At 41.9% G+C, this 72,089-nt stretch overlaps 1 protein-coding gene and 1 pseudogene across 1 annotated transcript; both read left to right on the top strand.

Moving 5' to 3' along the window:
* The first annotated feature begins 2,803 nt into the window (after positions 1–2,803).
* On the top strand, positions 2,804–29,240 carry LOC138827448 (F-box only protein 28). Its single transcript, XM_070022952.1, has 5 exons — positions 2,804–3,082; positions 13,538–13,647; positions 15,621–15,759; positions 22,091–22,286; positions 24,752–29,240. The coding sequence occupies exons 1-5, from the start codon at positions 2,825–2,827 to the stop codon at positions 25,144–25,146; spliced, it is 1,098 nt and encodes a 365-aa protein (XP_069879053.1). The 5' UTR covers positions 2,804–2,824; the 3' UTR covers positions 25,147–29,240.
* Positions 29,241–39,856: 10,616 nt separating this feature from the next.
* Positions 39,857–41,125, top strand: LOC138827449 (nucleophosmin pseudogene; annotated as a pseudogene).
* Positions 41,126–72,089: the final 30,964 nt, after the last annotated feature.

Raw genomic sequence — 72,089 nt, forward strand, 5'->3', positions numbered from 1 at the left:
ATGCATGGTATCAGAAAAAAAAATTACAGCCAGACGTGGATTACTCCATGAATTATAAGTAAAAAGTAGACCAAGATACTATTTATGCCATCTGGAGGCAGAAAGAAGAAATCTAATTTTTTCCTTAAGTAGCATTAAAGTGATGCTTTTCATAAGAGTGCTCATACAAATGTCTGCATGCATAGAGAGTGAAGATTCACTTTTAAAAGGATATTCTATGGGTTTCCTATGGGAGAGTTCCCATTATATATTTAGAACATGATTCCATTGATAGAAATTCGATTTCTATTTGACCTATCAAAAAGTATCTAACTTTAATGAAACAAGCTAGAAAATGAATACAATTTCAATTACATTGTAATCAGTTCTTTGAAGTGATAGCCAATTCCTAAAGTAGAAAAGTGGAATTACTATCTATTAGGAGATAAAATGATCACACTATAAGTACACCAACATCTCAGAAAGAGTTATACATAGAGCATATGTTGAGTGCTAAATAACTTTTGTTTTGGCTTGGGTTTGGTTTGAATGTGTCTACAAGGACACATTCAAATACAATACAAGATATTAGAACCTTTAAAAGTGGAGCCTCATAGAAAGTGATTATTAGGTTACTGGAGAGATTGTTATTAAAAAAGCAAGACTGGCTAGGTGCTGATGGCTCACACCCATAATCCTAAACTACTTGAAAGGCTGAGAACAGGATGATCTCAGTTCAAAGCCTGAGCAACAAAGTAAGTGAGACCCCCTTTTTAGCCTATAGCTGGGCATTATGGCATGCGCCTGGCCTCACAAGCTACTGAGAGGCTGAGACTGATAAGCATTGTGGTACCAAGCAAACCTGTGACTAAAAGCCAAACAGATTCTATCTCCACATGGAACCTAGACCTGTGGTGTGACCCTGTAATCCCAGTGTTACAGGAAGCCTATACTAGACAGTGCCTCAGATATAGGCCTAGGTGGGAAGCAAGCCCTGGTTCTAAAAGCAAGCAGTGAAAATCCCTCAAAGCCCAGAATTCAAACATCAGTACTATTGAAAAATAAGAAAGACAAGAAAAAGCAAGACCAACACCCTCCCTCTCTCCCTCTACTCCCTGTGTCCCTCTCTCCTTTTCCCCCCTCCACACATACACACATCCCTTTTCATTTTTGGACTTACAAGGATATACCCTAGCTGAACTGGAATCTGAGATTCTCCTTCCTGAGCCTTCTGTGTGCTCTTTTAATTTGGCCTAATTCCTTAGTCTTTGTCTTTCATGCCATTAATAACTTGGAAGAACATGGGCTACTGATTTAAATATGAGCCTTAAAGCAAATTATACATCTTCATGTATGAAAACATTATGCTGAAGACTCATGATCTCCATAACTTGTGATACTCATTTTTGATGATGGTTCTGGGGTTTCAACTCAAGGCATTAAACTTGCTAGGCAGCTATATTCCCAGCCCCTGTTTTGCTTTTAGTAGTTTGTTTTTTCCAGAAAGGATCTCCTGTTTTTCCTCCAGGTTGACCTAGGACATCCATGATCCTCCTACCTACATCTCCCAACAGCTGGGATTACAGCTGTTGGCCACCACATGTGGCTCATGATGTTGGTCTTGATCACTTGATTATAATTGTCCACCATATTTCTTCATTATAAACTTGTTTTGTCTTTGTAATTAATATATAATATATGGAACTTAGTTTGAGACTCTAAATATGCTTCCCATCATATTTTAGATGCTTGTGTTAGCATCTTTTGACAATTCTTATTTACATCAATACTAAAATTTATTTTCATTTAGTGCTTTATTATAAGATGTGCACCCATCATGACTATCAAACCCTATTTTTCATCATTCCCAACACAACCATTGCACCTATTAACCATCACTTCCCTTTCACACTCTCCCCAGTGTTGGCGACCACACACACACACACACACACACACACACACACACACACACACACATATACTTTTTTTTTTTTAGTTTCCTAATTCTTTTTTTTTTATTGTGAAAATACTGTAGAGGGGTTACAATTACATGGGCAAGATAATGAGTACATTTCTTATTTGTTTTTTTTTTAAAACTGCATTTTTTTTTTGTCTTTTCTTTTTTGGTACTGGGGATCCAACCCAGGACGTTGCACTTGCTAGGCAAGTGCTTTGCCACTGAGCTACATCCCAGCCCAATGAGTACATTTCTTATCAAGCATTGTAGCCTCCTCCTTTGTTTCCCCTTCCCATCCTTTCCCATCCTCCCCCCCATCCCCCCCATCCTCCTCCCCCACTTATATATTTCTTGTCGCAATAGATTTGTCTAAATCATGTTTCGTATAAATGAAATTAGACCAAAAAATGGCATTTTGTGCATGACTTTTTCACTTCCTGTTTCTAAATGTTCATCTACGTAGTACTTTTGACATTTATTCCTTTTTATTTGCCTAAATCAATTATGACTATAGAAAACGAATAGTGAGATTCTATCTGCAATGTTCCATTTATATTGATTATGGCAACATTGTTTTGCTCATCCTTTGTCAAGAAGTTCTTTTTTTAAGATACAACGGCACCAGTAAAGTTCATTTTAACTTTGTCCTCGAGTGCTTTCCAATCTTAAATAAAAGGGCCTAGACAAGCACTTTTCTGGAATTACAGTATCTTTTTTCCTTTCCAGCAAACAAGACCTCTCTTTCCGCCTGTCACCCCAGAGGCTCCACCCTCTTCCTCTGTTGCCCCGCCCCCTCGGAGGTTGCAGGAGGCGGAAGTGACGCACAGGAAGTGTTCCTGTTCGCCCTCACAGTTGGGAGGGGGGGAGGAAAGGAATCAAACTTCCAAGATGGCGGCGGCAGAGGAGCGGATCGCTGAGGAAGGAGGCGGCGGCCACGGCGATGGCGGCTCCTCTTCGGCCGCCGGCTCTGCTCAAAGACAGCCCCCTGTGCCCTCGTCCCAGGCCCCGCAGTCGGGGTCACAGGCACCTCCGGCGATGGCTCCGGACCAGCTGCCACAAAACAACACGCTGGTGGCGCTGCCTATCGTTGCCATCGAGAACATCCTCAGCTTTATGTCCTACGACGAAATTAGCCAGCTCCGCCTGGTGAGCCCCCCGCCGGGACCCCGCCGCCCTCGGCTCGGGGCCGAGGTCTGGGAGGGACCCCGTCCCCCGGCCCGCAGCCGCGCCGGCGCCAGCCCGGAGCGCACCCCTCCGGCCGGAGGCCGCCCCGGGGCGCGCGCGGGTCGGCGGGAGGCGGCCGGTGTCGGATCGCGCCCCGGGTGCGCGGCTGGGGGCGCTGGGCTTCGCTTTGGGGGTGTCCTCGCGCCCCGCCTGGAAGCGGCCGCGGAAGTTGGGCTTCCCATCTTCTGCTCGGTCTGAGCGCGAGCCTTCCCCCCACCCTTCCCCCGAGGGGTCTCATCGCCTGCCTTTATTATCTATTTGTGATCGACCGATCAGTCGATCGATCTGTATACCGCCCCTCCGTCCCTCGATGGAGTTGGGGGGGAAAAACTCACAAGTAAGCCGATGATCCCCGGCAGGCTTGGTGTGTCTTGCAAGAACCACGTATTGTTCCCCCATCCACACAGGCTTGCCTGTTGGAGAAGATGAAGTAGGGGTTGATCCATTTCACCCCAGTAGAAGGGTCTGAGGAAATTAGAATGTGTGTGTGTGTGTGTTGTGGCTCTAACCCCAGCGCCCTAGTTGACCACTGAAGTATACAGCCCTGAAAAATGACCCTTCTGGCTTTACCTCGCCCTGACACATCGCATCCAGTGAAGCAACTTGCCCCTTGGCAGGATTTTTTTTTCCTCTCTTGCAATTCATTTTTTTTTTTTTTTTGACTAGTGCTGTCTTGACGCCCACCCGTTAGCAGTAGGAGAAATTTATTTATATCTTAAAATCACAGTTGTTTATTCCAAGATCTGAAAATAATACCAAATTTGCCTTCTGAATTTCCACTTCAGCCCAGAGGTTTCACTGAAGGTTTGATAAATGTCTTACTTCAGACAGATACTCTGCTTCCTTCGCGTGTCACCATTTATCTTTAAGTGGTCAGGAAATTGAAGGAGGTGGACATTTTGAAGTGATTGCAGAGCAGTTTTGTGTAGACACTAAATCTACTTGAGATTGTTTGAAAGAGGACAAAGACATATCTGAACGTGCTATGCATGTCATTTTCTTATTAATCAAAATATATCTTAGTGTGGTTTACAACAGTTTGACTGTAACTGATTTGTTAAAATATTTGTTTTAAAGAAAGCTTATCATTATTACCTCAAACTGATGGGCGGGTTTTTTTTTCTAGTCAGCACAACAATTGGACCATGCCAGCCATACAGCAAAATGCAGAATTTCTTCCATTGAAAATACTTCACAATTGAGTATCTCTCATTTTCAAAGCGTTTCAGCCTAGTAATTAATGTACAATCTTAAATACTCTTTCATATTTTTTACTAAGAGTAATGTTTGACCAAAATTGACAGAATTTCTGCATGAGCATAATATTTGAACTGAGCCAGTCATCCAGACAATGGCTTTGTAAAGCTTGAAATGTTTACAGTTCTGTTTTGAAAGTATTGAAAAAAACTGACTAGTTATTCTTGGTTTTGAGGGGTTTTGTTTCTTTTTGTTTGGGGGGGAGGATGAAACTCTGTGACTTGTTCATGCTAGACATGTAATGTACTATCAGTGGCCCTCATTTTACTTTTTTTTGAAGTTAAAACATGTTTAGAGAGGGAAAAGCAGCCCATGCTAGGAGACAATTTTAATAAATGGTACATTTTCCAAATGCAATTGAAATATTGAGTTGCAGACTTAATTTTTAAGCAGTTATCTCTTTTGGGCTTTTAGGTTAAAGGTTTATAATTTCAAATATTTTCCTTAAGAAGCTTCCACCTCCCAGAACAGATTCTACAACCAGTTTTAGGTCTGCAAACAGATATTTTTTAGTAATTAGGATTCTTTTCCTCCTTCCTTTACTTACAGTTAATGAATGACTCAGACTAAGTCATGGGAATTTAGAAGTGTTTGGGGTTTTTCATTGTTTTGGTTTCTGAATGTAAACTTACAGTAACATAAAAGAAAGATGTGCTGGTCACTAAGTGTCAGCATTAATTTAACCATGATTCTTAAATGAAACTGACAGAAAACACTGACTAGTTAGGTGCTTTATGTGTTTTCAATTTAAATGGCCATTTATATGTAAAGAATTGTTTGGGGGAAAATGATTTAAGTATATATGCAAGTATCCATTGTATGTTACAACATAGTTCCTCTCACTATATTTCCTTGGGTAGAGTTAGGGCTGAATGTGCTTGAAATGGAGTGATATTAAGAACCAGATTACTTCCCATAGAGCTAAATGTCAATGATTTTGGAAGCTGATGAGCTGTTTTGTTCACATGTTTTGTTTTTCTTCTTTCCAGTTTGCTAACTTGTTTTATTATATAAGAAAGGACCTTGTTCACAACTGTTGTTAGCACTTGCTTAAGAGGACAGATACACAATTCCTTTACTGGTTTTTCAGTATTTTTCTTTAAAGGATTTTCTCTTAGGTTGAAGTTGCTGCAATAACATTTTCAATTATTTTTGCAAGTTAGTTGATAATAGGATTTTTTATATTACCAAAATAATTGAAATTTCACTCAGTCCAGAATTTGAATCTCAGTCCAGACATTTCCAAAGGACTAGCTGAATGCCTCAGTAAATTGGATCATTTTCTGTCATTGTGTTCCAAGAATATATCCAAAGCCTGGAAATTCCAGGTATAAAGAAATAATTTTAAATATTAACTCCTCCAATGCATTTAAAATTTTAAATACTTTTGAAAGATAAAACATGTACTTTGAGTTCTTTTCCCAGTAAAACAGATTTGTGCTGATGGAGTTCCTTAACAGATACATAAGAGACTTTGAAATAAGTGGCAAAGTATAAGAAGTTCAAACCTAACTTGGAACCTGTAGCTTTGATTCATAAACACAAGCTTCTTGTCTACTGTAAAGAACAAGGGAAGGTTTTTAAAGGTGTTCTAGAGACAGATTAGTAGTTTTTCTCCCTAGTTTTTCTCCCATGTTTCAAATGGATAGATATAAACTTAATGGAATTGTTAGTGGTTAAGAACAGGAATTTGACTACAGATTAAATTGAGAATTCTTACTTATTAACTGGAATGAAATTTTCCAGTCAGCAACAAAGTATATAAAGTCATGCTTTGTTCCAAGATGTTTGTCTTTTTAAACTGTTTTTAAACTGTTATCAATAGTTTAAACTGAGGTGGTGGCTCACACCTGTAAGCCCAGCTACTCAGGTGGTGATTAGAAAGATTTCAGTTTGAGGCTAAGCCCAAGCAAGGTTAGCAAGACCCCATCTCAGCAATATAGTGTGATGGTACATGCCTGTAATTCCCAGCTACACAAAAAAACATAAGTAGGATTGCTGTCTAGAACTTTGGTAGGGGAAGGGGAGGTTAAATTAAAGTGAGATGCTGCCTTTTTGAAAGATAAATCAGAAAGATCTGGGGGTATGCTCAAGTGGTAGAGGGTATGCCTAGCAAGCAGGAGTCCCTGAGTTCAAGCTCCACAGTATTGGAGAAAAAAAAAGTTTGAACTGAGGTGTCTAATAGGCACTTTAATAATAGGTTCTGAGTTACATGAAGAAAAACCATCTCTCAATTTATTTGAAACTGTAGAAGCACCAAATGAACACCTTTTTAAATACTGGTTTCCATTACACTACTTTCTTGGTACTAAGATAGTTTTGTTTCATATTTTAACTTTTGTAAAATCAGCATATATCTGCCACTGCATGTGTATTATAACAATACTTTCCCCCCAGGAGAGCTTTACTTACAGCATGCTTTAAAGTCTTTTAAAATCCAGAGTACTATCTTTCAAGGTGGCTAAAAGAAAACTATGCTTTGAGTTACAGTTATTAGACATCACCTAGTGTGACCCACGCTGTCAAGAGTGAGCAAAATTGTAGGTTTCCCAGATTTGTAGTGTAACTAATTGTCTTATGGTATTAAGAAAGACCATCAAGGTACACAAATCTAAAAAGATTATAACTAAATACAAGTTAACAATTAGGTTAGAGAGTACTATAAAGGATAAACACAATTTAAAAAAAAATGGCACTCCTGGGCTTGAACTCAAGGCCTGGGCATTGTCCCTGAGCTTCTTCTGCTCAAGAATAGCACTCTACCACTTGAGCCACTGTGCTACTTCCAGCTTTTTCTGTTTATGTGGCACTGAGGAATCGAACCCAGGGCTTCATGCATACTAGGCAAGCACTCTACCACTAAGCTACATTCCCAGCCCCAAGAACAAACACATTTTAAATCCTGAATAAGCTAACTGAGAAAAAAATAGATGTATTCTCATATAATAAAGCAGCAACTTAAGGACCTAAAATAAGTATCATTTTGCATAATAATTTATTCAGTAGGTTCTTTTATTTTGAGATTTGCATGTTTTGTAATTTATATTGTTACTAATCTTTTAGTCCTAATAGTCTGTTAAAAGGAGAGAGGTGTACATCGAAAAACTTATGACATATAAAGCCTCTTATTTTAAATTTAAAATAGATTAAACTTGATGAGCATATTATATAAGGGGATCCAGCTAGGTGTTGTGGCACACGCCAGAGTTACATACTTGTTTGGCAAGTGCAGAGCCCTGAATTCAAACCCGGTATCACTTTAAAAAGGGAAAGAGAAGAAATGTGGTTTTGCATTGGATCATAATACTTAAAACTTAAGAAGCCAGGTGCTGGTGGCTCATACCTGTAATCCTGGCTACTCAGGAGGCTGAGATCTGAGGATCACGATTCAAAGCCAGCCTGGGCAGGAAAGTCCACGAGACACTGATTTCCAATTAACCCCCAGAAAACCAGAAGTGGTGCTGTGGCTCAAGTGGTAGATCACTTGCCTTGAGCTGAAGAGCTAAGGGACAGCGCCCAGGCTCAGTTCAAGCCCCACAACTGACCCCCCCCCCCAAAAAAAAAAGAAAGGAAAAAATAATACAGTAAGTGCAGAGTCCTGAATTCAAACCTCCATACTGCTAAAAAGAAAGAAAGAGAAAAGAAATGTGTTTTTGCATTGGATCATAATACTTAAAAGGTAAAAAAAAAAAAATACAGGCTATTCACTACAACAGTAATCACATTTCTTGTTTTTTCTTTGTGTTTCTAGGGTCAACCATTCTTTTTAACTGAGACATAGTATTACATACTTTTTTTGGGGGGGGGGATTTTGTTTTGTTTGAGCCAGGGTTTTGCTGTGTGTCTGTGTGTCCCAAGCTAATCTAGAACTCATTATTAAACCCAGGGTTGGCCTTGGACTCAGCATCCTTCCCTATGTCTCAGATTGCTAGAATTGCTGTGTCTTAGATCCCTAGAATTGCGGGCTTGTATCACAATGTCTGGCCCATTTGGTTTTCTGACACAAATACATTGTATCATGTTTGAATCAAGGTAAATGTATTTCCTCAAACCTTTATTCTTCCTTCCCCTGCCCTCTCTTTCTTTGAACCTAGGACCTTGTACTTGCTAGGAGGTGCTCTACTACATCCCCAGTCCTTCCAGCCTTTCTACTCATCATTCTACCCTTTGCTTCTATGAGCCCTGATAATTTTGACATTATCATTATCTTTGTTTTGTTATTATTAGTCTCCATATTTTTAACTTAACCATCTTAGATTGTCAAATTACTAAGATTTTTGTTTGTTTGGTTTTAATCAGAGAAACTTTTTTTCCTTTAGTATTGGGAAAATCATTAATATACCTCTAAATTTAGAGCTACGCTTTAAATGAGGTTTCTTTGGTTTTGTTTTGGTGTGTTTTGAAGAGCCTAAGACTAAACCCAAGACCTTTGGGCATTCTGCCACTGTAAGCTATATCCATAATCTAAGTGAGGTAATCTAGAGGTACAAGTTAGCATGCAACATTGTTAGCAATGATCATTAAATTACTTGCCTTGGGAAATATGGTATATTCCTGTTTTCCTATGGTCACCTTGCTTCCTTCTGAATCTGAAAACAAAAGTCATATATATATGCTTTTCTATACTGTACTGTCAGGGTTTATTGAACATCAATGAAAGGAGGACCAAATTAAAACATTGATTGTCTTATACTAGCTGCTAATGCTTTGCATATTTTTGACATTGACTTTTCTAGCGCTGTTCTAATTTGTCTTTGGGATTTCCTTTCTTCTGATCTGTTTTCTCTTTTACTACCTTTGATACTGTGAATGTCATTTTTAAAGCTTTATTTATAAGCCTTTTTTATAATTGACTTGTTCCTTTGATGTTCATGTACATTGATTTCAGTTATCACCAGTGAAATTTTCAGAACCATATCTTTTTAGGAGTCATATTCTAATATTACAGTGCTCATTGAAAATAAGTCAGCTGACTCTCCCAGTGCTAGATCTTTCAAAAGATAAGTGCTCTTTTCATTTTATTTATTTATTTATTTTTGGGTCCGGTCATGGGGCCTGAACTCTGGGCCTGGGCGCTGTCCCTCAGCTCTTCAGCTCAAGGCTAGCACTCTACCACGTGAGCCACAGTGCCACTTCCGGCTTTTTTCTTTTTATATGTGGTGCTGAGGAATCGAACCCAGGGCCTCAGGCATGCAAGGCAAGCGCTCTACCACTGAGCCACCTTCCCAGCCCTGCTCTTTTCATTTTAAAATTATTTTAAAACTATCATTTGGTTTCCCTGCTCAAGCATTGGAAATTCTTACCATAGTCCATACACCTGCTAAATCTTGAGAAATATTTATAGGCCTTTGGTTGCTCATTCCAGATTTTATGCTTTTGCCTGCACCATCACTTAGAACTCTGTAGTCCTTGCTCCCTCCTCCTTTTTCATGTGAGGTCTCCCTTTCTTGACTTGATGTGGCTGCTCATATTCTCGTCAACCATGCTTCCATACTTACACTAGTTAGTGCTCATGTTTAATTGAATTTCTAGATGATTAGTAAAAGATATGTAAACCCCAGAATTCGTAGAATTAGGCGTATTACATAAAACAAAACTCAAAATAATTTTAATCATTCCTTGAAAATTATAATAGTAATTGCCCTTATTCTTTTTCTGTAAATAAGTGATTGATAAAATTTTCTTTCCAAGCTCAAATACCAGTACTGCCACAAACACATCATTGCATAGCCAGATATGGTACACCAATAATCCTGGCATCTAGATGCTAAGTAGGATCACAAAGTTCAAAGTCAGTCTGTGCTGCATAGTAAGACAATGTCTCAAAGGAAAAAAAAAGTATATTAAAATACTTGTTTCCAAGAAATGGTTGTTTTTGTTTTCTTTTCTTTTTGTCTTGCTTGTCTGTCTTTGAGATGGCAAGGGGACCACAGAAATGGAGGGACAAAGGTGAACAAATGCAGCAGTGGTGCTCACTGAACAGTATGGGAAAATGAACTGGGTGGGGACAGGAGGAAAAAGCTGGGATAGAACAAGGGAAGAAGTGACACGTTCAAAAAGAAATGTATTCTTTATCTGACTTATGTAACTATAACCCCTCTGTATATCACCTTTAGAATAACAATTTAAAAAATTAGAAAAAAAAGTTTCATCTCAGAACTTAACAAGATAGAGTCTACAAGGACAAGAAAGTGTTCTACAAGGTTATTAAGGATACTTTTTTTTTCTTTTTAGTGTCTCTCCATGTGACGATCTAATTTGTCAAATGGCTGTAACAAAAATTAATATTAGAAGCCAGGTCCTAGTGGCTCAGGCCTGAAATCCTACCTACTCAGGATTGCTGTTCAGAGCCAGCTTGGCAGGGAAGACTGAGACTCCAATCTCCAGTTAACCACCAGAAAACCAGAAGAGCTTTGGCTCAAAGTGGTAGGGCTAACTAGTCTTGAGCAAAAGAGTTCAGGGACAATGCCCAGGTCCTGAGTTCAAGCCACACAACAAACAACAACAACAAAAATTATAGTCCACAAGTTTTACTCACCAGAGGCAGTCTGGTATTATACATCTGATGTGTTTTTACTGTGAAATATGGAAATTTAGCTCTTATTTCCTTCATATCATACACATGGATGAACTACCTTATTCTTCCCTTAATAGTATAACAAAAGTTATTTTTCTCATAAAGTTCATTGTGGTTATTCAGGATTAGGGTACAGAGTGTCTGAAGTTTGGTCCAGGAAACCTAGAGCAATTTCAAAGATCTCTTTGGGTCCATAAAATCTAAGTAACTCTTGTTTTTTATGTTTTTACTTAATCATTTGCAAGCATATAATGGATATTTCCAAAGTGTAAAATAATATCCCTCACTAAATAGTTTTGGAAGGAAAACTTGTTTTGATTAAAAACATGTTAGTATGTGTTGGGCTTATTGGCCTTTTTATACCGTATCCTCAATAAATACTGATAACTTGTTTAAAATCTTTGGAAAAAGTTTTACTATATTCATTTATCATAAATTATTCAGTACTTAAAATTTGTTTTTTAATTATGAGATGGGAGAAACATTTGCATACACTTTAGAGATTGGAAATACATATTTGCTTCAGATACAATATATGTGGCATACTATGTGGCAGTGTGGTATTAATGTTAGAATATTAAAGTCTAAATAAAGTTCAGCCCAATTTGCAGGAATTTTGGTCTTTACATTTTCAGGAGAAAGCAGACTTATCAGTGGTTTAGTCAGCATTTCATGTCCACAGTATGGATCAAGCATGTGGATGCTGTGAGAGAGAAAGAAGCATAAGAGACACTTCAGCATAATTGACTTGGTCTTGATAGGCAATCACTTCAGTGACTTGTATTTTCTTTTTTTCTTTCTTTATTTTATTTTATTTGTCAGTCCTGGAGCTTAAACTCAGGTCCTGGGCCTTGTCCCTGAGCTTCTTTTTGCTCAAGACTAGCACTCTACCACTTGAGCCACAGCACTACTTCCAGCTTTTTCTGTTTATGTGGTACTGAGAAATCAAACCCAGGGCTTCATGCATGTTAGGCAAGCACTCTACTACTAAGCCCCATTCCCAGCTCTAGTGACTTGTATTCTCAACGTCCAGACTGATGACTGAACCATTACAAAATTGTTAGGGATCCAAAAACAAGTTTTAGGTACTAGAGTTAAAATTAAGAAAAATACTAGGCTATCTCAAGGTAAATAAGTGGAACAAAGATTTAAAATTAATAATAAGATACGCTTTATTGAGCTAACAACTTCGTATTGTAGCTCAAAGTTTACCAAGTGATTTAACATATATTTTATTTAATCCTAATAACTGAGTTAAATAATATCCACATTTATCAGCTTTTAAGTGGTAGCTTCTTGTACAAGAACGTATATAAGTCTAGTGGTTTATGCCTATAATCCTAACTTATCAGGAGGCTGACCTCTAAGAATCATGGTTCAAAGCTACCCTGGGCAAGAAAGTTCATGAGACTTTTATCCAATTAACAACTCAGAAAAAGCTAGAAGTGGAGCTGTGGCTCAAGTGGTAGAACACTAGCATTGAACCAAAAAAAAAAAAAATCTCAGAGACAGCACCAGGCCCTGATTCAACCCAGGACCAGCACAAAACAAAAAAGCAGACTGGACTCATACCAACTGTTCTGACTTCTAGTCTTTGGCTCAAGGGCTCAGAGTAGTTGCTTGTTGCTATAAACTGGAATATTTTGGAGGACATAATTGACCCAAATCACTAGGAAAAAATAAGTATTCTCATTCTAGTTATATATTATGTAAATTTTGTGAGGTTACACTTAAGTCTGAATTACACATTTTTGGCTGAATGGAAATTGTTCTTTCAAACTATTGAGAACCTTCATGTACATAGTTAGGACTTCAGTTTTCCCACACTATATCACAGTTTGGTTATTGTAGCTTCATTGTATATAGTGATCCCTCACCTATTATGGAAACTACATTCTAGAAACACCCCTCCCACTCCCCCCCCCCCCCCCCAGTTTCCGCAATAGGTGAAAATCCTTGAAGTACCAATAAGTGAACCACGATATAGTGAGGGTGAGGGACAACAAAATAACCCTGCTACTTTGTGGATATTCACCCATCGTGGGGGGGCCTCTGGGCCGTAACTCCCATAATAGGTAAAGGATCACTGTACTTATTAGCTAAAGTGAATGACACTTACTTTCTCAGATTAAGAATAATTTTTTTTAATGAGATGTTATAAGAATACATGTTTTAAGAGATTCACCCGGACTGGGAAGGTGGCTTAGTGGTACAGTGCTTGCCTAGCCATGCATGAAGCCCTAGGTTTGATTCCTCAGTACCACATACAGAGAAAAAGCCGGAAGTAGTGCTGTAGTGCAAGTGGTAGAGTGCTAGGCTTGAGCAAGAGAAGCTCAGGAACAGTGTCCAGGCCCTGAGTTCAAGCCCCATGATGGACCAAAGAGAGAGAGATTCACCCACTTACACTGACTTGAGATTCAGACAGCAAACTGTGTAACAATAGTAGCACCCAAAATGTTCAGTCATCAGATTATCTAAATTCATTGTTAATAATGTGGTTATTGACTTTTTTTTGGTAATTCTATTTCCCCTCTCCCTCATAGGTTTGTAAAAGAATGGACTTGGTCTGTCAGAGAATGTTGAATCAGGGATTTTTGAAAGTGGAGAGATACCATAATCTGTGTCAGAAACAAGTTAAAGCACAACTTCCAAGGTACGTTATAGCAAGCTTTGACATTAGTTTATAGTTGGAGCATGTTGTTTATTTTTTATTGTCTCAGAGTTTACATGTTGAATAGTTTTCAACTTTGTAGCAAAGGATAGATTTCACTATGATTGCTAAGACAATTAGGTTGGGAAACAGTAGTGTTTTTAAAAATTGAGTGTAGTTGGCACACATCTATAATCTTAGCACTCTGTAGGTTTAGGCAGGTGGATCATGAGTTCAAGGCCAACCTGGGTAATTGAGAGACATTGTCTCAAAGAAATAAAAATAAGCTGGGTGCTGGTGGCTCAAGTCTGTAATCCTAGCTACTCAGGAGGCTGAGATGTGAGGATCACAATTCAAAGCCAGCCTGGACAATAAATCACTAGGAAAAAAACTGAGTGGTGCTGTGGCTCAAGTAGTAGACTGCTCGCCTTGACCTGAGGAGCACAGGGATAGCGCCCAAGCCAAGAGTTCAAGTACCACGACCAACAAAAAAACTGATGCTGGGACAACTGAGTAACTACATGTGAAAAAAATGAAGTTTGGTGGTTGCCAGTGGCTTATATCTGTAGTCTTGCTACTCAGCCTAAAACCTGGAGAATCACAGTTGGAAGTCAACCCAGGCAGAAAGGTCTTCAAGACTCTATCTATAACCCAAAAAATGCTGGACTGGAAAAGTAGTTCAAGTGGTAGGGACCAGCTGAAAATAAGAAGGCCAAGCAAGAGTGTATGTAAAATAGACCATTGACTTCTTTTTTTTTTTTTTTTGGTTGTGGGACTTGAACTTAGCTTGGGCGCTGTCCCTGCGCTTTTCAGCTCAAGGCAGGCGCTCTATCGCTTGAGCCACAGCACCACTTCCTGTTTTCTGAGTGGTTCATTGGAGATAAGATTCTCATGGATTTTCCTGCCCAGGCTGGCTTTGAACCGTGATCCTCAGATCTCAGCCTCGTGAGTAGCTAGGATTACAAATGTGAGCCATTGGTGCCTGCCATGGACCATCAACTTCTAAGAGTAAATGTCAGTAGTAAACTCTTGGATCCTTAGAAGAAGACATGATAGTAAATCTTCATGAGTTTGGAATAGACAGTGATTTCTTACATGTAACACAAAAAGTAGATGGTGTGGTGGTGCAAGCCTATAATCCTAGCACTCAGGATACTGAGATAATGGAAGATATGAGGCCTGTTTAGGCTACATAGCCTTGTGTATACTAGGCAAATGGTCTATAATAGCTGTCATTATGTGTTTGTTGTGTGTGTGTGTGTGTGTGTGTGTGTGTGTGTGTGTGTGTGTGTATGTATACGTGTATATATACATGTGTGTACCTATACTAGGACTTGAGCTCAGGCCCTTTTATACCTTCACCTGGCTTGTTTGCTCATGGTGGGTACTCTACCATTTCAGCTATACCTTTAGCCTGGCCTTTTTGCTGATTAATTGGAGATGAAGTCTCCTCATGGACTCTTTAGTCCAGGTAGGCTTCAAATGGTATTTTTCTGATTTCAGCCTCCTGAGTAGGTAGGATGACTACCAGTGGCTGGTAAAGAATGGATTTTTTTTTTCCCATCAGCTTTCTCTCTCTCTCTCTCTTTCTGTATGTATGTATATATACACATATATACACACATATATGTATATAATTTTTAATTATCTTTAGTTACCTTTAGTTGCACAAAAGGTTACCATTCAATTAATCAGTTTATGTCAGTTGATAACATCCTTTGTCAGTGAGTGCTAGTTCTTATCAAGGATGTCTTCATAATGTGCTTCATTTATCAGAACAGTTAAAGATGGCATTGAAGAAGTCTAAATGACTTGTCTAAGACTGTTTCATTGAGGAGTTTTTCAAAAAATAATTTTATTATTATAAAGGTGCTGCACAGAGGGACTACCATCATTAAGGAATTTTTATTGCTTCACATCCTAATCCACACTACTGCTTTTTAATGGTTGCTGTTTTATCTTTATTATTATTTTAGGAGAGAGTCAGAAAGGAGGAACCATTCTCTAGCTCGTCATGCAGACATCCTTGCTGCTGTGGAAACCAGGTTGTCACTCTTAAATATGACTTTTATGAAGTACGTGGATTCCAATCTCTGTTGCTTCATCCCAGGAAAGGTAAAATAGACTCTTGCCCAGAATAGCTGGATTGTGGTTGTATGTAAATTTAATTGTTAGAAACCTACAAAATGGTATTTGAAAGGTTTGAATTGTTCCTACATCTCTGAAAGAATGAGTTTGTTTAACTTTTGTACAGTTATCAATGTGAATATGTATAATTCATGTGGTCTTTATATTTGAAATTCTGATTATAAAATATACAGAGGCTCTGGTATTCTATAAAGAAGCTTAGTAAGAATTCATACTCAAAAAAATGTGAACTTTTAATGTTTGCAGAGATGCCAGAGATATTGCAGTGAACAAGATAGGGATTGTCCTGCCTTCAAGATTGTTATAATTTTTGGGAGGTGAAGTAGGAGGACAAGCTCATTTTTGTTTTGCTTGAGAAATATTTCATAATGACAACTTTATAAATTTGCAAGTCTGACCAGAATAAACAGTTCTTCGGTTTTTATCCTTGCTTTTATTTTTAATTTTAGTTTTTCCTTTTTTTAATTTCCTTTTTAAATTTTATTGTAGAAGTGATGTAAAAAGGGGTTACAGTCAACATAGAACAATTCTTATACATTAATACACTCAGAGCTAAGTAATGGCCCTCTTTAACAAAGAAGTAAGTGTATTACTAAGTTAATAAAATCCTACCATAGCTAGGTGCTGGTGGCTCATACCTGTAATTCTAGCTACTCAGAAGGCGGAGATCTGAGGATTGCGGTTCAAAGCCAGCTTGGGCAGGAACGTTCATGAGACTTTCATCTCCAATTAACCACCTGAAAACCAGAAGTGGCGCTGTGGCTCAAGTGTTAGAGCGCCCACCTTGAGCTAAAAAGCTCAGGGACAGTACCCAGGTCCATAGTTCAAGCCCCATGATCAACAACAACAAAATTCTACCATACTGCGTGCTCCTTAAACCTTTTGTAATACCTCATTTCTTTTTTTTTTTTCTTTTTTTTGGGGAGGGGGGGTCCAGTCGTGGGCCTGAACTCTGGGCCTGGGCACTGCCCTCAGCTCTTCAGCTCAAGGCTAGCGCTCTACCACTTGAGCCACAGCTCCACTTCGGGCTTTTTTCTTTTTGCTTATGTGGTGCTGAGGAATCAAACCCAGGGCCTCATGCATGCAAGGCAAGCGCTCTACCACTGAGCCATCTCCCCAGCCCAATACCTCATTTCTTGAATTAAGAATAAATTCAAATGACATATGACTATGAACTTAAAAAAGTATTTTATAGTTTGGTTGATGTCTGACAGAAAGATTCCTTAGCATGATTTAGAATTTATTAATACTTAGTAAAAAGTGGAAGTTCTTTTTTTAAAATTATTTATGGATCAAAAGCATTGGCAATATTGTATATGTATTGTCTCCCAGTTTTAAATTTTCTATGTTTATTTTAATGGAATCCTATCATAATTTTACTCAAAATATTTCTCAGTATTTGGCACTTTCTTCAACTAACCTAACAAATGCTTTTGTGGGGGCTATAGAAGTATGACCAACAAGAAACTTTAGGTTCTGATACCTAAGGCTTAATACTGAAAGGTCCTTTTAACCACTATATGTTGTTTTCTCCATACTCATAGTGTTGACTGTATGTCTCATTTTGAATGATAAGAACTTTAAGGAACATCCTGACGTTTTTGTAAGTAATGAGTAGAGAGCAGTTATGACCAAGTGCAGGGGAGCTGCAAAGATCAAAATATTTAACATTAGGCCTTTACAGTAGTTTCCATTACATGTTCTAGTTCGTCAAGAAATGATTGGATTGATGATCCTTAGCATTTAAGCAAATGAGATTAGGTCCAGTTGAGTCCTATTCTTTTCTGGTAACCATTTGTTGACTTCTCACTTTAAACAAAGCCAAGGTGGCAGTGGTGGACGCTGTCTAGTATTCGAGATGTAGTTGGTCCTCATAGCATTTCCTGAGCAGGCGTATCTTTGTCCCTGGCATACCTTGCCTTTTCACTTTTACCTCATAATGTGGATGTCTACTAGCTTTTTCTCTTGTTGCTGATTTTGTTTGTGAAACAATTTCTCATTTTCAGAGCACTTTCCATGTGTTACTTGAAGACTAAGAAAACGCGGGCATAGAGACATTTATGTGGTGATTTAGACAAATCTTATTTCTCTGTTGTTTTCTTCTGGTTTTCTTTACTAGTACCTGTTTTTTCACAGTTTATTCTGTTTCTGGGTTTTGTTTTGTTTTCCAGAAAACCTATACTTGACTGAAAATGACCAAAAAATTACTTTTAAAATTCAGATACGTCTTTTTATACTTAATTCATCTTGGATTACTTAATTTCTTGAAAGTACCTTCTTAAAGCTTATGTCTTGCCTAAAAGAAAATAGGTATATTCACAATTCTTATGTTACTGGTACTTTTCGTTTTATTTAGACTAAATTTGCTAACTTATTAGAGTTGGCAATGTTTGGATTATTTTGTTATTACTCTCATTTTTGTTTGTTTGACTTTTTGTTTTTATGGGACTTTTTAATTTCTTACACTTTCAGATACTACCTTTAAAATATGAAAAATGTAATACTTAATTTTCACATACTGGAATAAGAACATTGTGTTAATCATCTATCCATTATGGTAACAAATTTCAGGGATGAAAGATTTGGCTCAAATGCCTATTGCTTTGGGCCTATGGCCACATAGTATATTATTATGGAAGCATATGAAGTGGAGGCCATGGTAACCAGAAGCAGAGAAGACAGGAAGAAGCCAGCTCTTTAAGGACATGTCCCAGTGACCTAACTCCTTTTTACTAGGTCCCACCTCTTAAAGGTTTTAGCCACTTCCCAAAAGCATCCAACTAAGGACCAAGCCTTTAACACATGGACCTTTAGGGGATTCTTCAGATCCAAACTATAGTAAATATTATAAACAATAGTGTTCTTTCTGCCTAATTTATAATTTGGTTTATAATTTCTCTAGCAAATTATTCTAAGATGGCATCCCTGAATTATGGAAGTTAAAAGGACTTTCATACTTCATAAGAGCACAACTCATTTTTGGTGATATATATGCACATATAATATATATGCATATGTATTATACATACATATATCCATTTTGTTAAAACAGCTTTTTATTTCCCAGTTATTGAACTGAATATTGGTAACAGCAACATGTGATTTAAGTTAGATTGCCCTATATTTATCACAATTTTGAGATTCTTGCCACTGATACAGGGATCAGTAGAAAAACCAAATAGTGAATATTTTTGGCCCTGTGGGTCATATGGTCTCTCACAGCTATGAGAGACAGTTATGAACAGCATGTAGTAAATGAATGTGTGCCTTATCCAGGCTAAATAGAGGTATAATTGGCCAACCCTGAACACTACATTGATATTCCATTCCTCTTCTCTGAGAACAAAGAAAAGTGTTCTAGATGGTTAGCTTGCTCCTGTGTGCATCTCTCAAATCTTCAGTTTGTCATATAGAAATTTAACTTTTTAATAAACTCACATTTGCATCTGCAGTTTGCACCTACTGAAGTATGAGCAGTGATGTGTATGTGTATGTGAGCAGTGATAGTGAACTATTTTGGAAGACGCGTTAATGAAAAAAGAGATGGTCCCTGCTTTTTCTTATCACAAGTATCCCTGATGACCCATTTTTTTTGTTATTGTTGGGAAGGTTGGGGTTTTTTGTTTGTTTGTTTTTGTTTTGGTTTGGTTTGGTTTTTTTGTTGGTGGTGGGCCTTGAACTCTGGGCTTGAGCACTGTCCCTGCGCTCTTCAGCCCAAGGCAAGCACTCTACTGCTTGAACTACAGCACCACTTTCAGTTTTCTAGTGGTTTATTGGGGATAAGAGTCTCACGGACTTTCCTGCCCTGGCTGGCTTTGAACCATGATCCTCAGATCTCAGCCTCCTGAGTAGCTAGGATTACAGGTGTGAGCCACCGGCACCTGGCTAGGGTTAGGTTTTTTGTTTTAGTTTTAGTTTTTTGATTTGCTCTTGTGCCGGAGCCTGCCGGCAACGAAAGGGAAGCCTGAATTAGGTGGCGAGGATGCGGAAAAATAAAGACATAAGACAAAGGATGGGGTCGGGAGGTCTGCAGCTCAAGACTGCAGCACCATTTATTTTTACCTTTCCCTAATATATACTATTAGAAGTCAAGAGATAACATAAGGTTACAGTAGTCCAGAAAAACAAGGAAATTTTCAGTAAAAACAGAGTGCAGTAAAAATAAGACACGGTCAACTAGTAAAAAGTAAAACAAACTTTGCAGACATAGCAAAGCAATCCCGGGCACCTGGTGTTTTTTAAGTAAGCCAGTTTTTGTACTTGCCTTCAAGTGAGCACCGGGGTCAAGATGACCTTTAAACTTTACTGTCAGCTCCCAACACTCTTGCTAGTACTTAGGTTTGCATTTTTGGTAGTTCAGCTTTCTTACTTATAGTTGACACTTTACCATTTGAGCTATAACTCCTCTTCCAGCTTTTTGGTGGTTAATTGGAAATAAGAGTCTTGCAGATTTTCCTGCTCAAGCTGGAACCACGATCTTCAGATCTTAGACTCACAAGTAGCTAGGATTACAGATGTGAGCCAATCTGGTCATCATCTTGGCTTTTTACTGATTAACTAGAGATGCAGTCTCATGAACTTTACTGCCCAGGATAGATTTGAATCATCCGATTACAGCCTCCTGAGGAGATAGGATAGCAGTCATGAGCCACCGACACCCAGCTAGCTATCCATGTGTTCTTATTAAAACTGTGGTCTACAAGGTAGGATTTTTCATAGTGTAAATACTTTTTAAAGTCATAAGATTGCCTCACTATTCCTAAATAGACCTAAAATCTACATATACTGACATTTACTAAGTATATATAATTCTAGACTGACAAGGATCATTATATTACACTGAGAGTCTAGAAAGTGCTAAGCACTGTGAGTTTGGTCCACATATTCTAGGTTATGCTTCTTTTAGTAAACAGATGTTTACTCTCTGAAGGAGAAGAGTAAGCAGAGTATAGAATTGGTCCAGTGTTGGGAACTGGCTGCAGAAATGGAGTGGGAGGCAGAGTGCTGGAGATTTGGTAATAGAATGGTTTGGATTGTTATTCCACAGTTCTTGTAGGGTAAAGACCCATTGGAATTGATGTTGTATTCTATAGTGAAGGCATAGGAATTACTAAGGATACCCTCACAGGGATTAACATTAACAGCATAAATACCTGAGGAAATTCATTTACAGTTTAGCAAGAAATGAGGGAATTGGGGGCTGGGAAGGTGGCTCAGTGGTAGAGCGCTTGCCTTGCATGCTCGAGGCCCTGGGTTCGATTCCTCAGCACCACATAAGCAAAAAGAAAAAAGCCGGAAGTGGCGCTGTGGCTCAAGTGGTAGAGCGCTAGCCTTGAGCTGAAGAGCTGAGGGACAGTGCCCAGGCCCAGAGTTCAGGCTCCACGACCGGACCAATAAATAAAAATAAAAATAAGAAATGAGGGAATTGGGAAGCAATGTATGTCATGCCTTAGATTCCTCCATTGCAGTTACTGTTAAATTGAAAAAGAATTTTTTGCTATTCTTTCCTGATAGCAAGAAAGTGTGATCTGGGGAAACTATTCTAATCCAGGGCAATTCTTAGTGAAAGAGAACTTGAAGGAATAGAGCAAGAGAAAGTGGAATCAGAATGAGTTTCCTGAAGTTTTGGGGAATAGAATATGGTTTGGAGGATTAGCAGAGTATGAGTATGGGTTATTTCCCCAAACTATCACTATTCCCATGCAGGATTTTGTTTTTGTGTTTAGTCCTCTAGTTACTGTAGCAACTTTTTGTACTTGGTCACAATGTATATGATTGTATCTCCCCAATTACTCTGATTCCCTTCAGAGAAGAAGCCATATTTTGTCTTGACTCTTTAAATATACTCTTAAATATAAAGTATTATGACAGCCAGGCACTGGTGGCTCACGCTTGTAATCCTTGCCACTCAGGAGGCCAAGATCTGAGGATCCAGGTTCAAAGCCAGCCTGGACAAGGAAAGTCTGTGAGACTTGTAAAACCAGAAATGGCTCTATGGCTCGAAGTGGTAGAGTACTAGCTTTGAGCTCTTTAGAACACTGTCAGAGTACGGTCGCTGACAGCTCCCAAGCCCCTAGTTCAAGCCCCACAATTGTACAAAAACAAAGTATTAGAAAAAACCCAAAAGCTTATATTGCATTTATGTATACCAGTAGGTTATATTCTCCATGACCAGTATGAGTTAACATACCTGGTAGGCCTTTACATAAATTGCAAAATAAGTGATCAGTTCTATGCCTGGTTAGCTATTTTAAAAATAAGTAAATAAATTGGTGCTAATGAGAATTCATTATTTTAGGTGATTGATGAAATTTATCGTGTACTGAGATATGTCAATTCTACCAGAGCCCCTCAACGAGCTCATGAAGTCCTTCAAGAGTTAAGGGATATTTCCTCCATGGCAATGGAGTACTTCGATGAGAAGATTGTTCCCATTCTAAAGAGGAAATTGCCAGGGTCAGATGTGTCTGGAAGACTCATGGGCTCTCCTCCAGGTATCTCTTGATTATAATATCTTCAGTTTATAATTAGCTCTCATGCATAATTTTGTAACTTTTTTTGTTAAGATAGCATTACTGGGTAAAAAGTTATATGTAACTTTTATTCACATACACACACACACACACACACAGATTTTGATTTGTTTCTCAGTTTTTCAAGACAAAAGTATTCCAGATAAAACTTGAAAATACTCTTTAATTTTTTGAGACAGGATATTATATAACCCTAGGCTGATCTTGATTTCTTCATCCTCCAGTCTCAGCTTACAAGTGCTAGAATTATAAGCATGTACCACCAGACCTGGCTCCAAAATATTCTTCATCTATATAATCCAGTAAATTATTTCTGCCGCCAAAGTATCTGGCTGCTACTTTGAAAGACAGGACATATAAGACTGTTTTGCACTCTTACATTTCTATTGTAGTTATTTTGTAAAAGCTTATAAACCCACTGAGATTTATGTCCTTATCTATGAAAGACTGAATTGTTTGGTATCCCTAATCCTTGCAAATACTTTAGAGGGCCAATTTAATAAACCTTTTTGTTTTATTCAGATTACTCCTTGCATTTTTCAGTGCATCTCTGATTTAACAATAAAAACCTATGGCATCTCAGCATTAATGTATTATATTTTTAATAAGTACATATTTCCTTACAGCACTGTCGAAACTATAAAAGAATATAGTATGTGGTATATGCACTAAGGGATCATACAATTTCATATAAATTCGGAGAATAAGGCAAGTCCAGAATCCAAATTTAATTCTCCTGGGCAAGAGAAATACATTAAAGCAGTGTTCAATTACATGCCAAATATGGCAGAGTCTTAAGGAAGATAAAGTCAATATTGGCTGGTCTGAGTTGTTAAAAGGTAAGAATTGGTTAAGCCTTAGAGTTGGGTGAGGAGAGAAGAGGAATATACTTCAAGCAGTGAAAATATTATGGTTATTTATACACACAAAGTTAAAATTAGCATGATGGGCTTAAGGAATAGATTCAGTTAATTCTTGTAGAGAACTTTGAGGAGATAAGAATTTTTTTAATTAATTAGATTAAGTTAGTGAATTCTAAGTCCATTTTCTGTTCCAGTTTTATCCCTCTAAAAGTTTAGTTCCAAAGCCTTCCTGTACCATGTCGAATTCTTCCTGATCATGTGTGATGAGACCTGCTCTTTGGTGGAGTCCTTGCTGTTTGGCCAAGTAGAACCTTTGCATTTAGCTACGTGCAGAATGAACAGTAAGAACATGATAGGCAAGTGAGAGGACCTGAATTTATCGCAGTACTGCAATGAAATGAGGAAAGCAGGAAAGATGTGTACTTTTTTGTTATTACTAGACCTTGAACCCTGGGTTTGAGACTATACTTGGTGCTCAAATGTTTGTTTATATAAATGTTTATCTTATATAAAATAAGATAGATTGAAACTTTTTTTTTTTGGTCAGTTATGGGGTTTGAACTCAGAGCCTGGGCCCTGTCCCTGAGCCTCTTTGTGCTCAAGGCTAGAACTTTACTTGAGCCACAGTGTCACTTCTGGGTTTTGAGTGGTCAGTTGGAGATAATAGTCTCCGAGGGACTTTTTAGTCCAGGCTGACTTCAAACCATGATCCTCAGATCTCAGCCTCCTGAGTATCAAGGATTATAGGTGTGAGCCATCAGTTCCCACTTGGAAATATAATTTGGGGGAGCAGGGGGAGTGGCTGTGTTTACTACTAATGGGGTTTGAACTTAGAGCCTCTTGCTCTTGCTTAGCTTTTTCACTCAGTGTCAGTGCTCTACCACCTTAGATATCTCTCCAACTTCCTGTTTTGGGGCTGGGAAATTAGAGATAAGAATCTCAGATTTGGCTGCCCCAGCTGACTTCAAACAGAGATCCCCAGATCTCAGTCTCCTAAACAGCTTGGGTTATAGGTATGAGCCACTGGGACCCAGCTAGAAAATAATTGTTTTCTTGCTAGGTCCTAAAAATGTTTAACAATATTTATGCCATTAAATTATCTTCTCCATTAATTTGCTGGCAGTCTACATGTTGCTACATGAGCAGGAAAATAGCAATTCAAACTCATTTATAATTAAAGCAAAGTATTTGATGAATCCATTAGAAGAAATCGTTTGCAAACAAGAAATTGATACTCAGCCGGGCGCTGGTGGCTCATGCCTGTAATCCTAGCTACTCAGGAGGCTGAGATCTGAGGATCATGGTTCAAAGCCAGCCCGGGCAGGAGAGACCATGAGACTCCTATCTCCAATAAACCACCAGAAAACCGGAAGTGGCACTGTAGCTCAAGTGGTAGAGTGCTCGCCTTGAGCTGAAGAGCTGAGGGACAGCGCCCAGGCCCAGAGTTCAAGCCCCATGACCAACAAAAAAAAAGAAAGAAAAGAAATTGATACTCTATTTTAATGTAAGTCTAAATAGTGCTAGTAGGGAAACCTGTTAAGTGATGGGTTTTTTTTTCTCCAGTTCCAGGACCATCTGCAGCCCTAACAACAATGCAGCTCTTCTCCAAGCAAAACCCTTCAAGACAAGAGGTTACCAAACTCCAGCAGCAGGTTAAAACCAATGGAGCTGGGGTGACTGTTCTCAGGCGTGAAATTTCTGAGCTTCGCACCAAAGTGCAAGAGCAGCAGAAACAGCTTCAAGACCAAGACCAGAAACTGCTAGAACAGACCCAGATCATAGGTGAACAGAATGCACGATTGGCTGAGCTGGAACGCAAGCTACGTGAAGTAATGGAAAGTGCAGTAGGAAACTCCTCAGGGTCTGGGCAGAATGAGGAGTCTCCTCGGAAACGAAGAAAGGCAACAGAAGCCATAGACTGTCTTAGGAAATCCAAACGTCTTCGGAATAGGAAGTAACGTCTTTGGAATATGGTTCTAGCTCCAGAGGAAGACATTAAGGCTTGGTAGCTTAAACAATTATGCATATCAGGACGCTAAGAGAAACATGGTGTCCTTAGGTTTCTAGGCTTTCAAAACTCAACTTACACTTGAACTCTTACAGTTGGGACATTCTTTTCCTGCTTCTGATGGAACTGATGCACAGAATGTTTTTACTTTGCAATAGATTTGTACTAAACAGACCCATGCTATAATGTTTGGGGAACTAACTTCTTTCTGTGCAGATAATGTTTAAAGTAAGTTTGTTTCTGCATATATGCACATTACATAAGGATTTTAAACCCAGTCTTGACAGACTAGATGTTAAGTTTAATACAGAAAATGTCCTGTTCACTTGAAAGAGGAAAAAAACCTTTTTAAATGGACACTATCTTGTTTAAAAAAAAAAATGACTTTTTGTTATAAGTGACCTTTTCGTCTGGAATGTCTGAAAAGTAGTTGATGCTTTTTGGTATTGAAGTAATGGGTAACTGAATGGACTTCCATAGTATTGACTGTAGAAGGAGCCTCTACAGTATTGACTATATATTTTTATAAACTACTGGCAAGGGATGTCTCCAGTTGTTATATACATGTTTTCAGTTCTCTTTGGGGGCCATGTCTTACATTCGCATGGATGGATGCATGCATTGCCTAGTCAACTCACTTAAAATGCTCTTGCACTGGTATTGATCTTGAACCTCTGTACTTATCCACTTTTTAGAGTGGCATCTTTGTTGACTTAGCGCTTAACATCTTCCACCACAACAGCTTGCCTCTAGGGGGAGAATTGTTAGTCCATTTGTCCTCCAGTTTTACAGGAACAAGAGAATCTTAAAGCCCATTGCTTTATTCTCTGTAGGGTTCAGGCATGCTGTCCAAGGCAGAACCCCAAATCCAAGGCTCTTTCTATTGGGATCTCCAGGAGCTAGTACTGATCCTTACTTATCACTGTGTGCTCATGGAATAAATGTGGTAACTCAGTAGGGGACCCAACTTTTTTGGAGGCAAGTTTGCCACTAAAGGAAATTTCATTGAAGAAAATTGTACCATGAAAAACAATTTGATCATTTCATTTCTGGGGGATGACCTAAGAGAAGCTTTTTTTTTCAAATATTAATTTCATGCTTTCCTTAAACTTTAAACAAAAGCTTTAAATTTTTTTTTGCACTCTTTTGAGCTTGTAACTGGAAATGCATGTCTTGCACTGTTCAACCTTCTGAGTGGTCACTTTAACAACTTCCAAATTGTGTATAATAGTTCTTTTCTCTAGTTGTATGTCTCTGATACATTCAACTTAATCACTGTTTTAGTTTTATCTTCATGAGCTAAATTATGTAGTTATTTTTCTTTTAACTTCTTTTTAACAACTGTTGCTTTGAGCTTCAGTTAAAGTAAATTTAGTTGTAATATAGAAAACTGTCCCTTACTAGGTAGGAGTTGACACTTGTGTAAAACCTAAGGTTTTGGTAAGTACCAGAGTTGGAGAATAAAAGCACAAGATTATTGCCTTTAAAAAAAAATCCGTCCAGCATAACATGGTTATTCATCCTTTAGGTAACCTTACCAAATGAAACTTTCCATTTTTAATATTGTCCTTAGCTTTTGATCATTTCTATGTGTTGCTCCATTTATTTTGTAGTATGTTTTCAATGAAAAAAAAGTAACATCCAAGTGTTTTATGGTTTGTTGAGAAGGTAACTTTAAAATAAACAATGTCGTAGAAACATTTGTCAGCCAAGGTCATCCGTAGAAGTCCTTGTCTGGAACTCATTTTTTCAGCGAGTCTCATTTTTTTTTTTTTAATCGGAGGATTTAGCCATATTACTGTAATTTTGTATTTGTAGGAGGCCTACTGGAATACTCATACTTTAACAGTCTACTTTTCTGGTAGCAGGAAGACTTTTTAAGTATCAGAGCACAGGTTTATAAATTATGATCCTTATGCATCAAAGGGATATAGCCACAGAATATGTCTTCAATTATTAAAAGTTTTCCTGACTTTCTTTTTAAACTACATCCAAATAGCCTAAATGTATCTAGTCTTCCATTAGTTTCATGAGCATATGACTTTGATAACGAATATATACACTATTAGAAAGTAAATTTTCTGTTCCCAACCCCAGATTTCTACAGCATACACCTGTAGACCCATGTTTTTAAGGTTGAGTTGTACTTAATGCATGTATATTCCCTCATGAGGAGAATAAAGCACTACAGTTTTAAGTCTTACTCAGAATAGCTAAAACATATTAGGATATTGCCTTCACCATTTATCAAGACAACCATTATGTAGAGGTTTTCGCTTGTATTTAGGGTTCTACAAATTACAAATTATTTTGATCAACTAAAACTGACATGTGATGGGAAAATTATACCTAAGAGAGAACACTTTGTACATTTCTAGTTTAAATGCTGTGAGTTGTTATAGTACAACACTTCATAAAGCATTTCCATCATCTGCCTTAGTTGTTTTTTAGAGGAAACTTCTGTTTGGGTCATTCCCACATAAAATTCATGGTACAAAACTACACACATGGATGAAAATGTGAAAAAGCATCTATAAGAAATGAAGGACTGCCCCCCCGCCCTTCCCCAAATGGATCTTCTGCTTCTCTCCCACATGGATGCCAACTTGGTTTTTGCATATCCTGAGGTTACATAGAACCTGTTTCTCAGCCTTTTGATGTACAGAGCCTGGAAATGGGGCAAACGCAAATGTATTTGGGGCAATCCTACTGTTTAAAGACTATTGGAGTGCCAACAGGTCTAAAGCCACTGATTTTGGAAGCAACTTTTTTGTAAGATATATTTTTTGAAGTACTGAACTTTACAGGGGCTTGCCTTAATCTCTAGTAATTTCAAGATGTATGCGCTATTATTCTATGTGTTAAAAATGTTAAAATATTCTATGTAGCCCCCAAAGTGGGTAAAACAGAGTATAAGTAATGCCTAAATAAATAAGCTAAAAGGTGTCACTACAGCTGGATTTTTGAAAGAAAATGGACATGTGAGAATAGGCTATGCGTCATAAAAAAAAAAAGAATGGCACCTTAGGATTGCACTATTTTATGCATTATTTTATATGCCATTTCATAGCCTGCACTTTAATCTCCAAAGAAATGATGTATGGTGTCCCGTTGTTTCTTATTAGTAATGAGCTTTTTCCTAAGACAGGGCACTTAATTATATTTTACTATACTGAATTAGTTTCTTGGAGGTGGATTCCTTTTTTTGAGTTCTCTATTTCCTTAGCCATAATGTTCTCTGGATCTGGGAACTCCCTTTTGTTTATTTCAATTTTAATTTAATGTAATATAAATCATACTTGGTGGTCAGCACATGTGTATGTCCTCTTCTAGCAATGAGTACCCAATTGTTACATGTATCAAACCCTTTAAAAATAAATGCTGTCAGATTTGAAGGCAAGAATAAAAGGCCTGAAAAGAAATGCCCTGTATGATGCAATTGCTTAGAAATGGCTGATTCTAACAGGAAACCCAGCTGAACATGCTGTCCAGTTTTTGACTCAGAATCTTTCTAAATTCTTTGATAAGGACACAAAAGTTCTAAGTTAAAACTATTTATACCCTGTCATCTGCAGGAACTCATTACTTTGAGCAAGCACTGATTCCACAAAATGACATTAACAGTTGCCTACCCTGATTCTCCCTTTGAATAGAATACAGGCACATGGGTGATAAGTAGGACAGCCTCAGATAATGGCCTTTTGTAAATTTCTAAGACTATTTGGTAGATTTCTGAACTTCGGAGAGTAAGTCCAGATCTTTCCTGTTGTGTCAGAAGAAAACCATGAGGTTTAGAAGTATATTTATCTTAATACGTATATTGCCAAAGTCTAATGATCCATATTCAAAACTACCAAAAGGTTTGAGGTGTTAAAAATTCCTTTATGTGGTACCATGTCTGTTTAACTTATGCTTCTGAGCAACAATAATCACTAGATTACCTTCTGGAAATTTAATTGTTATAATCTAATCAATCATTGGAACACAGAAAACACCTCCTGGTCACACAGCAGGATACTGAAATAAATGTGTTATTACCAGTGATGCCTGTTTTCTTTGTATTTCATGCATAAGAGTTGGAGCTCTGCATTAGCAAATGCCTTTTTGATTTTGTTTTTTGATGTGTATGTGTGTGGTCTTTTTGAGACAGGATCTCATGATGTGACGAACTGAAAATTGTCCTGTCTCATCCTTGAGTTGCTGGAATTACAGGTGTACCCCAGCATGCTCAGCTGTAGCTACTGTCTTGGAAGCACTATACCATATGTGTTTTACATATTGTAGATTTTACCACAGCCACATAGAAAGCAGAATTTACTCCACATAGGGTAGTTGAACTCAGGTAAGCAACTTATCCAGTGTTAGACAAGTAATTTCAGTGGAATTTAATCGACTCATCTACCTAGTTTTGTTCTTTGTGCTGCACTGGACTCTGCTAAAATTTCTGGGACCTATGAGACACCAAACTTCACATGTATATGATTGTGCTACACACCCAGTGGAAGTGGCCACTTCCAATACCAAACAATGCAAAGAAGAGAAGTGTGTAGAGACTGGCAGGGGAGGGGGGGCGGGGATGGCTCAAGTTGTAGACTGCTGAGCTAGCAAGTGTATGGCTTTGAGTTCTATCCCCAGTACTACAAGAAAAAAAAAAATTGCATATGAACTTAAGATCAACAAAAGACTATGTTCAAAGGAAGTAGTTTTTATGGCAGTCGTTTCAGTGTAGGCATAGAAGTAGAAGAGGACTTTGTGTGTGCGTGTGCCAGTGCTGAGGCTTGAACTTGGGGAGTTGGTGTTCTCCCTGAGCTTTTGTTGCTCAAGGCTAAGACTCTACCAGTGCTCTATCACTTGAACCACAGCTTCACCTCCACCTCTTGGGTAATTGGAGTTAAGAGTCTCATGGACTCTTTTGCCTGGGCTGGCTTCAAACCATGAATCTCAGATCTCACCCTCCTAAGTAGCTAGGATTACATGCCAAAGCCACAAGCACCTGGCTACAAGAGGCCATTTTTAAGACTTCTTAGGACTGGAGCTCCTATTGAGTATAATACCTGCTGTTAAATGACTACCAATACTTAGACCCTACCAGGGAATAATGCAAAGTCTTCACAATTCCTTCTCGCTTCAAAGCTCATCAATGTTCATTAAAATCGCCTTGCCAGGTGCAAGTGGTTCACACCTTTAATCCTCGCTACTCAGGAGCCTGAGATCTGAGGTTTGCAGTTTGAAGCCGAGGTAAGTCCATGAGACTCCAACTAATCACCAAAAAAATCACAAATGAAGCTATGGTGGCAAAGCAGTAGCCTTGGGCAAAAAAAAGCTCAATACAATTTCCATTCCTTGAATTCAGGCCCCAGAGTGTGCTTGCGCTCTCTCGTGCTCTCTCTCTCTCTCTCTCTCTCCCTCCCCCTCCCCCTTTCTCTCTCTCTCTCTCTCTCTCTCTCTCTCTCTCTCTCTCTCTCTCTCTCTCTCTCTCTCTCTCTCCTCCCTCCTTCTCCCCCTTTCTCTCTCCTCTCTCCCTTCCTCTCCCTCCTCCTCCCCCTTCCTCCCTCTCTCTCCTCTCTCCCTTCCTCTCCCTCCTCCTCCCCCTTCCTCTCTCTCTCTCTCTCTCTCTCTCTCTCTCTCTCTCTCTCTCTCTCTCTCTCTCTCTCACACACACACACACACAAATCATACCAATCAACTTCACCTATTTTTTTTAAAGGTTTGATTGTGACAAGAAGATGCTGATAACAAAATCTCTGAGGAATAGCAAATCCTTCACTGATGTTCGCCATGCTCTCTCCTAACACTGTAAGCAACATGGACTTTGAGAAAAGAGATCACATAAGTAACACTTCTGAAAGGTGAGGGTGGCAACAGTCCTAGCAACATCACTGTATTCCAGTCATCCAATAAAAGCCCAGAAATAAAGGCTGTTGCAGTGTGTCCCTCCCTGTGTTCAGAAGGTAAAATCACAGTAAAAATCATGTCTGTGTTCTCCTGGTGGCTATTATGTAATAGATTCACAGCCTTAGAAACCCAAGGAGCTTTACTAGAATTTTTACTTTTTCTTTAAAAGAAAAAAAGGAGGGAAGGAAGAAAGGGAAGGAAGGAAGGAAGGAGGGAGAGAAGGAAGGAGGGAAGGAGGGAGGGAGGGAAGGAAGGAAGAAATGAAGGAAGGAAGGAAGGAAGGAAGGAAGGAAGGAAGGAAGGAAGGAAGGAAGGAAGGAAGGTTGGGTCTAAGCAATTATGCCTTGTCCTTACAGCCAGCAAGGTACATGGATGGCTGTACCTTGCTTTCCACCCAGTTTGAAAAGCCTAAAGATGAAAGAGGCCATTCATTGAATTGCAGACATGCTGTTCATCCCTAGGAAAGCATTTGCTACAGAGTATGCTGGCCTTAGTTTGAGACCTATCCCCCTATGTGGAAAGCTTAAGCTGACTCCTGATCTACTTCCCTAGGTGGAAAGTTCTGCTGGTACCTAAGCATTTCCCTATATGGTCTTTTCTGTTTGATTTGGATCTCCACCCCAAACGTGATTTCTGTTATTAAAAGCTTTGTGAAAGCTCTGTACTGGGCTGAAGGTCTTTGAGACTGGAGTCCACCTACGGTCACCAGCTTTCTAATAAAGACTCCCAATTTGCCCTGTCAAACTGTGGCTTCTCTGTTTTCTCTCAACGGAATTCCTGTACAAAAATGGAGATGGAAGAGTACTATTAGCTCAGGGTCAAGTATATGTTTAGCATGCAGAGGCCCTGGGGTCCATCCCTTCCCCAGCACCAAAAGACACCTCCTTTTTATGAACTTTCTCCATATCCATTCCTGAAAAAACTCTTTAAGATGATACTTCGGGACTGGGAAGTTGGCTCCACGGTAGAGTGCTTGCCTCGCATGTGTGAGGCCCTGGGTTCAATTCCTCAGCACCACATAACAGAAGAAAGCCAGAAGTGGTGCTGTGGCTCAAGTGGTAGAATGCTAGCCTTGAGCTGAAGAGCTGAGGGACAGCGCCCAGGCCCAGAGTTTAGCCCCCAGGACGGACAAAAAAAAAATAAAAAATAGTAATAATAAAGATGATACTGCAAGGTGTGCCTCAACTTGTTATACATACCTCTGTTTGGGGTGTAAATCATAGTCTCAAAGCCCAAAGCACAAATTATATGTAGAAAGGCAATACAAATCAAGGAAGAACTTTCCAACAGTCACCAAATGTCATCCACAGAAACATATAATTGACTAAATAGATTTCAACTTCTTTGTATTTTGTAAATCCTACTCTCCTTCCTATGGCCTGAACAAAAATTCATTTCTAGTGAATTTATTTTGATTTGCTTAAAGTCTGTAAAGTAGCAATGCAAATAGTAAAATTGGCCTGGGGTGTACCTGCTGTGTGGAAATCAAGAATCACCCTTCCTCCCAAGGCCAAAGGTTAGAAAGTAGGCTAACTCTTCTTTATATCAGCACCTGCTCTTTAGGCAACCAGTTTCTATGACCCTAGATGCTGCCATAGCTCTGTCCTTCATTTCCAATGCTTCACAGCTGTGAAGGAAGGATAGCTTGCATAGTCCTGGCCAGAGCACAAGAAGGAGTGAATGTCTGAAGACTTACACAGTGCCTGGGACATAGCAAGCACATAACAATAGTGGTGACAAAATACAGATCAGATATATGGAGATTTGTACACATATACATCTGATCAAGGTCTCCAAATGCTACATGGGTTTACTCTAGTCCCTGCCCTAAGTGTATTTGAATGCAGGTAGACACACTTGGTTATTTTACTATAAGAAGTGAAAAAGTAAATTAGTTAGAACCCAGAGCCTCCAAACTGCATCTTGGGGCCTAATTAGTTATTAACAACCAATTAGAATGCTATGGGGCCCAACCAATAAAGTGTTTCCTTTCAAAACACCTAATTATAATAGGAACAACCTATCAGAGCAGAGGCCAGGATATAAGAAGCCTTAGAATCAGACCCCCTGAGAAAATGTGACACAGAAAGAGCAAGAGACACAAAAAAAGAGACACAGAGACAGCCAGAGTGGACAGACCAACTTGACTGAGTAGCAATGCTAACTGTAAGGTTCTCTGAAATGAGACTGCCATGCTGTTGTTCAGGCTGAAAAGTTTATTGGGGTAATTGAACTATGGGTCCACATAAAATAGGAGGTCTACACGAGATGGGAGGTCAGCAGGAGATAGGAGGTTTGTAGAGGGCTGACTCACGGCCAGATTCAGGTTATGTAGAGAGAGGGCAGGGAGGAGGAGTGGCCATGGTGGATGTGGAGGTGATCTCAGAACCTGGGAAACCCTCACAGTCAGAAGGAGCCAGTGACCCAAGCAGGTGAGGACATGACCTCAGAGGAAGAGGAAGTGACCTCAGAGCCTGGGAGACCTCCCACTGCTCCCAGGTGTGCCAGTTACCTGGGCTAAGGATGCTGGGCAGGGACTTCTAGGAAAGAGGCCAGGACCTAACATTAACATCAACGGCCTTTGAGCCATATATGGTCTGTTCTGAATAAAATTCTTCATGCTCATCCTTCATTGGGCTGGGCTTCATTTATGAAACTCCTGAGACATAAACCTGAGTTGGCCATAGCAGGGCTTTAGTCTGGCCTAGTGGTCTCTGTTGGCTTCTGAGCCAAAAGGGTTGTGTGGGTTCTCTCCCCTCCCCCAAAGCAGCAGCTGGAAATTTCTGTATCAGAAGCAACATCGCTTCTCCTACAGGCTTCCTAGTTCCTGGGATAATTTATTTTCAGTCCATTTTAGCTTTGTCATCTCTTAGAATCCTAGAACAAAAAAAGCACCTTAGAGATGATTTTGATTAATTACACTTTTGTTCCTCAAGTAGAAGTGATTTGCATAGGGCCACACATCCAAATTGAAAAGAATCTGCTTTGTTCTCACAACTCAACATTGCTCCCAGGGCTTGGCCCACTGACTACCCTCCCCTAGGGGAGCTTTCTAAATTCTCCAACCCCTTTCTCCAGCTCAGAATCTAAATAAGAAAGCCCACTCCCCCACCCTCTCAGGTGATGGACCCCTATAAGATGGGGCTGGAGACTTGTTCAAACTATAGGTTCCCAGTTACAGTCATTACCAGACTTATGCTACTGTAACCCCTCTGTACATCACCTTTACAATAAAATTTTAAATATTAAAATAAAGGTTTCCAGGGCCAGATTTGCTCCATAAACTTGCAAAACTCTTTGAACCCTGGAGGTCCCTGCAACCTCCTACCCTTTGAACTCTCCAGCTCCCTGTGACTCTGTCCCCTAACATGACCCTATTTCAATCCCTTCACCCCTGTTCCCAGAATTCCACATGCCTCCTGTTTCTCTTCTAGTCACCATGGTCTCTGATTGGAATCTGCTTTGTTCTCATAACTCCATGTTGCTCCCCTCTTGGCCCAATCTTTTTTTTTTTTGGTCGGTTATGGGGCTTGAACTCTGGGCTTGGGCGCTGTCCCTCAGCTCTTCAGCTCAAGGCGAGTGCTCTACCACTTGAGCTACAGCACCACTTCTGGTTTTCCGGTGGTTTGTTGGAGATAAGAGTCTCACAGTCTTTCCTGCCTGGGCTGGCTTTGAACCGTGATCCTCAGATCTCAGCCTCCTAAGTAGCTAGGATTACAGGCGTGAGCCACCGGCTCCCAGCTGGCCCAATCGTTTTCATGTATCCAAACACCCTATGTGAAGGACTTGCCTCTCCCCTCTTATTCCAATCCTTTTATGTATCTAAAGATGGAATATGAAGAATTGACTCCTGCCTTATTCCCCCAAGTCCAGCAAAATACCAGGTGCCTGGTCACCTGCTTGTCTGCAGACAGGTCATTCTGACCTTGGCTTAACTAAAACCTCCTCACCCCAGGTAGAGCATTCTACTTTGGGCCTGGCCAAGGACACCATCCTTGGCCCCAAAGAAACCATAGTCCATTAAAAAAAAAATTCTGTTTCCTTATTAAGACCTATATAAACCCACCCCAAAATCCAGTCTCTTGTACAACCTCCAAATCCGCAGGAAGGTCTGTGACCCTCGCTGGCAATGAACTATCCTAGACTGTTGATGATTGAGTCCAGTCTATTCCTTTTCTATTCTCCTCCATTTTCCTAACAGCATCCCTCTTCCACTTTCTGTTAAAGTTGATCTGGTCTGTTGAGTTTGCTTTCTGCTTGTTCTTTATTCTAATACCCTCATGACTCAATTTCCTAACACTAATAATGGCATAAATCAGCTTGGTTGCTTATTATCTCTGAAACTTAGCATTATCTCTGACAAAAAACAGTTCCTCTCACAGAAGGTTATTGCAAAGCTGAAAAAAAAACAACACCCAGATGACTTTGGGCCCCCTGCACATTGCTTTTGTTGGATTGAGTTTATACTCTGTCGTATGGAAAGAAAACAGGGAAGTCACATTTTGGTCATATTGGGAGTCTTTATTGGAAAGCTGGTGAATGCAGGCAGACTCTTGTCGCAAAGACCTGCAGATCCGCGAATACCTTTAACACTGTCGAAAATTAAGCAATAAGAGCAGGAGAGGAAACAGAAAAACAATACCAACAAGCTAGATCAACTCCAGTGTAGAGCTGAAGTGGGATGTCATGGTGATGGGAGAAGAGCCAGGAGACCAGACACAGGACATGGGACAGAAGGCCGGCAAACTCGAGCCTGAGCTAGTCCAGGGTCAAGTCAGAGGGCAGGGACATAGGGAACTTGAGAGTTCATGACCCAAGATTGGCAGGTCCAGGAACTTATTGTACAAGTCCCCTCCCCTACCTCTAGAAATTCAGGCTTTCCCATCACTCAGAAGGTAGGACTTCCTTGCCTCCATCATGAAGACAAGATGGTGCCAGTTAAACCTAATACCAAGATGGCACTGGTTAAATTCAGCATCCCTACTTCAATTAATAACTCATCTGTAATCCAGAATGAGTTTGGGAAAGGACAAACCACTTTTAATCATAGTGCATTTCCACCCTCTCCTAGCCTCATTTTTTTGGTCAGTCAGCTGTGAATCATATTGAATCTCCACTCTGCGATATTTTTCTCTTTCTCATAAGATTTCATCTTTGTCCTCTGCCTTTAGTACTTTATTATATTGCATCTGGTTATTAGAAAACTGTGCTTAAGTGAACTGTGTCCACTGGTCAACTTGGGTGTGCAGATTAATGTTCATCATCAAATTTCTATAGTTTTCTATCTTTATTTCTTTCAATTTTCTTGAGAGTACTCTCTGCTAATCTCATTACATGTAAGCTCATAAGCTTAATGAAGTTTCACATTTCTTTGAGGTGCTATTCAAAATGTTTTTAATCTTTAAAAATTATTTTATTCTTTATTGTATATTGTAAAATATAGAACAAAATATAGAAACAATATTGTAAAATATAGAACAAAAGTATTTACATAAGCAAAGCAAACATCTAGGGGCTAAACAGCACATCTGCAACTCTCTGGAGCAGAGTTCTCCCAGAGCTAAACAGTATGATCTATTTGCATATTTAGAGAACTGCTTATCTCACTTCTAGTTTTCAGAGCTTGGTGAAAAGCCCCCACCACTCAGTAAGGTGCCAGGATGGCAGTTAGACCAGTATCTCTATTTCAATATGCAGAAGCTAGATCTAAAATACAATGGGACATGATAAAGTATCCATAGTGAGATGAAGGAGGATACTCTTAGGGTAGGAACACAAAGGCACAGTGCTATGTGTCTTAACAAATAAAATAATATTTATCATCTGAATTCCAGGAAATGGAAATGTTCTTTATCGTTGATGCTGTTTTCTTTTTGTCATGTTTGTTCATCTATCTGTCTTTGGGAGGGTAAAGAGGGCACAGAAATGGAGAGACAGGGCTGGGAAGGTGGATCAGTGGTGGAGCGCTTGCCTTGCATGCCTGAAGCCCTGGGTTCGATTCCTCAGCACCACAGCAAAAAGAAAAACACCAGAAGTGGTGCTGTGGCTCAAGTGGTAGAGTGTTAGCCTTGAGCTAAAGAGCTGAGGGACAGCGCCCAGGCCCAGAGTTCAGGTCCCACGACTGGACCCAAAAAAAAAAAAAAAGAAAGAAAGAAATGGAGAAACAAAGGGTGAACAAATACAGTAGTATTCAATAGGGGTGGGAGGGAAAAACTAGGAGAGAACAAGGGAAGGGGTGAAATTGTCCATAAAGAAAGATACTCATTCCCTGGCTTATGTAACTATAACCCCTCTATAAATCACCTTTTAATTGTAGTGGGGAGGGGCAGTGAGACCACTCAGTCTGCAGTGAAAATGTAAAAGATTTTATTGAGCGAAAAGTGCTGACACACCAGGACCGCACCTGGAGTCCAGATCCTAGGAAACAGCCCTGGGTGCCAGCCCTCATCGGCTTTTAAGCATTTTGGGCTAGTGCGGGGAAAGGGGGAGGTTGGGTGTTGGTTTTAGCCAATAATTGTTACAAGAAATTCACACCTTAAGTTTAAATTTCCCTCCAAGGTTTTGCTGGGGGGAAGCAGGGGAATAGAACAAAGGGTGTGATGGTTCCACTGGGTTAGAGCTCCCATTGCTCAAAAAGCAGCAGGAGCAGACTTTCAGAGTTACAGGGTTACAGAGTTACAATTACAGTTACTAGCTAAAATAGCTAGTTAGTTACCAGGGAAGTCTTATCCACAGCACACTTATATTTATATCTTAAAATCATTCATTAGCCATTTTACACAATTCAAGTCAAATATTATATTCCATCTTTACTTCCTCTACCATATCATAATGATAATAAAAAATTAAAATGTATTAGAAATATAGAAAAAAATAAATATACAACATGCATCATTTCAATAATTTCAAGTATACAACTGAATGATACAAAGTCTATTTATAAAGCTGTGCAATTATCACCATTATTTATTGCCATAATTCTTTCCAGTATCCTAATGAGAATCTTTACACCAACTACAAAATTAGCTCCACATTAGCACCCTCCTATCAGCCCATACTATTTAGTCTGCTATTTCTTCTGTGCCTGTGTCAGGCCAAGAGTTCAAGCCCCATGACCAACAAAAAGGTTCCAGGTTAGACAAAGTTTATAGAACTACTTCCAGTGACCATCTTTGTTGCTTTTAATTAGAGTAAAGTGGCCACATATATAAGACTCATTGATCTGAAGACTGGTTTGAAGCCAGCCCAGCCAGAGAAAGGTCCCTGAGAGATTGTCATCGCTAAGCCACCAGCAAAGTGCTGGAAAAGCAGAGTGCTTTGGAGCTGAAGTGGCAGAGTGCTAGCCTTGAGCTGAAGAGCTGAGGAACAGCACTCAAGCCCTGAGTTCAAGTCTAGCAACTGACCACGGAAAATGCCAAGGGTGCATTTATTCCAGCATAGAGAAAGGCAGTCATGGGACCGTGGCAAATGATGGAGCATCCTGAGACAGTAAGCCACTGCTCCGATAGCAGAAGTGGTGTCAGATCCTGGAGTCATTTGTGTGTGGCCCTTCAAAATTGGTCAGAGCCAAGAGGTCATGGGAAGATAGTCTGTAAGCATGCCTAATGTCCCTGATTATCTACCTCGTAAAGGGACAGGAACTTGCTAGTCACTTGTGATAGTAGTAAAAAGCTAAGGTTGTAAAATGTGGGGGATAGTTTAAAATCCCAACTCCCCTGTATTTGCTCAAAGCTCTAATTGGGAGTAACTTTTGGGCTGGCAGCAGCCACTTAAATTCACCTATTCAGGAAAGAAGGTTGGGGACCTGAGATTGTGTCCCTATTGTGATCTGTCTAAAGGCCTACACAGGTAACTTAGGCATGGTTAGGGTCACTAGAGATCATGTTCCTAAGCCAGCCAGAAAGATGCTTTTGTAAACTTGTGTGCTAAACAAGCTACACTGCTGTAGCCGGAGAAAAGGTCTGTGCATTTGTTAAAAGTTAAATGTTGTATATAATTTCTAGTTTGGAGTAAAATAGTGTTCCTAATAACATCTCATCCTGGCAACCTGTTGGTAAAAATAGCCTAAGGCTATAGGTTCCTGACTAGGTAGTCTCGATGCCCCTGAATCAGCTTGAAGAAGTTTTCTGGTTATTAAAATGTTGTCACCTTGGTAAATTACCCAGAAGGAGCTACTGCTTAAACTGCCTTCAAAACCAATGGGGTTCCAGACTGCAAGAGTCAGTGTACAACCAGGAAAGTAATGGGGAACTTCACTAAAGTCAGACCTTAGGTTAAGCTTCTTTAACCAGTTTATGCAGAAATGGCAGATACATCAGCAGGAGGTGTGACACTCTACCCCAGCTGCTGGAGACATTGCTGCTGCTGTCCAGCCCTTCTCTTCTAACCTGGAGATTCCTGTTTGAGTAAAATGGCCTGGCACCATCTGGAGGAGACTACATCATCCTGACCACCTCCACCGTGGTCAAAGTGCACTGGACTCCTTCTTGCCTAACTCCATCACCTGCAGCTGATACCTGGAGAAAGACTGTTTTGGATCTGACTAACCTAAGACTTTGGTTGCAGGACATTCTTTTGTGGGACATAGATTTGTAAATCATAACCTGCCTGACATGGGAAAGTCAGGGCAAAGTCCCCTGACTATATGGGTACAACCATATAGAGCTGGAGACTCTATAACTGCTGGAGACTCTATAACTTACAGGAGTAAACGGCCTAGGCAAAAATTTAGTCCTTTTACATAAGAAAACAAGGAGGGGGCGTGATTCCGTCCTGCGTCTCCCCTCGGCCGCGGAGCCGCCCTCCTCCGTCCGCCCTCGCCGCGCGCCGCCCATGGAGGACTCGATGGACATGGACATGAGCCCGCTGCGGCCCCAGAACTACCTGTTCGGTTGCGAGCTGAAGGCTGACAAAGATTACCACTTCAAGGTGGATAATGATGAAAACGAGCACCAGTTATCACTAAGAACGGTTAGTTTAGGGGCTGGTGCAAAAGATGAATTGCATATCGTTGAAGCAGAGGCAATGAATTATGAGGGAAGTCCAATTAAGGTTACACTGGCAACTTTGAAAATGTCTGTACAGCCAACGGTGTCCCTTGGGGGCTTTGAAATCACACCGCCTGTGGTCCTGAGGCTGAAGTGTGGGTCAGGGCCCGTGCACATCAGCGGACAGCACTTAGTTGCTGTGGAGGAGGATGCAGAGTCGGAAGATGAAGAAGAGGAGGATGTAAAGCTGTTGAGCGTGTCTGGAAAGCGATCGGCCCCTGGAGGTGGTGGCAAGGTTCCACAGAAAAAAGTAAAGCTTGCTGAGGAAGATGAGGACGAAGAGGATGAAGATGATGATGAGGAGGAGGATGATGATGATGATTTTGATGACGAGGAAGCAGAAGAAAAAGTTCCAGTGAAGAAATCTATACGAGATACTCCAGCCAAAAACGCACAAAAATCAAACCAGAACGGAAAAGACTCAAAACCAGCGACACCAAGATCAAAAGGTCAAGAATCCTTCAAAAAACAGGAAAAAACTCCTAAAACACCGAAAGGACCTAGTTCAGTAGAAGACATTAAAGCAAAAATGCAAGCAAGTATAGAAAAAGGTGGTTCTCTCCCCAAAGTGGAGGCCAAGTTCATCAATTACGTCAAGAATTGCTTTCGGATGACTGACCAGGAGGCTATTCAAGATCTCTGGCAATGGAGGAAGTCTCTTTAAGAAAGTACTTTGAACAGTTTGTTGAAATTTTCCGTCTCATTTCATTTCTGTAAGAGTTGATATCTGGCTGTCCTTTTTATAATGCAAAGTGAGAACTTTCCCTACTGTGTTTGATAAATGTTGTTCAGACTCCCGCTGCCAAGAACCTGTTGTCCAAAATGCCTGTTTAGTTTTTAAAGACGGAGCTCCACCCTGTGCTTGGACTTAAGTATGTGTGGAATGCTATGGTGGGCCTAGTAGAAGTGACGGTCAGATGTGAAGATGGTGGGGTACAAAATATACATGGGAAATAAACTCAGTATTTTAATAAAGTAAAAAAAAAAAATAAAAAAAAAAAAAAAAAAAAAAAAAAAAAAAGAAAACAAGGAGGGAATGAAGTAAGGAGGCCAGGTCTGGCCGGTGCCATATTGGCCACATGGTGGATGGTAGGGTCTGGCATCTTGTCTTCATGCTGGGGGGAAGAATACCCTCTGCCCATCACCTGCCTCCCAGGCAATGGGTCTGCCTAGACCCCTAGAAGCAGGGGCAGGCACTTGGCTGATAGGTTACTGAATCTGTCAGTCCCGTGCCTGGGACTGGGAATTTCCTGAGGATCTGCCCCCTGCGCTGACTTATTTAGGCTCAGACCAGCCTAGCCGCTGGACACCATGCCACATGTGTCTCTGTGATTGTGTCCTGTGTCCTGTCTCCTGGCTCATCTCCAGTCATCATGGAGTCCCAATTCAGTTCTCCATTGGAGCTGAATTGGCTTGTTGGTATTGTTCTTGTTATTTCCTTCCTCTTTAGCATGTTTCCAAGCTGTGTTATGTGTATTTGCGTGCTGCAGGCCTTTGTAACTACTGGCGCCTGCAGCCTGTTAACTGTATGTATAATAAAGACTCCAATATTCTATATTTTAAAATGTGGCTTCTGGGATGATTTACCTTACAACACTTTTTGTACTTTAATTGGAATTGTTTTCTTCCAGCAGGTGTGTTTGGGGGGAGGGGAATAGCAATTTAATTTTGGCTTAAAATTAAAATTTTACAAAAATATTTATTTAGGTTATTGTAAGATCTGCTCCTGGATGGTGAGCAGACTCCACCCTCCTTGCAGCAAAGTCTCCACCCAGTACCTGCATTACCTCTTCCAGGTGTCCCAGTTGCCTAGGTACCAGGTGTCCCAGTTGCCTAGGTACCAGGTGTCCCAGTTGCCTAGGTACCAGGTGTCCCAGTTGCCTAGGTAATGCAGGTACTGGGCGGGGTCTGCCCGCCATCCAGGAATGGACCTTACAGACAGTACTACCGAGGACCTTGGTGTCCTTGGTTTTAAACTCTTCAGTCTTCAGGCCACTGCCCCCCCCCCCCCCCCCCCCCCGCTTTCTCTCTCCCAAAACTCTGCCTGCCTGTAAAACTGCTAACAATTACAGCTGACAAAAGAAAGGCTACCAGATGAGCTGAGATTATCTTCAGGTAATTTACCCCCCACCCCTCCCCACCCCACTTCCCTTCTTCCAAAGGTATGTAAAATGCTTTAGTCAGAACTGGACCAAAGACTAGAGTCAAGCACTGGGTAGAATGAATTTAACTCCAGCATTCTCCAACAAATATGCTAATATGCTTGCTAGTAAGCAAGTCCTGGAAAATGTGGAAAATGCTAAAGCTGAAGTAAGGAGGTCAGGTCTAGCCGGTCATATTGATCACATGGTGGATGGGGTCTGGCATCTTGTCTTCATGCTGGGGAAAGAAAACTCCCTGCCCATCACCTGCCTCCCAGGTAATGGGCATGCCGGGATCCCTGGAGGCAGGGGCAGGCACTTGGCCGATAGGCTACTGAATCTGTCAGTCCAATGCCTAGGACTGGGAATTTCCTGTGGATCTGCCCCCTGGGCCTACCTATTTAGGCCCAGACCAGGCTAGCCGCCATTTTGTCATGTCATGTGTGTCTCCATGATCATATCCTGTCTCCTGGCTCATCTCCAGTCATCATGGCATCCCAATTTATCTCTCCATTGAAGCTGAATTGGCTTGTTGGTATTGTTTTGTTATTTCTTTCTTCTTTAGCATGTTTCCTAGCTGTTTTATGTGTATTTGTGTGCTGCAGGCCTTTGTAACAACCGGCTGCTTGCAGCCTGTTAACTGTATAATAAAGACTCCAATATTCTATATTTCAAAATGTGGCTTCTGGGATGATTCCCCTTACAATACAACAAAGCAATTTGTTTAAAAGTTTATCTTAAATCTTGGTTGTCTACTAGAGTAAGATTGGCAAAAATGTCTCTTCCCACTAAAAATTCAGGATTCATTTTGCTCATTTTAAGATCTTTGTGTGCAAGAAACTTGTTCAAACAAAATGGTTTGGGTGTTAGCAAAAGTCTCAAAGGATTATTTCCTTGTTTTAAAGAGGAACTTTTGCTAAAAGGTTTTCTGTTCTTGTTGAGAGAAATTCTGTAAATCTTGAGTTCTCTCTAGCATTGACCAAGTGGCTGTAGCAGATTATAGATTTAACAAGAGCCATCTTGGCATCTTTGTGGTAAATCTCTTGGAAGTGGAGTCACACCCACACCTCAGGTAATGGGAGTGCCTGAATTCCTGGCGACTGGGGCTGGGACCTGAAGCTCCCTGTCACCCTGCCCAAGAGCTGCAGCTGCTTTGCTCAGCTGCTGTTTCCCAACTCAGTTTTGTGCCAACTTGATATGTAATCCTGTTACCCTCTCCCCACCTCCCCTCCCCGTGAGCTGAACCTCTCTCCCCGAAAAGCGCCATTGTGGCAGGCCCCGTGTCTCTCTCTGTTCATGTCCTGTCTCCTGAAAAGTTTTTTGTTTGTTGGCAAAGTTTTTGTTTTCTTCACTGACCACGTGTTTCTATCATAATTAGGCAAAATATCTTTTTGCCGCTAAAATTCAAAACAACTTAAAAGGGCCGATATTAAAATCTAAGTGCACCCCCTGATTTGTGCACAAACATGTCTGTCTATTTGTCCATTGTAAGATAGGAGAGGTGACCAAGAGCAACCAAGGCTTTATTTATTTTATTTTATTTTTGGTTCCAGTAGTGGGCCTGAACTCTGGGCCTGGGCGCTGTCCCTCAGCTCTTCAGCGCAAGGCTAGCACTCTATAACCTGAGCCACAGCACCACTTCTGACTTTTTTCTTTTTGTTTATGTGGTGCTGAGGAATTGAACCCAGGGCCTCAGGCATGCAAGGCAAGTGCTCTACCACTGAGCCACCTTCCCAGCCCAACCAAGGCTTTATTAGGGGTAAGGGGACAGACCTGCTGGGCAGCTCCAAGTAAGAACAGAGACAGCAGTCACAGACAGGTGTAGGCTGAATTTAAGCAGAATTGTAGGGGGCAGTCATATGGGTCACATTACATAGACTATGGGAATTTGGGGGAAAGGTCTGTTTGGAGAAGAGGTGTTATGAAGGTCTCAAGTGGGCTACAAGAGTTGGGGAGAGAGTCACATTCTAGCAACTAGACTGTTGCAACTGGAGTGGGAATTTGTATATCACACAGGGAAAACAATATAGCATTGGGGAAATTGAAACTTAGCAGATTTTTGTAAACCAGTAGGGACCCAGGCCAGGGACCTAATTGGCAAGCTGACTCTGAGATCTTAGATTCTCATCTTTTTTTATATGTTTAAAAGTGGAAGGCAGAGGGTAGAGAGTTGGTGAGACATTCTCTAGCTGCTTCCTGCTGGTTTTTGGCATCAGGTTTAATGGTAGAAGGTAGAAATGTCATCTGATCCAGGAGAAGGCACCAGTAATTGTTCCTTGGAGTTGAACATGTGCATGCCTGTTTGGATGAAGTCTGAAAGAAGACTTACAAGTTAGGGGGCAAACAATAAGAAAAGAAAAAAAACATTATTAGAGGACCTACAAACACCAGAAGAGAGGGCAACCATCTGTTTAGGGTGGAAAAGAAGAAAATTGGATTGCTTGCCCACTTCCTGTCTCCAGTGGTCCAGGCAGTCCTGGAGTTGGTTGATCATGTCCCTAACTACTCCTGACTGATCAACATCTGGTGACTGGGTAGGGGAAAGCATGGTTGACTGGTTAGGAATAACCAGTCTGAAGCTGGGGCTGGATTCAAGTGGTTAAGGGCTCACTGGGAGGCCTGAGATGGATGTAAAACCCACTAGAAATAGCAGATATTGGATATAAGTTCCTACACAGTTAAATGATAAACCAGCATGGACATTAGATAGGCCTGCTTATGATCTATTTTCTCTTGACCTCCTGGCTCTGGTTAATTTTGAAAGGGCAAGCTGCCCATAGTCCCTTTTTATTTCCAATTGAAGCAACAAGGTGACCAATAGAAATAGTTCTGAAGCAGGACCTACCTGCAACTTGTTAAGAATTGAAGTTTGACCGATAAATATTTGTAAGTTATTTACCCCTCTATGGGTCTGACTGAAAATACTGCAAAGAATCAAATCTGTACTAACAAAACTCAATAGTGGTATGATACAAGTTTAGAAAGAGCAACTGATGAGCACTTTGGGATACAAATTAAAACCATTGTCACTCTGTATCCAAGGTAACTTACATGCTTGGGAAATAGACATATTATACATATTTGTTTGCACCAAATCTGATAAATTTCTTTGTAGTTTGAGTTTAAAAGTGGCTATTGTTCCTTTTGAACTGAGGAGCCAGTTAAGTCTTGGTTACTTCAGAAGTGCACAATGACTCTCCTCAAGGAAATTTACAGTTACATTACCTAGAGACAGGCTACCAGTTCAGAGAAGTTTGCTGGTTTTTTTTTTTTTTAATCTCAATCCAAATGTCCTTCCTCCTTGTCAAGGAGTTAGGATCACATTCTAAGTATAATTCATTATCAAGAAGGCTATTCTCTAATTTTTATCACAAGCAGCACAAATAATAGTTACATCTGAAGTCAAAAAACAAATAATTTCAGGAAATGTCAGAACTAATGAAATAACAATATTAAAAACAAGAGCACTTTGACAGATGACTTTTTCTTACACTATGACAATGGTAGAGTGCTAGTCTTGAGCAGAAGAGCTGAGGGACAGTGCCCAGGCCCAGAGTTCAAACCAACGGCTGACAAAAAAAATTAAAAATAAATAAAAGTTGGCTGTAGTTTTTTTGAATTCCAGTGGCAAAAGACATTTTGCCCATTGCATGATAGAACCACATGGTCAATGCTAGAAAAATAGGGAACACCAAACAAAATGCAAGACAAAATTCAAGATGTATAACTTTTGCCAGCAACAAATAGAATTGAACAGATTCTTCACATTTAAACATATATAGATTAACCAGAACAAAAAACTCTTTAATACAGTTTTGGTAAAGAGGTATATTAATATGCTAATTGGCCTTTGAATACTTGCTAGATGGGTAGAGGAGTAAATTTGGTAGTAGAGTGGGGATCACATGTAAACCCTCCACATGGCCTTTGTCTCTTCTTAGGTATGAATCTCGGGCCTGTAAAGAGAATTAGGGAGGTACACAAGCCAGACTTTTTTAAAGGGAGGAGGCAGTACTTCTCCAAATTTGAGAGAGAGAGAGAGAGAGAGAGAGAGAGCGAGCGAGCTTGAATGTATGGAACCTCTGATCATTTACCATTGTGTTGGTAAAAATTGTCCATATCTCTGAGAGTATTGTAAGGTGGCCAGACTTAGCTGCAATTTTTTTAAAAAATGAGTCATTTTGGCTTTATGTATGTAAAGGGAGTCTAGTGAGGATGAGGAGGGGGAGAAGTCCATGAGGACATAGAAGGAGGAGTCCATGAGGACATAAAGGGAGTCCCCACTGGGGAGTGCTTGGGCCATCCTTAAGCCTTTTTAGTTGTTGTTTTTCTCATATTGGGGCAGGACTGAGAAATAAAATGGGAAGGGAAGAGTCATGCCCACGGGAGTGTGTGGGTGTCTGCCAAACAGCTCAAAAATTTACTGGGAGTCTCATTGGGATGCTAAATTACCTCCCTCACTTTGTAGCTGATAGACTTGTGGGTAGTCAGGTCAAGGCTATGGAGGAGGCAGAGGACCATGTTGTCCCTAAGAGTCTGGTGAAGGTGATCAGGCTGGTAATTTTGCCCTGGATTGTAGCCAGGTACAACTTCCTGCCCAATAGGTTTTTGATTAAGGTATTTAAACTTCATTTGGGACAGGCTAAAGAGGGAAAAAGGAATGTGGAAATGAACAATGCCTTCAGAGCCAGCCACCTCTTGAAAGGGAAAGAGATGGGCTGGTGCCATAGCAGATGATTGATGGACAGTGAGAGAATGTGTATGAGGTGGAGAGAGGTGGTGAGGGCGTGGAGGGAATGGTAGAAGAAGAAGGTGGGGGTTGATAGAGTGGTAGAGAAGGAGATGGAGCTATGGACTTGGGTGGGGAATGTGGAAGAAGAATGGTCAGCAGGGGGGAATGGCAGGTCTTTGTCAGGGAGAGTGGCAGAATAAAGCCTGAGCATAAGAGATTTCTCCAGACTCTCTGCTTCAATGATAGAAGTTATCCAGGTCTATAAGGATATTAACAGTGAAGGTACCATTCTTGGGCCATTGAGACATATTGTCCAATTGGCATAGAGGACATGCCACATTAATAGAAAGTTAGTCTCTTGGGTTTAATAATGTCTGAGGGACCCAGTTCCAAGAGACAGCCCAAAGGGGTGTTTTGAGGCAGTTTGGATTGAGAGATACTCATTTTAGGCAGAGGGTGGCAATTGAGGTCTTGGTAGAGGAATTTTCTATTGCTTTGGCTGTCCCTGGGAGCACAAATTCCTAGTAGAGTAAGACAGTGCCTCAAAAGGTCATTACCCAGTGAGACAAGTCAATGGGAGCTTTCCCTGGCCAGGCATCTGGTCTTTGAAGAACAAAACGTAGGTGGGGGGGGGGGGAGGCTCGTAGAAACAGGAGGTCAATGGCCACCTTTGCAGATCCAATCGTGAGGCATGCAGAAGTCTCAAACGGCTGGCAAAGGAGAGTAAAGGTTGCTTGCTTTGAGGAGGTCTGGAGAGAAGGGCTGGGCACCAATCAACCCCTATAGTGGAATCATCCAAACTCAGACCACTCCTCCTGGGTTTCGGCACTAGGATGTAAGAAATGAGAGGTGAGCAAGAGTAACCAATACAAGCTGAAGGTTTTTTGTTGGTTGGTTGGTTGTGGGGCTTGAACTCTGGGCCTGGGTGCTCTTCAGCTCAAGGTGAGTGCTCTACCACTTGAACCACAGTGCCACTTCTGGTTTTCTGGTGGTTTATTGGAGATAAGAATCTCACTGACTTTCCTGCCCAGTCTGGCTTTGAACCTCCATCCTAAACTTCAGCCTCCTGAGTAACTAGGATTACAGGCGTGAGCCACCTCTTTTAACAATATAACAGTCTCCACCCAGGACACCACCTGGGAACAAGTCAAGGCCGTCTTGTTACTATAGGTAACCAGAGACTTCACTTACTCTACCGTGCTTTGCCCAGTGCAGAACCAGACCCTAAAGACCCCAGCTCCAGTGCCTCCTCATTGCCCCCAAGCCAGCAGGATGTAGCCAAAAGAGCCCGTGATACCCATTGGCTCCTCAGATTCCTGTGATCCTAGAGCTAGAAAAGTCTTACTCCCCCTCCAGGATATGGGGAGTCAGGTACCATGCTGTTTCCAAACCAAGACAGAAAAAGGCAATCTCAGGTCTTTGATAGCCCCTCCTGGGAATCAATCCCTCCCTGGCTTATTTCTCTTTGGGGCCTGATAGCAACAATTTTTGCCTTTTACTCATTGTGCTTTGCATTTTAGATAACTATTCTCATGGGGAAAATGAGGATCTTTACCAACCAAACTGTCAAGCATATGCTTCTTAGACAGAACCCAGCCAAACAACAAAACAGGGACCCCTGACTACTTCGCCCCTTTACAACAGGAAGTAGCACCAGAAGAAACAACTTCCACTGATATTCCCAGCCTGGTACCCCTAGTTATTATTATTACTACTAAACAGCAAAGCTGGGAATGTTAGCATTATCCCCACCTCTGGTCCTCAGCTCCACCCAGATGTCACCTCCCTGCCCTAGAGTTCCTTCCACATAGTTGGCCACCCTCTCTAATTCCCCCAGACCTACCTGCACAGGAGACTTGCCCCAGGGCTATCCACCTGGATGGGTGCTCCATCTCCAGGGGGATTTATGGCCCCTCTAATAAACTTTACAATAATCTTTCTCCTGTGCGTTCCTGCCTCTGTGTTGTCTCATGGTGTTAGCAAAATGAGCTCCCTTCCCATAGCTTAGTTCACTCCTTTTCCTCTCCACAGCTTGGCATGTTCCCTTCCTAGGCAACACTAGGCCCATGTAGTAAAGGCAGTAAATAATCAGCCTCCAACCCCCTTTACCTTGGGATGGCACTTCTCTGGGGGGAGCTACCACCATATAAGGCAACAAGAGCCCCTTAGAGTGACCTTCGCTCTGGGCAGCTGTATGGCCCCTAATCTACTATTTGGACAGGAGCCATAAATCCTAGCCCACCATGATGAAGCCCTCTGGCCCTCATATCCATTCTAGAGTCTCTGCCTCCTAGCCCCTTCTAGCCCCTCCTAAACCTCCTAGGTTATATAGGTCACCCCAGACAATAGCTGGCACTTCTTCTCACTTCTCCCTTGTGAGAAGGGGTCTTGCCAGTCCCTTTCCCCACAGTAAATCTTTCTTTGTTCTCTGTACCTGGATGTCTGTGGTTTTTCTGGCAAAATCCAAATAATCTAACACCTGGGATGGTTGTGATGGATCCTAATGTCACCGGATGGAGGTGAGGGTTAGTGAAGTTTCCCTTTAAACGTAAGAACTCTTCACTTAGGGTCCTTGACTTTTTTCACAGAATAAGAATTTCTGGACAAATCACAATGGTAAGAAAATTTGGCAGAGCTTTATTGACTAAGTAACCAAGCAGGCAAGCATTAGACAAAAAAGCAAACAAACAGAAGGGCAAGGGCACACTCTAGCAGGGTATATGGATGCTCTGATAGGGAGATAGAGACACAGAGAGACAAACATGCAAACACACACAAGGAGACACCAGTTCCTTGGGCTGTTGGGGTATTATAGGGTAAAGGCAGGGAGTCTGGCTTCAAGTTATGCAAAGCTAGATGCTTTGTCTTTGCTCTAACCATACCTGGTGTTATTGAGTTTCCAGGTAAGAATGCATCTTGCCATAAAACAGATCCTTATCCTTGAGACAAGGCGGCGCCCTGCTACCTGCATTTTGGGGCATCCTGTCAGACAGTTAATCCTTTGGTAAGAAATGCATCCCTCAAGGAGGAATGCATCCTATTGTCTCTCCTTGAAGCAAAAGATAGCATTTCTAAATACCATATAGTTTCTAAATATCATATTTCTGAGTTGCCTTCACCAGGCTTCAGTTTTCTTAAGTTATCCTGTTTCAGTCATAGTTAAGTGAGTTTAGTCAGACTCTCATTACTCTTTGCATCAAGCCTGTTAAGTAGATTTTCTGTTGGTACAACACACAACTGTTAGACTCCTTTAATTATCAAGGAATTGCACTATTGTCTTCTATAATAATCTAGAACATAAATTTGCCCCACAATTTGCTCCAAACAAATATGAGCCCTTTTCCAAGGCTAGTTATTTTTGCTTTTTTTTTGTTAACATAATTAGGTGTACAAGGGTGCTTCTCAACAGTATGCATATAATTTATATTTAACTCCACTCCTGTTCACCCTCCTACTCACTTCCCCTTCCTAACTCAGACTCAACAACTTCATTTTCTGTTTTCACATATGTACTCCATTCACCTGCCCCCTCCCATTAGGATCTATATCTCACACAATCTATATCTCAACTTCTTGATATCCATTTTTGTTAAAGTACATGTTAATTATTTAAAGAGTCTTGACCATAGTACCTCATGCATGTATATGCCCTATTTCAATTACACATTTATGCATACAAGATCGTATATAGAGCTGGGAATGTGACTTAGTGGTAGAGTGCTTGTCTAGCATGCATGAAGCCCTGGGTTCAATTCCTTAGTACCACATAAACAAAAAAAAGCCAGAAGTGGTGCTGTGGCTCAAGTGGTAGAATGCTAGCTTTGAGCAAAAGAAGCTCAGGGAGGGCTGGGAAGGTGGCTCAGTGGTAGAATGCTTGCCTTGCATGCCTGAAGCCCTGTGTTCAATTCCTCAGCACCACACAAGCGAAAAGAAAAAAGCCGGAAGTGGCGCTGTGACTCAAGTGGTAGAGTGCTAGCCCATATGGGCTTTTAAGCATTTGGGGCTAGGGCGGGGGAAATGGGGAGGCTGGGTGTTGGTTTTAGCCAATGATTGTTACAAGAAATACACACCTTAAGTTTAAATTCCCCACCAAGGTTTTGCTGGTGGGAAGCAGGGGAATAGAACAAAGGGTGGTGATCATCCACTGGGTTAGGGCTCCCATTGCTCAGAAAACAGCAAAAGCAGAGTTATAGAGTTACAGGGTTATGGAGTTACAGAGTTGGAATTACAGTTACTAGCTAAAGTAATGAGTTACCAAGGAAGTCTTATCCACAGCACACTTACATTTATATCTTAAAATCATTCATTATCCATTTTACACAATCCAAGCCAAATATCATATTCCATCTTTACATCCCCCACCATATCATTCCCCCCTTTTGTTTTGTCAGGGGTCAAATCCTTGACCCCTGAGTATCCTTAGCTAGGGGCATATACTGGGAACATAGGACCATGAGTTTTACAGAACTAATACAGTGTTGGATATATTTAGTTATACATTTTAGTGTACAAGGTCCTTTGCATATTTATTTATTTGGTACCAGTCTGGGGCTTGAACTCAGGGCCTGAGTGCAGTCCCTGAGCTTTTACTCTCATGGCTGGTACTCTACCACTTGAGCCACAGCCCCACTATTTTTTTGTTAAATCAATGTGCTTACCAGGCATGGTCCCACTGTCCAGGCTATTCAAATTATTATTAGAGGCCCTGCTAGGGTCCAGATAAAAGCCCTTAGCCATGGTTTCCAATCAAAGAAGCTTTGATATCAATTTGAGGATCGTCGCCGGTTGTCCTCACTGGCACACAGGTCCTCTCTTACTTTGGCTAAAGTATCTAATTATATCAGATGGGTTTGTATAAAAGCAGCAGGCCTTTCCTAAGGCCATGCATAAACCTTGTTCCATGAAAAGGAAGTCTAGTCCCCAGCCATTTTAGAGGATTACCTCTGCCAAAGAGACCATCTGGCTTTTTAGCCAAGAGGGTCTTTGAATGCTTCTAAGACTACCTCAATGCTTAGTTCTCTGAGATTGTTATCTCCAACTATCAGGGCTGGCATCCCCCATGCTGTGGATCCTGCAATTCTTACTCAGCACCAGCAGTTGACCTAAAAGCAGGGGCTGCTCCATGAAGTTGAAATGAGCCCACCCTACCATACAGATAGACATAAAGAATAGTTTCACATCTGTGCACCAATCCTGACTCTCTGTATATAAGCTCCATTTTAAGACATACTCATACCATTTGCTACATACTTAAACTTTCTGGGGTTTGTCTTCTTTCCTTAATAAGCATTTCAGGATAACCCTTACTTTTAAAATACTTTCTTATTTAAAAGAAACAATTTTTAAAATTTCTTTTCCAAGGCTTTCTTTACTCTACCCTCTTTCTTTACAATTCCTTGAGCTTCTTTGTGGCTAGAGTTTAAATCTGCCCATTTTTCCATTGGCTTGTGGAACCAAGCTATCTCAGAGCTGCCTCAAGGTATCACTGGAATGGAGAAGCTTGCTAGATTTTAAGGCTGAGTGGGGCTGGGTCTCATTCCTCTTACTACCTCCACTGATAAAGATCTCTCCTTTACAGTCACTTCTGTTAGCTGTCTGGTAGGGGAAGGAGATGTAAGGGATTCGGTATTCTGGGCTCACCTACAACCAATGAGACTGGGTCTAGTCTGGCCGGGTCTGCACTTTTACACACACCCAGGAGGAAGCAGGTCCTTAGCACACCAGAGCCAAACTAGGCTGTGACTATAGAGTGGATTTTCAGTTCCCTATAACTTGAAGTGCTTAAGGCAAACCAGTGATGTTGTCCTTGCCCTCACTATCCACTTGAGAGTAGAGAAGGTTACTGGATATCACCAAAAGAATGTCCCACAAGATCTTAGTTTCAGGAGACCCAAAGCAGCTTTCCACCAGAAAGCAGTTGTGGGTGATGGAATCAGGCAGGAGTTTAGTCCACTTTCACCATGGTGGAGGTGCTCAGGGTGATGATGTAGATTTCCCCTCCAGACGACTGTCAGGCTGTCTTTGAACTTTACTCAGAAGGGTGGGCAGCTGCACTGGGGTCTCTCAGCGGCTCTGGTGGATTGTCACACCTCATGCTGGGCTGTAACTTTCTACATAGACTGGTTAAAGATGCATGACAGGCTTGGCAGGCTGATGTCCAGCTGGTCTTTAAGGCAACCTTTTAGGCAGTGGCCTGGGACAATTTACCAGGGTGACCAACTTTTCTTAAACTAGATATTCCTTTTGATAAGGCTAGGATTTTCTAGATAGACACAGAGGGCTTGGGCCTCTACCACTATTTCCCATGCCTCTTCCTTCTATCTATTCTGCCTCATTTTTCCAAAAATGACTCCAGTCCCCTGACCCTAAAAAGGGATTGATGGGAGAAGGTCCATCTTCTGTAACTTCTTCAGGCTGACCAGGGGCGCTGACTCTGCCTATCCAGGAACCTATAACCTTAGCCTATTTTACCAAGGGGTTGCCAGGATTAGATTTCATTAAAAACAATATTTTACTCCAGGCTATAAGTTATATACAACATTTAACTTTTAGGAACTGCACAAACCTTTTCTTGGGCTATGGCAGTATAGCTTGTTCAATACCCCAGTCTGCAAAAACATTTTTCTGGCTGGTTGGGGAACCTGATCTCCTGTGACCCCAACAATGCCTAAATTATTTCTGTAGGCTTTTAAACAGATCTCAATAGGGACACAATCCCAGGTCCACAGAATTCTTCCTTTCCTGAACAAATGAATCCATGTGGCTGGTGCCCATCCAAAATTCACTGCCCATTAGGGCATTAAGCAGATATGGGGGGGGTGGAGTTTAAACTACCCCATTTGACAACTTTAGCTTATCCACTATCATAGATGACTGGCAAGTTTCCACACAGTTATGAAGTAGACAAACAAGGGCATTAGCTTGCAAACTATCTTCTCATGACCTCCAGGCTCTGATCAATTCCTGAAGGGCCATGCACAAATGACTCCAGGATCTGACACCACTTCTGCCATCCAAGCAGTGGTTTACGGCCTCAGGATGCTCCATCATTTGTCAAGGTCCCAGGATAAATGCACTCTTGGCATTTTCCTTGGTCGGTGGCTGGACTTGAACTCAGGGTTTGAGCACTGTCCCTTAACACTTCAGCACAAGGCTAGCACTCTGACACTTTGAGCTCCAAAGCAAGCTCTACTTTTCCAGTACTTTGCTGGTGGATTAGCAATGATCTTTATCTGCCCAGGCTGGCTTCGAACTAGTTTTCAGATCAATGAGTCTTATAAAAGGCCACTTTACTCCAATGAAAGCAACAAGGTGGTCAACATAGAAGTAGCTTTGTAAGCATGCTCTTCTTACCTGGGACTTATTAAGGGCCCAAGCTACATCTGAGAAAATTGTGAAACTCCTCTGTCCTTCTCTGTGGGCCTGCTGGAAACTGTTACAAAAAAAACCCATAATGACAAGCTGAAATAGCAATTAAACAATAATTTTGGCAGTTTTAATTAATTTTTTTAAAGGTCTTTTACTAACCTCTGTTTTAATACTTCACACTTCAGTTTTCATTTGTATTGAAGGAGCCTTTGAAATCTTGGGGCAGTAGGCACACTGCTGCTGGCTTTAAGAGGGCCTTTTTTTTTTCAGTCTATTTGCTGTCTAGAAAACAAAACTTTTAGGAAATTTTGAACTCAAATAGCAGTTTTCTTTAATGCAAGAATTACAAGCACTAGTACCAGACCAAGAATCCAGACTTCACATCTTTTTACCTTTTTACATCTATATGCAGAATGGCACTGAAACCAAATTACATCATGCAGAAAAATCTTTTAACCCTGTTATTAAAGCCTTAGAAACAGTTTTTTAATACATCCGAGGGGCAGTTTTAGCAATACCAATCACATCATTATATCTCTCGCTTTACCATCAGGTTTTCAGTGTCTGTCCTTTTCCACCATGCATGGACTCCCCACCACGTGTGGAACAGAGGCTTTATCCTGGCGCACTAGGATTCATGCAGCTGCCCAGACTTGAAGGTCACTCTAAGGGGCTCTTGTTGCTTTATATGGTGGTAGCTGCCCCAGAGAAGTGCTCTCCCAAGGTAGAGGGGTTTGGAGGCTGATTATTTACTGGCTGATTATCTGCTGCTTTTACTACAAGGGCCTAGAGTTGCCTAAGAAAGGAGTATGCTAAGCTATAGGAAGGGAGCTCATTAAGTTAACAGGTCCTTTATTGGTTCATCCTAAGTTTTTCCTATCCTGAAATACCCAAGCAGTTTTAGATAGACAGAACAGGTAAAGTCTTTAGCAACAGTAACCAAACCTTGACATTTAAATTTTGAATACTTATTCCCAAATTGAATCCCAAATCTCCAATGCCTTTCTGCTAACCAGATAACTTGATTACAGTGTAAACAACTTTATTCATTTTAAAACACCAGATCTTTTTTTGGGGGGGGGGCGGGGGGTCCGGTCGTGGGGCCTGAACTCTGGGCCTGGGCGCTGTCCCACAGCTCTTCAGCTCAAGGCTAGCTCTCTAGCACTTGAGCCACAGCGCCACTTCCAGCTTTTTTCTTTTTGCTTATGTGATGCTGAGGAACCAAACCCAGGGCCTCAGGCATGCAAGGCAAGTGCTCTACCACTGAGCCACCTTCCCAGCCCCAAAACACCAGATCTTAAAATACCAATTTTTTTAAATTTTAAATTAAAGAATCCTTAGAAAGCCTTTTAATTAAAGTTTCTCTTTAAAACAATGCAATAACTTTTTTAAACTTTTGGAAATGTCCACACCTAATAACCTTTTTTTTTTAAACATAAACTCATTCAAAAAATATTTTTTAATTTTTTTGGGGGTCTGGTTGTGGGGCCTGAACTCTGGGCCTCGGCGCTGTTCCTCAGCTCTTCACCTCAAGGCTAGCGCTCTACCACTTGACCCACAGCGCCACTTCTGGCTTTTTTCTTTTTGCTTATGTGGTGCTAAGGAATCGAACCCAGGGCCTCATGCATGCAAGTCAAGCACTCTACCACTGAGCCACCTTCCCAGCCCCTCAAAAAATATTTTTAAACAGCATGCTGAAAATTTTTTTTCCTTGAACATGTTTACACACATACAATCAATCACATTTAATTACACAGATCTTAAAGTGCGCAAAATGAAATTCAGCCATATATACATTTTCTCTCTCTCTCTCTCTCTCTCTCTCTCTCTCTCTCTCTCTCTCTCTCTCTCTCTCTCTCTCTCTCTCTCTCTCTCTCTCTCTCTCTCTCTCTCTCCACCAATCTTACTTCTGCAGATGACAAAAATTCAGGACAAGACCTTTTAACAGAGCACTTTTGCTGGGCTATATTTTTCCAGGGCTCACTTGTTTAGGAGACATTTTACCAACTGATCTTTTGAATACCTTTACTTGGAGGAAGGCTGGTGGGAAAGTGGCAGGGGGGGGTGTCACTTGAAACTAAACTAAACAGGACTAGATGAATGTCTTTGAACCAGGCTCACAGCAAGTCTACACCCTCCTCTCAGGCATCTCCACAGGGAGACAATGCAGCCTGAGGCTTGGGTGGCACGGGATGGTGGGGGGGGGACGGGGGACAAACCAGTCCTACAACATTCCATGCCCCATCTCTTGACTGCCTCTGCTGCCCAGGGAGGGGGACATAGCTGGAACCTCTACTCCCCAGAGATGTCCAAATAAATCACACACACACACACAAACACACACACACCAACCAAGAATCCACATTTAAACTGGTACCAACCCTAAAACAGAACAAGATAAGACAACAACTGAAGGCTGAGTTGGGGCCTAGTGGGCCTGTGCAGCTCCCACTCAGCAAGCTGAATCCAGAGTCTGCGGAGTGGGCCTGCCATTCCCAACCAGAACTTCCTTACCTCACAAAAACATATAATGAGACAGCATAGAGAAACAGAGACTTAACCCCAAAAAGGGTTTTCGTTGCGTTTTTTCCTTCTTGGCATGTCTGGAATTCATGAACCGGCTGTTGGAGTAGCAGAAAGACCACGGGCCCTGAAAAGTCTCAGGGGGGCGTCTCCCCTGTGGAGATTTCCATCCCCCAGCAGCCAGCCCACTGAGGCCACCACCAGTGGACTGGGCTCAAGGAACCCAGATGCCTGACCTATGTCCTTCTGTTGGTAAATGGAAGGGGCCACACAAGTACACACAAAGACAAGGAACGGACAAACACCTGGCCACACAGACAAGAAACCAGATCTGATGTGAAATAAGCCAGGCTTAGATTGGAACCAGATTCAAACTCAAACCCCTGCTCAGTCACACCTGACAGGGCAAACGATGTCCTGGGGCGTCCCCCAGAGACCTCTGACTCTGAGATTAATGCTGCGTCCAGCTTTCTCACGAGTCTCCCAAACGTGCGCACTACACAAACCAACTCACCTCCAGAGGTTTGCAAACTTTTCACTCCTCGACTCCAATAGCAAAAAGGCAGGTGCTTCCAAATATGCAAATGAACAGCTCAGCCTAGGTGGAGCCCATAATCTGCGGAATCCTGGAACAAAAAGGCAGGGTGCCCCCAAACATGTAAACGGCAGCCTGGTCTCAATGGGAGCTGGTGGCCAGCCAGAACTCCCTTACCCGGAGGGTCATCATGCCATCAAATCTCGCTGGGGCCTCCAGAATGTAGTGGGGAGGGGCAGTGAGACCACTCAGTCTGCACAGAAAATGTAAAAGATTTTATTGAGCGAAAAGTGCTGATGCACCAGGACTGCACCTGGAGTTGGGATCTCAGGAAACAGCCCCACAGGCCAGCCCATATGGGCTTTTAAGCATTTGGGGCTAGGGCGGGGAAACAGGGAGGCTGGGTGTTGGTTTTAGCCAATGGTTGTTACAAGAAATACATGCCTTAAGTTTAAATTTCCCGCCAAGGTTATGCTGGTGGGAAGCCGGGGAATAGAACAAAGGGTGGTGATGGTCCACTGGGTTAGGGCTCCCATTGCTCAGAAAACAGCAGAAGCAGATTACAGAGTGACAGGGTTATGGAGTTACAGAGTTGGAATTACAGTTACTAGCTAAAGTACTGAGTTACCAGGGAAGTCTTATCCACAGCACACTTACATTTATGTCTTAAAATCATTCATTATCCATTTTTCACAATCCAAGTCAGATATCACATTCCATCTTTAATTCCTCCACCATATCAATTGCACATACACACACATATACACATTTTCTTGTGCCATTCAGCAGCTGCAAAGAATCTGGGCATCATAGCTTGGCTATTGTGAATATTGCTGCAATAAACACAGGAGTATAGATATCTGTTGTATTATGGCTTCTATTCCTTCAGATAAATTCTTGCAGGTGGAAGCCTTTTCTAGGGATTGTTGTTGAGACCAATCTTTGGGGTTTCTTCTGACCCCTGGAGGGCTCTTCTTAGCTATCTCTTTCCTTGCTTTCCTCCGGTTGGTGTGTAGTTTAGCTTATTGTTCTCATAGACTCTCCAGCTCTCTTCTTAGTAGCTCAATTCCAAAATCTCCACTATTTATGTCACTGGAAGGAGGTGAGGTTTAGGGAAGTTTCCCTTTAAATATAAGAGCTCTTCACTTAGAGTCCTTGACTTCAATCACAGAATAATTATTTCTGGAAAAGTAACAATGGTAAGAAAACTTGGCAAAGGTTTATTGAGTAAGTAAACAAGCAGACAAACAGACAAAAAAAGGACAAGCTGAAGGGCAGGGGCACACTAACAGTGCGGGTGCTCTCATAGGGAGGCAGAGAGGGAGCAAGCTCTTTGGGCTATTGGAGTATTTATAGGGTAAAGGAAGGGGGTCTGGCTTCAAAATTATGCAAAGATGGGTGCTTTGTCTTTGCTCTAATCACACTCATCTTACTTTCTGAGTTTCCAGGTAAGAATATATCCTGCCATCAAATGATCCTTATCCTTGAGATAAGGAGGTACCCTGCTATCTGCATTTTGGGACAGGAAGTAGCTCACGTTTGGGGGAAGCAATTTTCTCAGGAAGGCATGTGGTGGACAAGTGGTAATTGTTAGGGTGAGGAATGCTTATTCAGGAAGGGATGCATCCTATTGTCTCTGTTTGAAGCAAAGATAGCATTTCAACATTTCTAAATGCTGTATTTCTGAGTTGCCTTCACCAGGCCTCAGTTTCCTTAAGTTGTCCTGTTACATTTTCCTCTAAAATGACTTTGTTCCCTTAATCTTAAGGGAAGTATATGAAGGAATATCTCCTGTATTTGCTGTATGTTTACCACACCTCATTTTCCCCTAGTCTATCTGGCTTCATTTTTGCTTACACCCTTTGGCTGGAATTTCTCCACACTTTGTGAAGAACTGAGTCAGTCTTCAGCAGAGCCCTCTGGGTTTATGATCTATCTTTCCCTATGGAAAAGAAAATCTAACCCTTTGTTCCAGAGTTAAAGGCAAGGGCAGTACTTTGCTTCCCTTTAAAGGGCTGGCTGCTCCTGCTATTCCCATTTCCTTTTCCCACTGTGGAATCTGCTTCCTACAAGCAAGCATGAGTAAAGATGGTAGGTCTACACCACTATAAGTCAGAGACAGGCTGATGTTGGAACCCTTAGCTTCACTCTCCTGGGATTTAGCTTTGCAGCATGAAGCAGATAGAAAGGAATGAGAAATGCTGGCAACCTGAACTTCCAGGGAGTCACTGTGTCCTAGACAAGGACCAGAAGGGATTAGAAATCTTACATTTTTGGTAATACCTGCCTGATATGGAGTACTGTCATGTTGAGCTGGGAGCTGAGGGAGAAACCACAGGTCTTGAGTCAACGTTCCATAGAGACTTGTGGTTCTTACCAAGATTGAGATTCCCATAGATATATTTTTTTTTCATTTGCTGTATGCCCCTAGGACAATTTCCAGAGACTAAGTCATAGTCGTCAAAATTTTGTGAAGTGTTCATTCATAATGACTTCTATACTGTCATTCTAGAAGTGAGAGTTTCTGAAATATTATCATAGTGGGAATTTTATTTATATACCTGTTGTAATTTGGATCTTGGTATTTTTCAAAGCCCCATATATTCAAGGCCTGGTCCCCAGACTGTTATAAAGTCTGAAGCAGTAAAACTACCCCTAGGAGTTAGGGCCTAGTTAGAGGAAGTTAGATCAGTAGGGTGTGTCCTTGAGGGGATTATTGGGACCTCTCTTTCTCTCCTTTCCTCCCTCCTCTCTCCTCCCTCTCTCCCTCTCTTCCCCCCCCTCTCTGTCTCACTAAGTTGCTCACTCCTTGTTTGTTGCCATGTAGTAAGCAGATCTCCTCATCTGTTTGTTCCCACCTTGTGAAAAGCTGAAAGTGGAAGTGTGGCTCAAGTTGTAGAGTTCCAGCTACTAGATTTTTAGACTTTTGCCAGAAAACCACACAGATATCCAGATACAGAGAACAAAGAAAGATTTATTGCCAGGAAAGGGGCTGACAAGACTCCTTCTCACAAGGGAGAAGTGAGAAGAAGCACCAGTTATTGTCCTAGGTGACCTATATAACCCAGGAGGTTTAGAAGGGGCTAGAAAGTGTAGACCCTGGTGTCGATATGAGGACAAGGAGCTTCATCATGGCAGACTAGGATTTATGGCTCCTGTCCAAATAGTAGATAAGGGGTCCTGCAGCTGCCCAGACCCGAAGGTCACTCTAAGCTACCACCTTTTATGGTGGTAGCTGCCCCAGAAAAGTGACATCCCAAGGTAAAGGGAGTTGGAGGCCGATTATTTACTGCCTTTACTAGTGTTACCTAAGAAGGGAGCATGCTAAGCTGTGGAGAGGGGAAGGAGTGTACTAAGCTATGGAAAGAGAGCTCATTTCACTAACACCAGCCTTGAGCAAAAAAAAAAAAAAAAAAGCTAAACAAGAGCTGGAGACCTTGAGTTCAAGCCCTAGTACCAGCACAAATTCAATCCATCAACCACTCCATCTTTCTTCCTTAAAAGCTGATTCATCTTATGTATTCCTTCTAACAGAAAGAGGACCTTCACATTGTCCTCCATGAATAAGAGAGAGAGGCATTTGTTCAAATCATGCTAGGCTATTTGCACCAGCCCATGCCTATCTGTTGCTAAGAGTATCTCTTTAATGATTTCCTTCCCTGCACTGCACCAGGGCAGGTTGTTTCCCAGGCTCCATGTCAGCTGCATTCTCAGTTTAGCTAATGGGAGACATGGGAAGGATGATGGGAAGGAAACACCAGGAATCCCCTCCCCCCTTTCTTCTCTACTCTGAGCTTCCCTGCTGGAGTTCTTACCCCCACCTTCTGCCAGACAAATCTACTTTGGCTTCTGCCATAGTGCTGGCTTCTGAAGTCCTAGAATTCTCCTGAGACAGAGAATGCCTTCCATCTGTGACAAGAAAAGTGGCTTCCTACCACCTCCTCCCTCTTCATAATTTTGCTCTCAACTTTCCTGTCACCTGTACAAGCAGTGTCCTGTAATAGATGCCTTGTAGCGCAAATATATTGGACTGTTGTCTGTCTATGAGGCTCTTTCCCTTCACACCTGTTGGTTTGCATTTTGTAGTGAATTTTAGAGATCAATTCATATTTTTACATTTTTATGTATTCATTTGTTTGAATCAGGGTTTCCCTATGTTGTCCAGGGTGCCTTCAAGCTTATACTAACTACCCAAACTCTCAAATGTTGAGAGCGTGCCATCAGGCACTGCTAACTTCTGTATTTTTTTTGAATTTTTAAATCACACCATAGCATAATATTATATAGTTAATTACAGATGAATCTCTAAATTAAAAAAAAAAAAAACAACTGTGTGTGTGCTTGTGTGCTGGGCTTGGACCTGGGACCTCTCCCTTAGCATTTTGCTCAAAGCTAGCTCTCTGTGACTTGGGCCACAGTGCCACTTTCTGGCTTTTTGGTAGTATATTGGAGAGGAGTCTCTCAGACTTTCCTGTCTGGGCTGCCTCTGAACTGTGATCCTCAGATCTTAGCCTCCTGAGTAGATAGGATTACAGGATGAGTTACTGGTACCCAGTTGACAAGAACTCTTTAAAAATATATTTTTGTGTGTGTGTGTGTTGTCATGGGGCTTGAACTTTGAGCCTGGACACTGTCCCTGAGCAATTCAGCTCAAGGTGAGCACTCTACCACTTGAGCCACAGCACCATTTCTGGTTTCTGGTTTTCTGGTGGTTAATTGGAGATAAGAGTCTCACAGACTTTCCTGCCTGAGTTGGCTTTGAACCATGATCCTCCGATCTCAGCCTCCTGAGTATCTAGGATTACAGGCATGAGCCACTGGGACCCAGTAAAAAAGTATTTTTTTAGAAATTATTTTTAAGTAGTTGTGTAAGGAAACGCCCACCTCGCAGGCCTAATCTCCGCCCTTGATCACAGTGCCTGCGCAGTAGGTGAGGCACCTCCCACTTCCGGCCTCTGACCATATGAAAGGGGCCTTCAAGGAGCCAGAGGGCGCCATTTTTTCCCTTTCCTCCTGGGAACTTGGCCTTGTCAGCTCTGCTGGCAATAAATCTTTTCTACTTGACTTCCGTCTGTATGGTCTTTTGGGTTACTTTCTTTGGGGTTACTTTCTGCCTAGGTTACATTTTTCCTTTATTTTGGTACCCTGTAAGAGGATAGGCTCCCCGGTGGATTCGTTTCTCCCCCCCCCAACCCCCCAATGACTGGGAGGGTCCTGCCAGTGACCCTGGGACCTAACCCACAATTCTAGGCAGACCCAGAAGACTGCTGAGCTGGTTTCCTACAGACCGAACACCTCTTACACATCTGCCAGCAGCGGATCAAGTCCTACCCCCAGGTAAGGGAAGAGTCTAGAGGCTTAGATTTCACTGTGCAGGCTCCGTGCCTTGGCCAAGTATCTAAGCCACATTTCTGAGGGCCTCGGTGGCCAAGGGATGCTGTGGAGAAACATGATGCCATTTCCCACTTTTTGAGCCAAATTGCACTGTGTAGGACGCTTCCCAGCAGCTTCTGGTTCCAGATCACTTGCCATGAGCAGGACACAATCTAATATTCCTGACATTCCTCAGGACTCCCCCTTGGGTTGTCTTTTAAATAATCTAAAAGTGCTCCAACTTGAATCTGACATTGATTCACAGGAACTCATACATTTCTGTACTGAGATCTGACCCGAATATCCAATGGACAATCTGTCCACATGGCTCATTTATCATGATATTATACAAAAATCTATCCAACTTTTGCAGGCAGTCAGGCAAGTTAAAGGAGGCTAACTACGTAGATGCTCTCTCTCTTTCCTTCATCCAAACTAAACTTCCTAAGTCCTTAGGTTCTCCTGCCTAACTCCTCCTGGCCACAACTCCTGGCTTATAACCCAAACTCCATCCAGATCTGGCAGATGAGTTGCCACCATTTTGAACATGAGGGGCAACATTCCCTCCCGCTGTGCCAGAGGAGGTGGAACTTCCACTAAAGGAGGTGGGACTTCCACCAGAGGTGGCAGCCCCCTTGCCCACCATTGACCCGGCAGCCCCCAGCCTGCTGGTGACCTGTTCCCTCACTCTCTGCCCCTGTACCTTCCAAAGACCAAGGCCCCCTTCCGTTGGCACCCCCTCACCCCACAGGACAAAAGCGCCTGGCCTGGCCATTGCAAACCAGCTGTCTCAGCTGAAAGAAGCCCTGGAGGTTATTATGCATCTTACAGGAACATTGAGTACCATCCTTACCCAGGCTGGAGAGCCTGCTACAGATCAGAGTTCTATCTCAGCCCGAGTTCTCCCTTTACTCGAGGTGGCAGGGGTGAATGATATAGACACACTGCACATGCCGTTCTCATTAAATGACTTAGCACAGATGGAGATGCACCTGGGATCTTTCTCTGCCAATCCTACCACTTACATCAGGGAGCTATGGTATGTATTTCTATCTTATGAGGTAACCTGGCATGATGTATACATAATCTTGAGTAGTACCCTACTGCCAGGGGAATAGCGGGATATTTGGGAAAAGGCCTCCTGTTATGCAGATGAGCCCTACTGGACCACCCCCGATCACCCAATTTGGACTGAGGCAGTGCCTGACCAGAAACCCCACTGGGATTACAATTCCCTGGGTGGTCACCAAAGGCGAAACCAATTTATTGCCTTTACAAACAGATGACCCACATAGCCATCAACTATGACAAAATGGCCACGGTTGTATCAGACAAAAATGAAAACCCATCTGCCTTTTGGGCCAGACTGAGTCAGACCCTCCTTCAGGATACTAAACTAGACCCCAAGTCTGTTTAATGCCTCATTTTATTAATCAATCCGCTCCAGACATCCAGGATAAATTAAAAAAACTAGACAGGGGGTCCCTAACACCCAGTAGTGAGGCTATGGAGGCAGCCTTTAAGGTGTATCATGGCAGAGAGGGAAAGGCCAAACATCTCAAGTACCAGATGCTAGCCAGAATCTACCAGCCTCCTGCCTTGCAACCAACCCCTTCCCAGTGGGGTCCACCTGAGTCCTGCGTCTGTGGTCAAAAGAGGCACTGGAGGGAAGCCTGTCCCCTGAAGAAGCCATGCTAACGATGTGGCCAGTTAGGTCATAGAGGTCCAGGCTGCCCACAGCCATGGGAGCCAACCCAGCCATGCCCCAAGTGCAAAGTTTCAGGGCATTGGGCCACGGACTGTCCATCATCCTCAGGGATGGCAGCTATCCACTAAAGCCCCATTGCCCCCTCCTGGCACTCTGGGACTGGTTGCCAGAGAAGACCGAGGAGGCCCTGGACTCCTGGCCCCAACCACTCCCATCACTGAACAGAAACCCAGGGTGACAATCATGGTTGCAGGTGGACACAGGTGCTATATATTTGGTGCTCACTGAGTTTCATGGCCAGACCTACCTAGCTGATACTTCTATCGTGGGGGTGGAGGGAAAACCTTACAAACCCCCCAAATCCCCCTTTGTCATTTGTTTTTTTTTTTTCAGGCGTGACCTTCTGTCACTCCTTCCTTGTTATTTCCTAATGCCCAGTTCCACTGTTGGGTAGAGACCTTTTTGCCAAATTTGGAGCCTCTTCCCAGTTGGCACAATACAACGTTGATTTAGCCTCCCCTGTGATTTCCTTGTTGATGGCTTTAGTAGGCTCACCTAGTGACCCCTCAGATTTCCCTTTTCCACCCTCTGAGGTGGACCCCAAGGTGTGGGATACCCACATCCCCTCTATTGCTAAACACCACCCTCCTATTCATATCTCTTTGAAGGACCCCCAATGCTTCCCTTCAGAACCCCAGTATCCCCTCCCTTGCCACAGTGTTCTGGGACTGCACCCAGTTATAAAAGTCTTAGTAAGAAAAGGGCTGTTATGCCCCACTAGCTCTCCCTATAATACCCCCATCTTAGCAGTAGCTAAAACTAATGGTTCGTTCAAATGCTGCTGTTATTCCCCTTCACCCTGTTGTGCCCAACCGCTATATGCTGCATTCCACAATCCCAGTGATGGTTGCCTTTTATTCAGTATTGGATTGAAAAGATGCCTTTTAACTATCCCTTTATCCCCTCTTCCCAGGACCTCTTTGCCTTTACGTGGACTGACCCGGTCATCCAAACCTCAGCTCAGCTCACGTGGACTGTGCTGCTTCAGGGATTCTGGGATAGTCCCCATCTGCTTGGCCAAGCTTTAGCAAGGAACTTAAGAGACCTAAATATAGAGCCATCTTCCCTTATCCAGTGTGTGGATGATATTCTCCTATGCAGTCCCACCAAGCAACTATGTTATAACCATACAGTAACACTTAACTTTCTGGCCTCTCAGGGATATCGAGTCTCACCCAATAAGATACAGGTCATTCAACAGTCTGTGACTTATCTGGATGTTCAACTCACTCCCAAGCACAAGGCTATCCCCAGGAAACACCTGATTAGTAACTACTACCCCCTCCACTAAGTCGGAGTTTCTCTCCTTCCTGGGTCTAGCTGGCTATCTCAGGTCTTGGATTCCTAACTATTCCCTTCTAACATGCCCCTTATATGAAGCAGCTAAAGGGCCACCAGAAGAACCTCTTTTATCCCCCTCCTCTCTTATTCTTCCCTTCAGGAGACTCCAACAGGCCCCGGCTCTCAGGCTGCCAGATCTTTCATGCCCATTCTTTCTGTATGTAACTAAAAATCAGGACTTTGCATTGAGAGTTTTAGGTCAACAGATTGGACCTTCATTCGCACAGGTTGCTTATTTGTCAAAACACCTAGACCCTACCACTTGGGGCAGCCTCCTTGCCTTCATGTTCTAGCCACCTCTTCTGTCCTGATACAGGAGTTGAATAAAACTAACCTTTGCTGCAAACCTTACCATTGTCTCCCACCATCACCTCTCTAAGTTACTAACCTATAAGGGTTTGCAAACTATGTCCCTCCCGTATTCTCTCCCTTCAGGTGTCGCTGGTAAAGGACCCCACACTAAGCTTCCAGTCCTGCCCTCCATTAAACCCCTGTACACTATAACCCATTCCAGATACAGGGACCTTGCCAGCACACTCCTGTGTGGAGACTCTGGAGGACCTGCTACCTCACCCAGCCCACATTAGTAAGGAGCCATTAAAGGACTCACAGTTTACCTGGTTCACTGATGGTAGCTCCTTCCTTTGGGAAGGCTCTCGGGTAGCTGAATATGCTGTTGTGCCAATCTCTGGTGTCGTGGAGTCTGGCCTTCTGCCTCTCCACACTACCAATCAACAGGCCGAATTAGTAGCCCTAACATGGGCCTTCCACCTGGCCTTGGGACATTCCCAGATGGTATACATAGACTCTAAGCTTTCCATACCGTCCTTTCTCATGTAGCTCTTTGGAAGGAACGAGCCCTACTAACAATGAAGGGAACCTCAGTAATAAATGGGTCCTATATTACTGACCTCTTAAAAGGCCTCTTTCCTCCCCTCAGCCATTGGCATTGTTCATTGCAGAAGCCACAGGTCAGATGATTCAGTAATAACCAAGGGAAACAACCTGGCCCATGAAACTGCCAAGCCAGCTGCTATATCATCAAAACAATGGGCACTAACACTGCCAATAATAGAGAATCATACTCCTCTCTCTAGGCAAGACATCCTTAAATACCTTCACCATCTTTTCCACCCCCAACCCTACCACCATAGGGGCCTTAATGGAGTTCCTAAAACAGAGCCTTCCCCTAACCCCAGCTGACACACAATTCCTCACACAGCTGTTACAAATCTGTGAAGTATGCCAAAAGACAAATCCAAATACCAGTGTGGACCACCTCCCTTCCTAGCCCATCAGGCTCAAGGTAACCTCCCAGGAGTAGACTGGCAAATTGATTTCACCCATAGGCCAACCATCAGCAGGTACAGATACTGCTGATGTTTGTAGACGCCTTCACTGGATGGATAGAGGCATTTCCTACCACCAAAAAGAAAGCCTCCTCTGTGTCTCAGCATCTCTTACAGGAAATAATTCCCCACTTTGGCCTGCCTGCTTCCATCCAGATGGACAACAGACCGGAATTTGCTTCCTCTGTGACCCAGCTACTGGCTAAGTTTCTAAATATCTCCTGGTCTTTCCATATTCCCTATCACCTCCAGTCCTCGGGGAAGGTGGAATATGCCAACCGCTCCCTTAAGCAAACTCTGACCAAGCTGTCCCTTGAACTTTACCTTTAGCTCTTTTTCACTTAAGGATCTTGCCAAAAAAAAACCCATAACATTAAGTCATGGCCGCCCCCCTATTTCAGACTTCTGGACTCCCCTTTGCCTGTCCCCCCACCCTCATGCTGTCTTCTCTCCTTCAGCACCTGCATATTTTCCTCTGGAAGTATGTGAACCAATATGAACCTAAATCCTCCACACTGCTCTCCATGCCTCCCATCAAGGCTGGGGACCTAGTGTACATTTCAAGAAATTACCTGCCACAGGCACCTAGTTCCACCAAGCTCTCTGCTAAGTGGGAGGGACCCTACTCAGTAACTCAATCTACTCCCACAGCTGTGCAGGTTCAGGGCTGTCTACATTGCATTGGCATCTGCCATGTTAAACGACATGTACCTGATGGACCCTCATATACATCTGAGCCAACTGGGCCCCTCTCTCTACAGATAAAAAAGATTGGACCCAGTATTCCTCCAGTCATCAAGGAACCAGAGGACCTTGCCCTGGACAAGTAACATCTTCATAACCATCATGACCTTGGTCAACTTCATGTACAGTACCTGGTACGCCCTTCATTGACTACAACACCCCCTCTCAGCAGGAAGTAGCTCCAAAAGAAAAGACCTTTGCCCTTATTCCCTGCCTAGTTGTGTACATATCAAACCAAAAAGGGGGGAAATGTAAGGAAACACCACCTCAAAGGCAGCACCTGTGCGGTTGGTGAGGCACCTCCCACTTCCAGCCCCTGGGGCCTCCAAGGTGTCAGAGGGCGCCATTTTCTCCCTTTCCTCATGAGAACTTGGCCTTGTCAGTTTTGCTGGCAATAAATCTTTTCTTCTACTTGACTTCTGTCCGCATGATCTTTTGGGTTACTTTCTTTGGGGTTATTTTCTGCCTAGGTTACATTTTTCCTTCAAGTTGTACAAAGGAGTTACCATTCAACAGAACAGTTTATGAGTATAGTATGTCTTGATCAATGTCATCTCTTTCAACATTCTTACCCCACTCTCCCAACCCACCCTTTCCCTCACTTTTCCTAGTTTTGTAGGATAGGTATTGACATGTTTTTGGCCATTTAACAAAGCACTTTATGTATACAATGCATCTTGATCTGTATCACTCCCTTTAACATTTTCACCCTCCTTTGGCCACCCGAGAGCTCTTTCAAGAAACTATTACCATGGTACCATTACAATACTTAAATCTAACAATTTCTTAATATCTTTATTAACAGATTATATAAATATGATCAACAGATCAATACTGGATGATCTTTTAAGTCACTGCAAAGTTTTCTTCCTATCCTCTGGACACAAGAAAATAAAATTTTAATACAGTCAGTTTCTGAATTATATAAATATAGTAACACTGAAATTGGTTGATTCAGCCTTTAAGTCTCTGTTAATCTGTAGGCTTATTTCCCTCCCTTGTCTCAACCAGCCATGGGCTTCTTAATCTGCCACATGACAGGGAGCAACACATTCACAGAGACCAGACCATGGAACTGAGGTTTGGGGTACCAGGGGATCTGTAGCCTTCTGCCAGCAACAGATCCCAAGGTTTCATTTACTAAGGCTGTTATTGGTCTTGTGCAAGAAGTAAGGTACAAACTTCAACATGTGACAATATTTTGTATACAAGTGGTAGCTGACCTTATTCTGGGAAGGAGAGCTAAACAGTAAGCAGCCTACAAATTGCATAAACCTAAGTCTGCCTTTAGGTTCCCACACAGTTTGGGGTGGAATCTGAATTCCTGTTAAGACAGGACTGGTTGACCTTTCCAGGAGAACTCAGCATTCAGAGAGTGTATTGGGAGAAGGCATTCCAACTCCCAATCCTTTTAGGATCTCACAGCTTGGATTTTAGGGCTCTCACATTCCCTTTGCTTTCCAGTGTTGGGAATTAAACCCCAAGGCCTTTTGCATGCTAAGCAAGCACTCTATTATTACGTTACACCCTAGTCCTTTATTTATTTATTAAGGAACCCAAAAGTTGTCTTATAGGGCTTCCCACAGGTCTTGCTAATTGGAACCATATGGTACAGTTTAGTACATTCTGTTGTTTCTTTTTTTTTTTTGGGTCCGGTCATGGGGCCTGAACTCTGGGCTGGGCACTGTCCCTCAGCTCTTCAGCTCAAGGCTAGCGCTCTACCACTGAGCCACCTTCCCAGCCCCATTCTGTTGTTTCTTATATCTATCCATTATAAGTCTGTTTTTTAGGCCTGATTAGCTTTTGTTCTCTCACCTATGATATATGTGTAAATGGTGTGAGGTATGTATTGAAGTAAGGAGGCTTGTAGTGGGGAGGTGCAGTGAGACCACTCAGCCTGCAGTGAAAATGTAAAAGATCTTAGTGAAAAGTGCTGATGCACCAGGACCGCACCTGGAGTCCAGATCCTAGGAAATGGCCAGCCCACATCGGCTTTTAAGCATTTTGGGTTAGGGCGGGGAAAGGGGGAGTGGGTGTTGTTTTAGCCAATGATTGTTACAAGAAATTCACATCTTAAGCTTAAATTTCCTGCCAAGGTTTTGCTGGTGCCAAGGTTTTGCCGGTGGGAAGCAGGGGAATAGAACAAAGGGTGGTGATGGTTCCGCTGTGTTAGGGCTCCCATTGCTCAAAAAGCAGCAGAAGCAGAGTTACAGAGTTGCAGAGTTAGAGTTGGAATTACAGTTACTAACTAAAGTAATGAGTTACCAGGGAAGTCTTATCCACAGCACACTTACATTTATATCTTAAAATCATTCATTATCCATTTTACACAATCCAAGTCAAATATTATATTCCATCTTTACTTCCTCCATCATATCAGCTAAGCCTAAATAATTTCTTGCAGCCATCCCGGTGCCTAGGCAGGAGATGGGGGGCTGTCCATTCAGCTTCACGCCAAGCCATCCTTTGTAGTACAGATGCCTAGATCAAGGTGAGCTTGGAGGGCTCCGCTTCAGAGAAATGCTGATGCCATAGCCTTAGGAAAGCTTTCCATATAGAGAATGCTTCGATTCTGCTTTGATTAACTCCCTAAATGGCTTGAATCACCAGCCTCTGAATAGCCTCTAAGCATACCATATATGGAAGTTTAAGGCCTATTCTCCCTAGGGAAAAGATCTGCTGGCACCTGAATATTTCCATTTAAAGTCTGGCATCTTGTCTCCTTGGTAGGGGAGAGTGATTGCCCCACCCCCAACCCCCCAGGTAATAGGCATACCCAGATCCCTGGAGACAGGAGTGGGCACTTGGCTGATAGGTTACTGAACCTGTCAGTCCACTGCTTGGGACTGTGAGTGTCCAGTGATATGGCCCCCTGGCCAGACCCTATTTAGGCTTGGAACAGCCTAGGTGTCCAGCGCACTGTGCCACCAGTCTCCTCGATCCTATCCCGTATCCTGTCTTTTGGCTCACTCCCGGAATCATGGTGTCCCAATTCAGCTCTCCAGAGGAGCTAAATTGATTTGTTGGTATTGGTTTTGTTCTTTCTTTCCCCTATGGCCTGTTTCCCAGCTGCCTTAAGTGTGTTTGTGGGCTGCAGGCCTTTGTAACAACTGGCTATCTGCAACCTGCCGACTGCCTAATTAAGACTCCAAGATTCCATCTTCCAAAATGTGGCTTTTCTAATAAATTACCTTACAACAGTTTGTGTATGTATGTGTGCAGTTTCCTACTTTTTTTTTTCAGTACTGGAGTTTGAACTGAAGCCCTCATATTTACTCAAGTTTCTTGCTGAGTTAGCGCCTTACCACGGAGCCATATATCTACCCTTGCTCTTTGCTGATTATCTTGAAGATGGAGTCTCAGGGACTGGGCTGGCTTTGAAGGGCAATCCTCCCAATCTCAATCCCCCAGGTTTAGTTAGCTAGGACTACAGGTATGAGCCACTGGTGCTTCACCATCTATCTTGTTATATCTGTAGTCTTTGCAAATCTTTCCTTCCTCTCATTTTCACTCCCCTTCTTTTCTTCCTTCTCCCCTCTCCTCTTTCCTCTTTTGTGCTGGATTTGAAGGTAAGGACTTGTTCATGTTAGGCTTATTCTCCACTATTAAACTACATTTCTAGTCCAACAAAGTTTCTTTTTGGATGGAGAAGTAGTACTAATTTTGATACAGAATGCCCTTTCTTTCAAGAAGAGGTTGTAGTTTATGACTTCTGTGACACATACGTACACATACATATGTACATCAGAATAAACATCATTATAACAGAAATAATTACACTGAAATAATTTTTATACAGTTTTTCTCTCAAAAACGTGTTTTCTTGTCAGATGTGGTGGTGCATTAGGGAGGCAGATGCAGGAGGATCATAAGTTGGCAAACAGCTTGGGCTGCATCACGAGCTTCTCTTTTAAAAATTAAAATAAGCTGGGCACCAGTCGCTCATGCCTGTTACCCTAGCTACACAGGAGGCTTACATCTGAGAATCACGGTTTAAAGCCAGCAGAGGCAGGGAAATCCATGAGACTACCAAAACAAAACATAAAAAACAACCAGAGGTGGAACTGTGACTCATGC

The sequence above is a fragment of the Dipodomys merriami genome, unplaced genomic scaffold, assembly GCF_024711535.1.
Source record: "Dipodomys merriami isolate MVZ:Mamm:240054 unplaced genomic scaffold, mDipMer1.0.p SCAF_156, whole genome shotgun sequence".
NCBI lineage: Eukaryota > Metazoa > Chordata > Mammalia > Rodentia > Heteromyidae > Dipodomys > Dipodomys merriami.

What these genes read in the sequence shown, in the direction of transcription:
- LOC138827448 (XM_070022952.1), top strand. Translation starts at nt 2,825, where the DNA reads ATGGCGGCGGCAGAGGAGCGGATCGCTGAGGAAGGAGGCGGCGGCCAC. An exon ending in AAATTAGCCAGCTCCGCCTG is followed by an intron (nt 3,083 to 13,537) that starts GTGAGCCCCCCG and finishes TCTCCCTCATAG; the next exon opens with GTTTGTAAAAGAATGGACTT. An exon ending in GTTAAAGCACAACTTCCAAG is followed by an intron (nt 13,648 to 15,620) that starts GTACGTTATAGC and finishes TTATTATTTTAG; the next exon opens with GAGAGAGTCAGAAAGGAGGA.